This window comes from Dipodomys merriami, unplaced genomic scaffold, assembly GCF_024711535.1.
Source record: "Dipodomys merriami isolate MVZ:Mamm:240054 unplaced genomic scaffold, mDipMer1.0.p SCAF_26, whole genome shotgun sequence".
Classification (NCBI taxonomy): domain Eukaryota; kingdom Metazoa; phylum Chordata; class Mammalia; order Rodentia; family Heteromyidae; genus Dipodomys; species Dipodomys merriami.
In genome coordinates this window covers 3599217-3671305 of record NW_027204048.1, presented here as the reverse complement: position 1 = coordinate 3671305, position 72089 = coordinate 3599217, and the positions used below count along the sequence as shown (strand labels likewise).

Here is a 72089-nt window from a genome sequence, read left to right as displayed (position 1 = left end):
AATCATGCGGGGCTGCCTCTGCCAGCCCCACAAAGCCATAGGTCACCCTCTACCCCTGGCACTTCCTTGACAGGGACACTGCTGCCAAACAGTTCAGCACCCAATGCAATCCAAGCCCCATCTCCATGCCCACTATCCACACCTGCTCACAACTCTGACACTCAGCTCTTGGGCTTTAGCTGCATTCTCACATGTCCCCTCCTGCCCACACCTGGGCTCACCCATCGCCTCTCAACCCTTGTGCCAGGGACCTAACAGCTTCACCGCACCTTCTTTAGGGTTTCACCTCCCTTGATCAGGCTGGAGGCTCGCTTTAAGCAAACTCAAAGGGCACACTTATGACTGTTGGCTCCTGGGGTCTGTGTGTGTGTGTGTATGTGTGTGTGTTTATGAGGATTCGAGCTAGCCCGTGGTGTGCAAGCAGGTGTGCATGTATGTACTTATATGTGCAGTAGCGGGTGTGTAAGTGTTGGAAAGGGAGAGACAGAGACAGAGAGAGACAGAGAGAATGCATGCCTGCCTGTCACATGCCTTCCTACGGCAGTGGGGTTTGTTCTGAGCTACAGCTCTCCCCAAGTCTCGCGCGGGGTTACTCATCTTCTTTCAAAAACCACACAACTCTATGTTTCCCTAGACTGAAAATGAGATGCTGGTCCTGAGCCTGGAGGATACCTACACCACTAGGAAAATCAGAATAGTGAAATGGTATACCTCATCGCAGAGGGTTGAGGACCCAACACCTGCTCCTCTGCAGAGCCACAGATCTTTGGGCCCCATGGAGGCACTGCACTCTAGTCAAGAGGCTGTGAGTGTGACCATGTGAGCCTCATCCTGCAAGGCTCTGTGTGCTATGGGCAGCCACAGCTCATCCAGGCTCTCACCCGGGCAGCTGGGAGGGTGGATATGTAGCAAAAACTGCCAGGACCCTCACTCTGCTGTGACCTCTTTGATTGGCTTGGTGCTTCTGAGCCTGGATTGGTTCCATACCTCCAGTCCTTCTAGACGCATGTGTGGGCTGCTCATGCCCATAGGGAGCTCTGCCACAGGCTGCTCTCTCATGCAGCTGCTGCTGCCATTGCTCAGCCCCGTGCTGTTTCGTCCTGGCCAGCCAGGGACTGTGAGTCCCCTAATGCACCCCTCAACCTCCTCCCCAGGGGCAGGCGGAAGGACTCTACAGACCCAGAACCCTCTCTCTAGACTGGGAGGCAATCCTGGTCTCACTGTCACCTCTCCTCCTACAAGCCCTGGGCCACGCTGGCTCACTCAATGGCCAGCCATAAGCACTTCCAGTCCATGGGGCCCACTGCTCTCCAGGAAGGGCTGAACCACAAAAAGGCCCAACAGGGGTCATACACTATGTTCCTCCCTTCCTACCACCCTCACATTCATGCTTTCTTTCTGGCCCCGTGGCCGCCCCTGTCTTTGCAGACCTGCATACAGGACACTGGCCAGGACAACCCCAGCTGGACCTCCATCGCATATAGCTTCACTGTCAGGTGCTGGGTTGGTCACTCAATTGGGTGTGGATGCATGTCAGTTCCTCCAAGGACATCCAACCTATACAACACACTCACACTGGGTCGGGCTTGGACAAAGTCATGCGGGGCTGTCTCTGCCAACCCCACAAAGCCATAGGTCACCCTCTAGCCCCTGTACTTCCTTGGGAGGGACCCCACTGCCAAACAGTCCAACACCCAATGCAATCCAGGCCCCATCTCCATGCCCGCTAGCCACAACATGCCTGCCCACAACTTTGACACTCACCACACGTAAAAGTGGCTCACAGCGCACATGTGCACCTACGTAGCTCTTGGGCTTCAGCCCCATTGTCACGTGTCCTCTCCTGCCCACTTCTGGGCTCATCTACCACCTCTCAGCTCTTGTGCCAGGGACCTAACAGCTTCCACACCTTCTGTATGCTTTCACCATCCATCATCAGATTGGACGCTGACTTTAAGCAAAATCAAAGGGCACACTTGCTACTGCAGGCTCCCAATGTTTGTGTGTTTGTTCGTACTTGCCTGTGGGTGTGCGAGCAGGCAAGCATATGTGTGCACCGATGTGTGTGTGTATGTGGGTATGTGTGCTACTAAGAGAGAAAGAGACAGAAAGAGGCAGAGAGAAGGCATGCCTGCCTTTCCCAAGCCTTCCTAAGGCAATAGGATTTGTTCTGAGTTCCAGCCCTCCCCCCCTCCCCCCCACCCCCCCACCCCTGAGCAAGGTGCCCATATCTTCTATGAAAAACCAATCATCTCTGGGGACTGTGACACAGGGTACCACATCACAGGGGGTTGAGTACCGGGCACCTGCCCTTCTGCACAGCCATGGCTTTTTGGGCCCCATGGAGGCACTGTGCTGCAGTCACGAGGCCCTGCCTGTGACCAGATGAGCCTCATTCGGCAAGGCTCTGGCTATAATGGGCAGCCACAGCCCATCCAGGCTCTCATCCAGGCAGGAGGGAGGCTGGGTGTATAGCAAGAACTGCCAGGACCCTTACTCTGCTGTGACCTCTTTGACTGCCTTTTCTTCAAGATGCTTGGTGGCTGGCTGTCACCCCTGCCTGGTGCTGCTGAGCCTGGATTGGTTCCACACCTCCAGTCCTTATGGACGCATGTGTGAGCTGCTCGTGCCATAGGCAACTCTGCCACAGGCTGCTCTCCCATGTAGCTTCTGCTGCCATTGCTCAGCCCCCTGATGTTTCACCCTGGGCAGCCAGAGCCTGTGAGTCCCCTACTGTACCCCTCGTCCTTTCTCACTAGGGGCAGGCGGGAGGAGTTCACAGACCCAGAACCCTCTCTCTAGACTAGGAGGCAATCCTGGCCTCACCATCACCTCTCTACCTACAAGTCCTAGGGCATGCTGGTTCACTGGCCAGCCGTCAGCCCTGCCAATCCTTGGGGTGCGCTTCTGTCCGGGGAGTGTCTAGTCCCTAAAGCTTCCACGCAGCCACAAACAGTCCCAACAGAGGGCACACACCATGTCCCTCCCTCCCTCCCACCCCAACTTTCATGCTTCTTGCTTGTCCTGTAGACTCCCCTGTCTTTGCAGATCTGTACACAGGACATTGGCCAGGACAACTCCAACTGGACATCCATTGTATACAGCATCACCGTCAGGCATCAGCGTTGGTCACTCATGTGGGACAATCCCAACTGGACCTCCTTGTATACAGGATGACAGTCAGGCACCAGCGTTGATCACTCGTGAGTGTGGATGCGTGGTGATTCCTGTAAAGACATCCAACCCACACACCACACTCACACTGGGCCGGGCATGGACAAAATCATGCAGGGCTGTCTCTGCTAGCCTTACAAAGCCATAGGTCACCCTCTAGCCCTGGTATTTCCTTGGCAGGGACACTGTTGCCAAACAGTCCAGCACCCACTGCAATTCAGGGCCTATCTCCATGCCCGCTAGCCACACCACACCTACACACAACTCTGACACTCACCACACGTGAAAGTGGCTCCCGGCCCACATATGCACCCAGGTAGCACTTGGGCTTTGGCTGCATTCTCACATGTCCCCTCCTGCCTACTCCTGGGCTCACCCACCACCTCTCAGCCCTTTTGCCAGAGACCTAAAGGATTCTGAAGGCATTCCCCGCGCATCATTGGGTTGGAGGTTCACTTTAAGGAAAATCAAAGGGCACATTTGCTACTGTAGGTTCCCAATGTCTTTATGTGTGTGTAGGGAGGTGGGTGTACTTGCCTGTGGGTGTGCCAACAGACATGTATGTTTGTGCACATATGGGTGGGTGTGCAGGTGTGTGTTACAGAGAGAGACAGAGAAAGAGACAGACAGACAGAGAACAGAGAATGTATGCCTGCCTTTCGCATGCCTTCCTACGGCAGGGAGTTTGTTCTGAGCTCCAGCCCACCTAGCAGGTTGCTTAAATCTTCTTTGAAAATCCAAACAACTCCGTGTCTCCCTAGGGTGAAAACAGGATGCTGGTCTGGAGCATGGAGGAATTGTATAACATGTGCAAAATCTGCACTATGACACGGGGTACCACGTAACCTGTGGTTGGGTCCTGGGCACCTGCCCCTCTGCAAAGCCATGGCTCACTGGGCCCCATGGAGGCACTGTGCTCCAGTCAAGAGGCCCTGCCTGTGACCAGATGAGCCTCATCCTGCAAGGCTCTGGCTGCCATGGCCAAGCCACAGCTCATCCAGGCTCTCACCCGGGCAGCTGGGAGAGTGGGTATGTATCAAGAACTGCCAGGACCCTCACTCTGCTGTGGCGTCTTTGACTGCCTTTTTCCTCCAGGTGCTTAGTGGCTGGCTGGCACCCCTACCTGGGTCTGCTGAGACTGGATTGGTTCCACACCGCCAGTCCACATGGAGGCAAGTGTGGGCTGCTCATGCCCATAGGGAGCTCTCCCACAGGCTGCTCTGCCATGCAGCTGCTGCTGCCATTGCTTAGCCCTGTGGTGTTCTGCCCTGACCGGCCAAGGCCTGTGAGTCACCTACTGTGCCCCTCATCCTTCTTCCTCAGGGGCAGGCAAGAGGACTCCACAGACCCAGAACCCTCTCTCTAGACTGGGAGGGAATCCTGGCCTCACCATCACCTGTCCTCCTACAAGCCCTGGGGCGTGCCTGCTCACCAGCCAGCCATCAGCCTTGTCATTCCATGGGGGGTGCGGCTATCCAGGAAGGTTTGAATCCCTAAAGCTTCCAAGCAGCCACAAACAGCCCTAACAGATACCACACACCATGTCACTCCCTCCCTCTCTGCCTCCTTACCTCCCTCCCTCCCCACCTTCACGCTTCTTGCTGTCCCCATGGGCGCCCCTATCTTTGCAGACCTGCACACAGGACATTGGCCAGCACAACCCCAGCTGGACGTCCATCGCAAAGAGCATAACCATCAGGCACCAGTGTTGGTCACTCCTGTGGGTGAGTGTGAATGCGTGTCAGTTCCTCTAAGGATGTCCAACCCACACAACACATTCATACTGGGCCGTGCTTGGACAAAGTCATGTGGCACTTCCTTGACAGGGACACTGCTGCCAAACAGTCCAGCACCCAAAGCAATCCACGCCCCATCTCCATGCCTGCTAGCCAAACCTGCCCACAACTCTGGCACTCACCACACGTGAAAGTGGCTCGCTGCCCACATATGCACCCAGGTAGCTCTCAAGCTTTGGCTGCATTTGCACATGTCCCCTCCTCCTGCCTACTCCTGGGCTCACCCATCGCCTCTCAGCCCTTGTGCCAGGGACCTAACAGCTTCTGCACTTTCTGTATGCTTTCACCATCCATCACCAGGTTGGAGGCTTGCTTTTAACAAACTCAAGGGGCATACTTGACACTGCAGGTTCCTGGTGTCTGTGTGTGGATTTGTGCTTGCCTGTGGGTTTATGAGCAGCATGCATGTGTGTCCACCTGTGTGTGTATATGTGTGTGTTAGAAAGACAGAGTGGGGGAGAGGGAGAGGGAGAGAGAGAGAGAGAGTGAGAGAGATGGAGAAAGAGATAGGGAGGGAGGGAGGGAGGGAGGGAGGAGAGAGAGGGAGGGAGGGAGGGAGGGAGGAGAGAGAGAGAGAGAGAGAGAGAGAGAGAGAGAGAGAACAAAGAGAATGCATGCATGCCTGCCTTTCCCATGCCTTCCTAAGGTGGTGGGGTTTGTTCTGAGCTCCAGCCCTCCCCAAAGCGTCCAGTGGGGTGGCTTGCATCTTCTTTGAAAAACCAAACAACTCTGTATGTCCCTAGACTGAAAATGGGTTGCTGGTCTTGAGCATGGAGGAATCTTATAACGTGTGCAAAATCTGCACTGTGACATGGGGTACCACGTAGCCAGTGATTGGGTACTGGGCATCTGTTCCTCTACAAAGCCATGGCTCATTGGGCCCCATGGAGGCACTGTGTTTTGATCAAGAGGCCCTGCCTGTGACCAGATGAGCCTCATCCTGCAAGGCTCTGTATGCCATGGGCAGCCACAGCTCATCCAGGCTCTCACCCGGGCAGCTGGGAGGGTGGGTGTGTAGCAAGAACTGCCAGGACCCTCACTCTACTGTGGCCTCTTTGATTGCCTTTTCCTCCAGATGCTTGGTGGCTGGCTGTTACCCCTACCTGGGTCTGCTGAGCCTGGACTGGTTCATACCTCCAGTCCAGATAGACACAAGTGTGGGCTGCTCATGCCCATAGGGAGCTCTCCCAAAGGCTGCTCTGCCATGCAGCTGCTGCTGCCATTGCTTAGCCCTGTGAGTCCCCAGGGGCAGGTGGGAGGACTCCACAGACCCAGAAGCCTCTCCTACTGGGAGATAATTCTGGCCTCACCATCACCTCCTCCTACAAGTCCTAGGGCATGCTAGCTCACTCACCGGCCAGCTATCAGCCCTGCCAATCCTTGGGGCACACTGCTGTCTGGGGAGTGCCAAGTTCCTAAAGCTTCCACGCAGCCACAAACAGCCCCAACAGTGACCACACACCATGTCCCTTCCTCCCTCCCTTACCTTGATGCTTTTTGCTTGTCCTGTAGACTCCTCTGTCTTTGCAGATCTGTACACAGGACACTGGCCAGGACAACCCCAACTGGACATCCATTGTATACAGCATCATCCTCAGCCGCCATCGTTGGTCACTCATGTGGGACAATCCCAAATGGACCTCCTTATATACAGCACGACAGTTAGGCACCAGCGTTGGTCACTCATGAGTGTGGATGCATGGTGGTTCCTGCAAAGACATCCAACCCACACACCACACTCACACTGGGCTGGGCTTGGACAAAGTCATGTGGGACTGGCTCTTCCAGCCCCACAAAGCCATGGGTCACCCTCTAGCCCTGGTACTTCCTTGGCAGGGACACTGTTGTCAAACAGGCCAAAACCCAATGCAATTCAGGGCCCATCTCCATGCCAGCTAGCCACACCTGCCCACAACTCTGACACTCACCACATGTGAAAGTGGCTCCCGGCCCACACGTGCACCCTGGTAGTTCTTGGACTTTGGCTACATTCTCACATGTCCCCTCTGGCCTACTCCTGGGCTCGCCCACCACCTCTCAGCTGAAAGCTTCCACACCTTTTGTGGAAGGCTTACTTTAAGGAAAATCAAAGGGCATACTTGCTACTATAGGGTCCCAATGTACCCAATGTAAGTGTGTGTGAGTACGGGTTTGTGTGTTAGAGAGAGAGAGAGAGAGAGAGAGAGAGAGAATACATGCCCGCCTTTTCCATTCCTTCCCTAGGCAGGGGGTTTGTTCTGAGTTCTAGCCCACCGACAAGCCACGACACGAGCAGGGTGCTTGTGTCTTCATTTGAAAAACCAACCAACTCTGCATCTCCCTAGACTGAAAACCAGAGGCTGGTCCTGAGCCTGGAGGAATCCTACAGTGTCTGGACCATCCAGACAGTGACACAGGGTACCTCGTCCGAGGGGGTTGGGTACCGGGCACATGCCCTTCTGCACAGCCATGGAGGCACTGTGCTCCGGTCAAGAGGCCCTGAGTGTGACTAGATGAGGCTCATCCTGCAAGGCTCTGGCTGCAATGGGCAAGCCGCAGCTCATCCAGGCTCTCACCTGGGCAGGCGGGAGGGTGGGTGTGGAGGAAGAACTGCCAGGACCCTCACTCTGCTCTGGCCTCTTTACTGCATTTTCCTCCAGGTGTTCGGTGGCCGGCTGTCACTCCTGCCTAGGGCTGCTGAGCCTGGATTCCGGCCATACCCCCAGTCCACATGGACACATGTGCGGGCTGCTCATGCCCACAAGGGGCTCTCCCACATGCTGCTCTCCCACCAAACTGCTGCTGCCATGGCTCAAGCCGGTGGTCTTTCACCCTGGCCAGCCAAGGCCACTGAGTCCCCTACTGGGCCCCTCGTCCTTGCTCCCCTGGGGCAGGCAAGAGGTCTCCAAACACCCAGAGCCCTCACGCTATTCTGGGAGGCCATCCTGGCCACACCATCACCTCTCCTCCTACAAGCCCTGGGTCATATCCGCTCACTCACCGCCCGGCCATCAGCCCTGCAAGGCCGTGAGGCTTGGTGCCATCTGGGGAGATGCTAGGCCCCAAAGATTCCACGGGGCCACACCCAGCCTCAACAGCAGCCACTTGTCATGCCCCTCCTCCCTCCCTCCCTGCTTCCCCCCCCCCCCCTTAAGCTTCTTGCAGGCCTCCTTCCCCTCCCTCTCTTCTCGGACCTGCACCACATTGACCACATTGCCATGCCACACGCTGGCAAGAACTGGCTGGACCTGGACATATGGGACTCTCCTATGGAGCTGCCGGCTCCCGTCCTCCCATTTCACTTGCAGCATCTGGAGCCCACTGATGCAGAGGCTGCAGGTGAGGGCCACTGGCCCTGGAGCTGTGCCTTCCAAGGGAGGGATAGCCAGTCCTAGGTACACCCAGGAGCCCGCGTGCCCGATCGAGTACGCACACATTCACACACCCACAAACGCACGCGAATGCAAATCCCACTGTCACACTCGAGGCAGGCTTGGACAGGGGCACAAGGAGTGTGTGTTGCATAGGGGGGAGGGACCGGGAGCAAAGTGTGTTTGTATAGGGAGGAGGGCCGACATCTTGGAAGGACCCAGAACCATCACTTGGTGGATGCCTTCAGGGCCTCCATCCACCTCTGGCCGCCTCAGGGGGCAGAGCTCCGTTTGCAAGGCAGTGGGCAGGACGGTGTCCCTGTACCAACACGGGCTCTACATCTTCTCTGCTCCTCTCACAGCTGCAGGACCAGCTCCAGCCCCAGCATCCGCTGTCCTCACACTGCCACTGCCACCGGCCAGACCAACAGCCAGCACCACCAATGCCTTCACCACAAACAAGCAGCCGAGCACATGGGAACCTGCCAAAGGCCTCTTCACAAAAAGCCTCCCCTAAGCCTCAACTTGCACCAGCCCCTGCCACACGCCTACCTGCCCAGTTCATTGCTAATCCTCTGCCTACTGCACTTAGGACTCTCTATTTATCAATTCTTCTTAATTATTAAAGTTCATTCCATAAGAAAAGGCACACTGTGATCTCTCTCGAGAAACAAACAAACAAAAAGAGTTCCACTCCGTGGCTTCCAGTGGTTTCTCAGCTGGTGAAGCCACTTGCACTCTCCACTAGAGAGCACAGTCCTCAAACCTTTCCCCTTAACAGAACCTCCTCACTTGCCAATCTGCCCTAGTCTTGATCCCTTTCCTCCCTGGCTGGTGGCTCTTTATCTGCCCTCCAAATAGCACTAGGAGGAGGAGGAGGAAGAGCAGCAGCAGCAGCAGCAGCATAAATAGTACTAGTAATAGCAGCAACAGTAGTTGCAGTAGCATTGCTAGTAGTCCTAGTATCTGTAGTAGTACTCAAGGGCTCTGGTTCAGGTCACAAGTCTCTGTGTCCCTGAGGGAATTGAGAGGCAAAACAGACTTCACAGGGTAAAGAGAAAGCTTAGCAATCCTTTTTGCATCCTCCCAGGGTGGCATGGACTTTCAGAGGAGAGGAGTCAAAGGTACACAAAAAGGTTAGGGCCACTGCAGCTGCTACCTGGTCCAATGTGTGGAGAACGACCTTGGAGGGTACATTTTAGGAGACCATTCCTTTGTGCAGAAGCACAGAAAGTTCCTCCTTCCAGTGCGCTCACTCAGGGATCCATGAGGGAGAAGGAATAATGGCAAGCCTGTTACTCCAAAATACAGTGACACCTCATGTCTTATCTCTGCCTCTGACCTCATATGAACTTTAAGAACTATAGTAGGAATACATACAAAGGACTGCTGTCTACCTTGCCAAGTTCCTGTGCCTGGCCCTGGTGACCAATGATGCTTGGTGCTACAAACAAGATCATGTCATTATTCTACTTTTAAAGGTCTAATGGCTTCCCACTGCTCACCAAATAAAATGCAAAACCCTAGCCATAGTTGTCCTGGGCCTCCAGCTCCCTTGTTGAAGCAATCCCTTCAGCTGAAGCAATCACCCCAAAAACATCTCCTTAACTCACACCAACAAGTATATGCACATTCTGGGGGGCACCTGCCCGGAGAAAACAGCACTCATGGTACCACTGAGCTCCCTTCCATGTGAAATTACATGCCCATGATTTGCTGTGAATAAAGGCTCCAAGTCCTTATTAAACCATCAAAGCAAAGGAGGCAGAGTATACATCTCTGCTTTCCATTACATTACCCCTGGTACTCAGCCCTAACATTACTCATATGGTGTTGAATCAAGTTCAAACCAACAACAAGGATCCCACAGGGTCCACACAAGATCATTTATAAGGCTTGGTCCCATCATAAGAAGTGCTCAGGAAATGATGGGATTCTACAACTGGTTGACACAACACTTTCTGGCCTGGCTACTTGGCAAGAGACATTACATGCCTCTTATTGTCTTTATCTCAACAGCCAAACATGGCTCAGATAGCTTTGATGACAGACAAGTAACATGGAGAGAAAACTGCAGAGCCAAGGCTACTCAGGTAATGGGGTTGGGACTCCCCTGGCCTACTGGGGTCTCGGCTGAGCAGCTGAAAAGAGCCACTTGAGCTCTGTGCCACCTCACTCATTATCTGTCTAATGGGCCTTCTGGTCCTCAGGCCCCATTTCCTTTCATCAGCTGCCAGAGAATAAAATCCTAGACATCAGTACCTGGATGGCAGCAGATGATCTTAGCAGGGAGAAGCCACAATTGCCCTGTTCCCTGCTGCTGGTTACAGTCTCCCACAAGATGAGGGAAAGCAGATGGCAGCCAATCCACATCCACTTGTCCGAAGTTGGGATGGCAGGGCCAATGCAGATTACAAGGGGTAAGCCAAGGGTAGGGTTGCTCAGACCCTGCTCTGCAGTGTTTGGATGTCTCCTGAAGGCCCCAATTCATCCATCAGCAAGGGGAAATAGAAACAGGTCTCAGGAAGACCTCCAGCCAGAGGTCTCTGTTTACTGAGAAGCTAGAGGAGAGATATGGGACACAGAAGAAATTACAGTGACTCAGAGCAGGGAGCCATCACCATCTCACATGTGGACAGAAAGTGCCCCATTGATACGTGGCAAGCATAGCTGGCCCTCCTGTTGCTTCCAAGCAATTCCCTGAAAGACACTTGACTGTATCCCTCACACTCCCTCTCAGAGCCTGCAGGCAGGCAGGCTTAGCCCCTTGTTTCATGCTGGCAACCAAGCTGTCCCTCCAGACAACCTCACAGGCTTAGAGGTCTGCTTTCTGTGCTGGCTGTGGACAGGATGATGGGAAAGGTCCAGGCCATGGACATAAGTTACTCTGGGAGAGGAATCCAGATTATCAGAATATGCCTGAGAACCAGAAGGCCTTCCAGAAGGCAGGGAGGAAGAGGCTCCAGCAGGCTAATTCTGGGAAACCAGGTAGGGGTAACGGTGACAGCACAGAGTTGTAAGGGGCATACCTGAATGCATCCACTTCCCCTCTGCAGAATGAGAAGCTTGGCTCCAAGGAGTTGGGCTGGAACTTCAACTCCACCTCCAACCACTGGGAAACACCAGCTGCTAGGAAGCAGAGTGAGTTGTCAGCAGACACTTGGCTGAGAAGGCATGCTGAGAGCCTGAAGCCCAGGCCCAGGCCCTATCCCCCACAAAGTCTACAACAATCCTGGGCATTCTAGCTTGTGCACACATAGCCCTTTCTCCTCCTGAACTCTGTCTGTACACCAGCCATGAAGACACATGGTCACCTGGGAATGCTGAGCAGATGTTGGCAAGATCTCCAGCAAAGAGCTTTCTCTTTGACCTGCCTTTGACTGATCAGGTTCAGTATTTACAGCCGGGGAGGAGCTGTTTACTTGCAAGCTGCTCAGGCACACCTGGTGGGAGGGGTTGGGACAGTGGGTGGAGAAGCCGAGGGAGACAAGGGCACAGGAGGACAGGGCACACAAATGGACATGGGCATGCAAGCCTGGAGGTAGGACAAAGAGCTTCCCAGAGCCCAAGTCTTACTCTTGTGGTATCTCTCTTTCCAACTAGTTAAGACTCTTAAAAAGAGACACTATGACACCAATACTGAATGAAGCCTGGAAGCAGCACTGAGGCCACATGTGTCTGACTTCAGAGAAGAATCTGGTTGGTCCTCAGCTCAGCCCTAAGGCCCCTCTCCTATCTCCTGCTCCTGCCAGATATGGCCCCTCAATCTTGGACTCTAGCCTGAAGAACTATAAGTCATATAACTTCCTGTTCCCTCTGAAGCACCCAGTATCATGTATCCTGTTATAATCACATGACAGCATCCTTTATTCTAGTCACTGTTGCTTTCTCATGTTCATACCATACTACTAGTGTAACCAAGCTGTGGCATACACCTGTGTGCAGGGCGCATGTTCATGCAACCTCTGTGGTTGTTGCTGTCAACACAACACTCCCTTCCAATTATCCTCCCCACCCTCCCTGTGACACTGTCTACTCCCTGTACCAGGCACCTAGGGCCTGATTAACACACTTCTGTTGTATTCCTTCTTTGTTGTTTAGGAGGGTGGCAAGACCAACTTTGTGTCTCTATAATAAATGGTCCATTTAGAATTTCCCTGCATCTGGAATCTATATTCCTGGCCCATTTTCCAGGAAAATACAGTCTACTTCAGATACTTACAATGTAGTTCAAAGAAACTGTGATGAAATTCACACTATGAACAGAGCTCACATAAAACACACAGTCCCTTTCAGATTTACTTTTTCTGTCCATTAGCTCACCATGCAGGTAGGACTCACAGCAGGGCTGAGTCTTGGGCAGATACCTATGTGTGCCAATCATTACTGATGAGTACTTAATGCAGTCTAAGAATCTTTCATCTCTCCCTGAGCTGGGAGCTCGAAGCTCATCAGTCCTGCCCTATTTTTAATGTGCTAATAATACTGGGATTTGAACTCCGGTAATCATGCTATTAATTGGCTTTTCTTTACCTTCGGGCTGACTCTTAAGGCTACCATTTGAGCCCCAACTTCACTTCCAAGTCTTGTTTCTCATTTTGGATGGTGATGCTATTATTTTTTTTTACTAGAATTGTGATGAATCCATCTCTTTATTGGATTAGTTACAAATAACAGGCACCTAGACACATCCACAGTTTTCACCATTATGTGACCTCCAGTTAACACTGCTTTGACCTCTTCAAGTTCCTATCTTCTGTCTTACTGGACGCTCTTCCATTTTGAGTCTGACTTCTAGCTGTACGGCTGAATCTAGTAACCGGTGAACATTCTCATTTACAGACAGAGGTAAGACAGAACCTAACAGGAAGCAGGGCCTCACCAGGCTTTGGCTTTCAAACCATCACCTGCTCTGTATTGCCACAATCAGATACTCCTGTACAGGGACATCACACAGCCTCATCTGTTCCACTAACAGCAAAACAGGATGATAAAACCCTTATGGCCCACATCTGTGAGGTGAACCCCACTGGGCTCTCCTGGCTTCCCTGAAGCACTGGTTGACCCAAGGCACATGCAGACTGGGGGGTGAATGTAGGTGGTCTACTGGTTCTGCTCTGAGATCCTAGCCAGCAAGCTCTCGTGAGAAGAATTCTGCTTTGGGCCTCTTTGGGTGGGTCCTGACTCCCCATTATTGGGTGAGGGGGCAGAGGCAGAGCCCCATTTCAATTTCAATTTCTAACAAGTAGAATAAAGCAAACAGATACCTCGTCTCTGCTAGGGCCTTGGAAGGTTTGCTGAGCCCCAAGGAGCAATGGCAAGTGCTGTTCCCAATTACCTTGGCCAGAGTCTGAGGTCCCACCTGGGTATATTGACTGAGGAGGCAAGCAGGCCTTGTCATGGCTGCCATGATGGGCCTCAGTGAAGAATAGCCAAGCTTTGGGTTCTATTTTCAGATGTCCAGAAGCCCAGGACCCCTAGAGGTGCATCAAGGTTAGGAACTGAGGGTGCCACTCCCCACAGATATGACCCACAGCAGGAACCAGACAACTATGGAAAGGGCTACTTGTTTCTGTTCTCCAGGTCTCTGGTCTCAAGTCTGCTGAGGCAAGGCACAAGCTTTATGGCCAGCAGCCAATGAACAGGTGTATCGTGATGTATTCCAATACAACCTTACTAACAGGACCTGCAAGGGCTGGATTTGCCTTGCTCCTGACCTAGACCAAGACATTAAGATTTGGATGAGGCCACATGGAAGTCAGGACAGAGGCCCTAAACTGCAGATATGGGTCATCAAAGTAACTTCAGGGAGTGGCAGTGCCCACACTGGAACAATCCCTTTCCTGCCTTAAGATTCCTCTGCTCTCTGCTCAGCCTTCAGTTGACCACAGACAAGGGCAGGAGAATCTTACTCCCAAAGCAGCCTCCTTCCTTCTTTAGAGAAGATGCATCCTAGAAAGGATTTAAACGGGTAGGGCATCCCTCCCTGCCACCTGACCTACATCCCCAGCCTCTGGTAGGGACTGCCTGTAGCCTGGCATTCAACTCAGCTATGTCCTGCCAGCATCTGACTAAAGGACACAGCTCAAAATGCCCAGCACCACAGTTCTGAAGGCATCTTCAGGATGCCACTGAGGAGACTGCTCTACTGGCACTACTCAGAAGAGATGGGAAATCCTAAGCTAGCAGGTTATGCCCACAAAAGGTACACCTGTCTCATGTTCCACACAACTTCTGAATGTCCAACCAACATCCATGCCAGTGTCAGGGCTGTTTTTAATTATCTGAGCCTCACTTGAGAAATCAAGGCCTTTGGTAAAGAAACACAAAGATTTTTTGGCATAAATTCTTAACGTATTTTTAAGGAGACATTGCAGTTACACCAAGGGAAGGGTTTACTTTTGTGTCACATGTGTGGTGTGGCCATCTTCATTGTACAGAAATCAAAGCATGGCAGCTCAGAGGTGATGAGGTCTAACTACAAGCCTTCCAGTGTCCTTGTCCTTCACATGCTGACAGAAGCAAATAACACACAATACTCCCTTTGTCCTTTCTCCCCTCTACTTCATGAAGATATTATTATATATACAACTCTGTGTACATGCCAGTGAAGTATCAAAGGAGTTCAAGGATAATAGGGCAGAGAGCCACTTGGTGGCCATGTCAAAATTCATGGCTGTTGTAGCATCAGCCCTGAAATAGGAACACCCAAGACAAATGAGTATATGAGATCACCATCTGAGAGGCTCAAACATATCCTAGCAACGAGACTACATACCTGAAGAAATCTCAAAATTCCTTACAGGAGCCCAGAAACACAACTGACCAGCCAGGTAGCTTTCACAGTACCGGGCATCACACCAACATGTAAAGGGCCAAAGGAAAACAGATCAACCAAAACCAACTAAGAGCTAGTGAAAGTGTTAGAATCAGCAGAAATATTAAAAATCGGGGTATTTAGAGGTGCTAATAGGAGCCAGGCCTGGTAGCCATGCTGCAATCCTAGCACTATTGAGAATGAAAAAGAAAGCAACAGATGGGGTAGCAGGTAGCTTTTCTGAGAAGAGAAGCAAGCAAAGGGCCAAGGCCAGGAAGGCCTAGACTCCTGCAGTGAGGAATCCCTAAAATGTCAAGACAGAGATCTCTAAGCAGCCTGCAGGAGGCACAAAAGGCAGATAGCAGCAGAACTGTAGCCAGGTACCAGGGAGAGCTGCCCACGCTGGCATAGATACCACAGATGCTCCACCTCACAGAACTCTGTCTAGTGTCCCACTGTCCACAAACCCTGCTTCTCCTAGCCTGCCAGCTTTACTTCGAGTCCCAAAAGCTCATCTTAATGGTACCTGTGGCCAACCTTCAAGCACTGCCACAAAACTCACTGTTATAAAAGAAAAAGTGATAAATTAGATAGATCTCATCAAAATCAAATACTTTCACTTGCCAAAATAATGCTGTTAAGAGTGCTGAGCACAGAGGCTAGCAACTGTAAATCCTAGCAACTCAGGAGGCTGAGGCCTGAGAATCATGGTTCAAAGTCAGCCCAGGCAGGGAAGTCTATAAGATTAATCTCCAACTAATCACCAAAAAACAAACAAACAAAAAAGCCAGAAGTGGAGCTGTGGCTCAAGTGGTAGAGCACTATCCTTGGACAACGAAAGATCAAGCCCTGAGTTAAAGCCTCAGGGATCTGAGCTCACAGGTACCTCCATCCGGAGGCACATGCTTACACACCACCACCACCACCACCATCAGTAGCATGCAAACTAACGAGTCAGGGTAAAATTTGCCTCACCAGATGTGGGGAAATTTGCTGGTTTTGGTCATTTCAGGAAATAATGATATTCATTGAGATTTTACTTGCTTGAAAACAATCTCTGTCCTGTCCTTTACACTAAATTTGAAGGCAAGCATCAACATAAATAAATGTGCACACATGACACTTAATGACCACTTACTAAACTTTCAAGTATCATTTCAAATAAAATGTCTGATGTGACTGTATAATAACATAACAAAGCCAGTAGTGATTGCACATGTCTATAATCCCAGCAAATAGGACTATGGATTCAAAGCAAGCCTGGACTAAGGGCTAGGTGGTAACACTTTATCTCAAAAGATTCAACAACAAGCTTGAAAACTCCATGCCAAGAGAAAGAGCCACACCCAGGTGAGGTGGAGAGGCAAGTCAGAGAGACAGAAAGTAAATCAGTGGCTCTCAGGGGCTGAGGAGAAAGAGACTGCTGAATGCCTTTCTTGGTTAATCATGCCAGTCACACCACAGTTCCTGTGTACAATCTTCTGAATAGACTAAATGCCACTAAAGCATACATATTGAAACCATCCATTTCATGAAACATAAATTACATTTCAATAGTAACAGTCAAGAAAATGAAAAGGCAAGCCAGAAAATGGCTAACACCGTTGCCAAAACAAATTTCTTAATGAAAGACTTATCTCTGAGTGGAAAACAATGGAAAAATGAACAACAAAGCTAAAAACCCAGTAAAACCATGCATAACACTGAGAACAGACAATTCATTTAAGAGATGAAACTGAAATAAAATGCCTTTCACAGAAGACTCTTACACACTGGTCAGGAAGCCTGCCATCTACTGGCAATCCAGCTATGGTAGTTCCAGTACTCTAGGGAGTCTACCTGCAGAAGAGCTGCTCTATCCATCCCAGTGGGGTGAGCACCAAGGGGATCCGCCCCTAGGAGGCAGAGTGCACAGCTCTGGACGCACAAGCTGAGCCTTAGGGAAAACAGAGTGTAGCCATAGTACAGAGAGTCCTGGTATATGGACAGCTCCAGGCAAGAAGCCAAGGTCTGAGGGAAGGCTGAAGTCAGGAGCCATGGGCCAGAAGAGGTCTCAGAGTAGACTGGGCTGAGGGGCCAAGGGCCAACTAGAGTCGGGTCTCTGGGCAGCCATCTGGCTGGGGACTAAGGGCAGTACAGGACCAAGATCCCTGGCCTAATCAGCCAAATGTCAGAGAAGCCCTTCACAAGAGACCAGGAGCCAGACAATGTCTAGAGATAGCCTAGGTGCTGGTGGGTGCCAAATGGGGCGTGGGGAACCTGGGGCCAAGGGGCCAAGGGCAGGCTGGAATCTCTCCAGCAGCCCAGGGCTATGTATCTAGAGCTGGCCATATGAGGCTTGGGTCATCACCTTTGGGTGAAGAGCAGGCCATCAGGTCTGGAAAGCCAGGGTGAGAATCCACAATCTGTTGGGGTGTCAGGAATGTGGTGACAAAAGTGGAGGCTGCATCCTGGATTCTCAAGGGTGCAGAGGGTACATGTTTCAAGGTTCTGAGGGTACAGAGGCAAAAAGAAGCTGTGGCAAAGGTGCTCATTCTAGGCTGGGCAGTTCCAGCCCCGCTCCTGGTACACTCAAGAGATCACGTCCCTAGCAACACTCACACACCTCCGTGGCTTGTCTGCTCCACTGCCTGGATGCCCCCTCTCCCCTCCCGCAATGTGCTATGGATGTTTGCCCCCACTGCAGCGCCACTTGGCCAACCTGTAGCATGATTTTGGGGTCTGCTACACTGCCCAGATATTTTGCCTACTGGACTGCCCCTCCACCTGGCTGCACAGGGCTGGGAAGCGCCGTCTATCCGCTCTTCCACATATTGCTCCATACCACTCCCTGCTCTGCTACACCTGCAAGCTACAACATACTGCTTGGGGCTGCCATGTGCCTCGACCTTCCTCTGCTGCCCCTATGCTCCTACACTGCCTCACCACAATGCTCCCCTGCACTGTGTTTGGGGCCCACTCAGCCTCAGCTCCAGTCTTCCACCCTGTGCTGCGACTGGGCCAAAGCCGGGCTGCCATGTGCTGAGGCTGCCATGTTACTCCAGTGTTCCCCAGATCCAAACCTTCCTCTCTACCCCACTGTGCCTGGAGCAGCTATACTGCCCAGATGCTGCTCGCCCAGACTCTGCCCTGTGCTCCTCTGCCCCACGTCCCTCCCTGGGCTTGGGTCTGCTCCAGCAATCCATCAGCTGCTCTGTCCAGGGTGCAGATTCCTCTCCCATCCTTCCCAGTCCACCCATAGCAAGATTCTTGCTTGTGCTCTAGCTAGACAAGATCTTTAAAAGCCTTCGATGTGTTCATTAAAATTTGAGAACTAAATACTAAAAACATCCCAACTAAAGGCAATGGTAAACACTGAAGACTGGGTTGAAGTACTGCAGGGTCATGTGAGACTTGCTCCTGACTGCTAAAAACTGGCCTTGGGTCATGTGTAGTAGACCATAAGCTCATGAGTTAGCTGTGGAAGTTGTCAGATTAGTAAATGTATATTGTAGTTGAATTTAGCAAAGATACAGATCTAAGTTTGCCTGTGCCTTTATTTTTACCAGAAGACCTATAACTACAGCATGTGTCTATAGCAATAGTAGTGCTTTCCCCCCAAAAATTTTTTTTTCAAATTACTAAGTAAGCATGAGCATGAATTAACTCTCCCATACAAGCTATGAAATCAGTTAGTTATGAATCATAATGGAACCAGCTGGCACCTTCATAATTCAAGGCTCTTAGCCTCTACTAGAAGTCCTTATAGTCAAGGCTTTTTAACAGACAAAAATCTCTTTTCCTGGCTAAAGCTGACAAAAACCTCCCTTTTAGGAAGATAGATTTCCTTTTCCTTCTTACTACAAAAAATCTTAAGTATTTCAGCCCTTTGATTTGGGGTGAAAGAAATTTTAACTGTACTATTCAAGAGCTGCAATCCCTGTATTATATATAGCAATTCGTAGTTTGATCTTTCATGGTAATTGACTTTAAGTTTTTTATTTAAAAAATAGCCAATAGAATCAGGAGCTGGTGGCTCACGCCCATAATTCTAGCTACTCAAGAGCCTGAGATCTGAGAACCACCGTTTTTTAAAAGCCAGCCCAGGCAGGAAAGTCCATAAGACTCTTATCTCCAATAAACCACCAGAAAACCAGAAATGGCACTGTAGCTCAAGTGGTAGAGTGCTAGCCTTGAGCTGAAGAGATGAGGGACAGTGCCAGGCCCAGAGTTAAAGCCCCACAACTGACAAAAAAAAAAAAGCCAATAGATTGAATGCTGAATGAAGTCTGCGGGAAATAAATGGCCATTGTGCAGAGGATTTTAGAAAAATAATGAAATTCTCTACCTACAAGACAACACTGAGCATGTGGGTGATACAGGAGATTGAAGTTGCTTACAGGACTTAGGTGCACCAGAAAGCCATAAAGATTGCATCTTATCTATCAGTGGAGTAGCTTCAGCTGAGAGGGGAGGGTGGGAGTGGGCTGTGGAGACTAAATGGGACAAGGATACAACTTCCTATGAACTTCTTTCTCTTCAGTAAAGACTTACTTTGCAGAAACTTGTGGGACACAGCAAAAGCAGTCCTGAGGGGCAAATTTATTGCCCTCAGTGCCCACATCAAGAGAATGGAGACAGACCAAGTAAATAATCTCATGTTGCAATTAAAACAGCTAGAAAAACAAGAAAAAATGGGACCTAAAGCTACTAGACGAAGCCAGATAACCAAATTAAAAGCAGAGATTAACCAATTAGAAAATCAGAAAACCATAACCAAAATAAACCAAACAAAAGGCTGGTTCTTTGAAAAAATAAACAAAATTGATGGCCCATTGGCTAGATTAATTAAAAAAAGAAGAGAGGAAACCCATATTAATAGGATTAGGGATGCCACGGGAAACATCACAACACGTACCCAAGATATCCAAACAATTCTAACAGACTACTTTCAAAAGCTATACTCTCTAAAGGAAGAAAATTGGGCAGAAATGGATGCATTTTTAGAGAAATACAAGTTGCCCAAACTGAGCAAAGAAGAAGTTAACCAATTAAATAAGCCAATATCCTATAATGAGATACAGGAAGCTATCAAAAGTCTTCCAACAAAAAAAAGCCCAGGACCAGATGGATTCACAGCAGAATTCTATAAGACCTTTAAACAAGAATACCCATACTCCTCAAGCTCTTCAGAGAAACAGAGAAGGAGGGAGCTATCCCAAACTCATTCTACGAAACCAATATCACACTCATCCCCAAACCAGGCAAAGACCCAACCAAAAAGGAGAATTACAGGCCAATCTCCTTGATGAACACAGATGCAAAGATCCTTAACAAGATTCTAGCTAACAGAATCCAGAAACACATAAAAAAAATAATTCACTATGACCAGGTAGGCTTCATCCCAGAGACACAGGGATGGTTTAACATACGTAAGTCAATAAATGTAATCCAACATATCAACAGAGCCAAGGTCAAGAATCACATGATTATCGCCACAGATGCAGAAAAGGCCTTTGACAAAATTCAACATTCATTCATGCTAAAAGCTCTGGAGAAAATAGGAATAGAAGGAACATTTCTAAAAACAATACAAGCCATTTATGACAGACCAATAGCCAATATTATACTTAATGGGGAAAAGCTACAACCAATTCTCCTAAAATCAGGAACAAGGCAAGGATCCCCACTGTCTCCACTCCTCTTCAATATAGTCCTAGAACCCTTAGCCAGGGCAATAAGGCAAGAAAAAGACATTAAAGGGATCCGCATAGGGAAAGAAGAAGTTAAACTATCCCTTTTTGCAGATTGACATGATACTATACCTCCACGATCCCAAAAACTCCATCCCCAAACTCTTAGAAATCATAAATCACTTCGGCAAAATAGCAGGATACAAAATAAACCCACAAAAATCAGTTGCCTTCCTATACACTGATAATGTACAGGAAGAGAGGGAAATAAAGGGAGCAACCCCATTCACAATAACCTCCCGAAAAATAAAATATTTAGGAATTAACCTAACCAAAGATGTAAAAGAACTATTTAATGAGAACTATAAAAAGTTAAAGAAAGAAATTGCAGAAGACACTAGGAAATGGAAAGACCTCCCATGCTCTTGGATAGGCCGACTCAATATAGTAAAGATGGTAATACTTCCAAAACTAATATACAAATTCAACGCAATTCCTATTAAAATCCCAATGACGTACATCACTGAAATACAGAAAACAGTCCAAAAATTCATATGGAACAACAAAAGACCTAGAATAGCCAAAACAATTCTAGGGGATAAAGACAATATGGGAGGGCTATCCATGCCGAACTTCAAACTCTACTACAGAGCTATAATAACAAAGACAGCATGGTACTGTCACAAAAACAGACCCGAAGACCAATGGAACAGAATAGAAGATCCAGAAATAAATCCACAGGCCTACAGCCAGCTGATATTCGACAAAGGAGCCAAAGACATACAATGGAAGAAACACAGCCTCTTCAACCGCTGGTGCTGGGAAAACTGGATGGCCACATGCAGAAAACTAAAAGTGGACCCCAGCCTATCACCATGCACCAACATCAACTCAAAATGGATTAAAGACCTTAACATTAAACCTGAATCTCTGAAACTACTGCAGGACAGAGTAGGAGAGACACTTGAACTAATAGGCACAGGAAGGAACTTCCTGAACAGAGTCCCAGGGTCACAACAAATTGGAGAGAGACTCGACAAATGGGACTACCTTAAAATAAAAAGCTTCTGCACAGATAAAGCTATCGCAACCAAGCTAGAAAAACAACCAACTAATTGGGAAAAAATATTTACCAGCAATATATCAGCCAAGGGGTTAACATCCTGTATATACAGGGAACTCAAGAAACTAATCCCTCCCAAACCTAACAAACCAATTACTAAATGGGCAAGGGAACTAAAGAGGGACTTCTCAAATGAAGAAATAAAAATGGCAAAGAAACACATGAGGAAATGTTCATCATCCCTGGTGGTGAAGGAAATGCAAATAAAGACAACCCTGAGATACAACCTTACCCCAGTCAGAATGTCCCACATCCACAAATCAGCCAACGACAAATGCTGGAGGGGATGTGGAGAACGAGGAACGCTATTACACTGCTGGTGGGAATGTATACTCATACAACCACTTTGGAAAGCAGTCTGGAGGGTCCTTAGAAAGCTAAAGATTGACCTCCCTTACGATCCAGTCATACCACTTCTAGGCATCTACCCTGAACAACAGGAACCAATATACAAGGACACGTGCACCTCCATGTTTATTGCAGCACTGTTCACAATAGCTAGGATATGGAAACAACCTAGATGCCCCACCACAGATGAATGGATCCAAAAATTGTGGTATCTATACACAATGGAATATTATGCAGCCATTAGAAATGACAAAATAATGGCATTTGCAGGGAAATGGATGGAGCTAGAAGGAATCATGTTGAGCCAAGAACGAAGAGACAAACAGTACATGGTCTCCCTGATAAGTGGATGATAAATCCAAAATGTTAGGTGATATGACAAAACTAACAGGACTTAAGAAACAAAGAACTCCCACTCATCTGGTTGAACCACTACCAAATATCCCCATGCTGCTGATCACATATATGGTATATAACATGTGAGCACCGTTATATATTACAGACTGTGATAGACAATTTGCTCCAGGAAAGTTAGAATGAACTTGTGACTTTAAACGAGCATCATTATTCCACAATACTGTGAATTACCGGAAATTAAGTAATCACTTAATCACAATCAAAAAAGAAAAAAGAACCTTGGGGAAGGGAGGGAGGGAGGGGATGGTAGGGGGAAAACAATGGAGGGGGTAACAATGTTCAAGAGGAAGTGTACTCATTACCTCACTCATGTAACTGTAACCCTCTGTATAGTATCTTTACAATAAAAAAATTTTAAAAAAAAGACTTACTTTGCATCTTGCTGCTATTCAAAGCAGTTGGTTCCTAAATTTTCCATCTCTCAAGTATACCCACAGAGCAAGAACCCACAGTCTTCTTCTGTCCTTAACTCGGTTGCTTCGTTTTATCTCCATGTTTAGCAGAACTGTGATACCTAACCCTTATCTCGTTTTCTGTACCCATCCAAAGGAGATAAGAGGGTCTTTCTCTTTCCAGAAAAACAACCTGGATGTAGTCTTTCTTGTTGCATATCCTTGATCCTAACATAAGTGGTTAACATCTTTTTCTTGTATTGGGTAGCACATGGATAAGAATTTAACTGGTTATTCTTAAATTTCCTTTATAATAAACCAATTTTATAATCTTTCTTTTAAAGCCACCTTAAAGAACCAATTGTGTAGGTCTGTTTAGGGAAGTTCACATTATTTCTAGACCAAGAAAGTGGCTGACCCAGGTCTAGTGGGGTGAGGAGTCCAAACCAAGGACTGGACCACTGGCTGCCCCCTGCCAGGCTTAGACACCTGTCCCTGCCAGTCAGAACCCTCCAACCATCTCCTGAACCTAAGAGACAGACTTCTGGAAGCTGCAGGCCTAGGAAGCTGGTATTGTGCCCACCTGGCAATGCTTGCAGGCAGCCCTGAGCTCTCAGGGTCTGAGAGAAGCTCTTCCACCTTAGGAGGGAAGGCAGACATCCCCACCCCCACCCCTGCCCCAGACAAGAAAGTGGAAGAGGAGCTACAAGGAGGGGTGCAGTTGCCCAAAGGGAAGAAATGGGCTAAAGGACAATTAGCCCAGTGGTACTCAGGGCAGTGTAACACATTCACAACTGTGAGAGTGGCCTTCGGCACCACAGACCTCGCTGCCTTCCTCCCTCCTGCACCATGCACACAACAACAATTCTATGCTGTCCCCTTCCCCTAAAGCCAACAGGCCCTTGCAGCAGCCACACCTCTTGCCCTGAGGCCAACAACTCCTCACTCAATGGCACTGACCACCCTTTCCCCCTACTGAATTACTCTGCAGGTCATCCCTTTGCAACATTCCAGGATCTATGACCCCTCCACACTGCCCTAGGTACTATGCTGTATGGAAATGACCCAAGTCCATCCTGTTAGCATGTCCTCCCTCATTTTGGTTTGACAGCCTCCATCCTAGGTACTCTGCCCTCTCCCCAAAATCAGGTGACCAGGCCAGGCCTGGCCACAATTACCCACACTCAACCTAAACTGCACTTATCTCTAGCAGCCAGCTGTGGCCACAGAGCACTTTCTGCCTTCAGTGGAAATTCCCACCTGCAGTCTCCCTGTCCTGTCTACATCATACCGTTAGGGAATGGGCTTCCTGCCTCCGTGCCATAGCTGCTTCTTCAGTCTTAGTACAGGAATCAAAGAAACTGACCTTTGGCACAGCTCTCACCATCACTGGCTGAGTTGCTGACCTACAAAGGACTATATATGATACTACCTTCTCACATCCTCTCCCTTCAGGTATCACTGGTAGAGGAAACTACTTTAACTTTTCAACCTGCCCTCTGCTAAATCTATTCTCTCGATTACCTATTCTAGATGTAGAAGCCTTTGCGCTTTCTACAAGGGAGTTTTCTACAATGGCTGTAAACTCTTTACCATACCAGGCTATGATTTTTTGCTTGCTTCCTTTAAGCACTTGTATAATACAACATGGAGGATCCTCCCTGGAATCCTTACAGGACCACATACATTATAATACCTGGTTGCGCCTCCCTCAAACTTCAAACTGCTCTAACTTTTGTTTAAGACAGGAATTAGAATTGGGACATATGCTTGGATCTTGCTTACTCCCGCTATACAAACCCATGTTAGATATACAAAATCTGAATATTTTCTCCTCCAGCCAAATTAATAAACTGATTACTTATGCTGATTCTTATAGCTGGGGAACACTCTCATATAAAGAGGTTCCAGATGCACTGATGCTATACACCCCCCAGGGTTATAATCCTAGAAAACAGAACCTGTGCTCAAGTTCAAAACTGTACTCACAAATGTAAACGACTAAAAAGGGGTAATTTTACTTGTGCTAGTTATGAACCTATCTTATATGCAACAGGCCACATTCCCCCTACCGAATGTACTGGTTGGTTCTTTATCTCTGAGGGGTATACCTTTAATTATATTCCTGCCAATCTGTCCCCAAATTCCCATTGCTGTTTAAGTCAGTTGGCCATTGTGTTACCCCAAAGGGAGGCTTTTGCACCTCATCATACCCAAAAGACTAGAGGTCTTTTGTGTGATGGAGAAATCCTGTGTTGATGAGGTACACCTGCTATCCAAGGTAGACTAGTATGCCCTCACCTTTTCTCTGGTCCAGATGCCAAGACTGGCAGTTGTGGTCTATAAAAGTGTCATGTGCCTGGCATGTGTAAAAACTATTGGCAAAAATATTAACTACACCTCCACTGTCATCACCATGCTAAATCAAGAACAGCAGGAATATGGGCAAGCTATTTGGGACAACCATGCTGCTATCTATTATTTACTCTTACTACACTATCAGGGGTGTAAGGAATTTAAAAAAACATGTGCTGTTTTAATCTGACCAACAACAGCTATTCCATCCAAGAGGAAATCAAACATCTTAAAGGGCTTGCAAAAAAGATCCAACAGGGTAAGGGAAGGGGGAACCTATCTGGATGAATTACTCCCTGCCTTAAGTCTCTCTTGGGCTCACTAGCAGCAGTTTTCTGCCTTTTTACTAATTGTGCCTTGCCTACTTAGGTGTCTGCTCAACATCCTTATGGGAAAGATGAGGATTCTTCATCAACCAGACTGTCAAACAAATGCTCCTAGGAGGGTACCCCATCAATCAGCAAATTACTTCACCCCTTCTCAAGAAGTAGCTTCAGCCAGGTACTGGTGACTCATGCCTATAATCCTACCTACTCAAGAGGCTGAGAGCTGAGGATCGCAGTTCAAAGCCAGCCGGGCAGGAAAGTCCATGAAACTCTTATCTCTAATGAAAACCAAAGTGGTGCAGTGGCTCAAGTGGTAGAGCACTAGCTTTGAGCTGAAGAGCTTAGGGACAGCACCCAGGACCAGAGTTCAAGCCCTACAACCAACTAAAAAAAAAAAAGAAGTAGCTCCAGAAGAACGACTACCGCCCTCCCATGCTACTGACCTGGTACCTGGACCTATTAAACAACAAAGGGGGGAATGTTAGCATGTTCTCCTTCATTTTGGTTTGACAGCCTCCATCTTAGCTCCTCTACCCTCTCCCCAAAATCAGGTGACTAGGCCAGGCCTGGTCACAATTTCCCACCTCTACCTAAACTGCACATATCTTTCATGTCCAGATGCAGCTACAGAGCACTTCCTACCTTCAGTGGAAATTCCGGCCTTCAAGTTCCCTGGCCCTATATAACTACCTCCCTTGCTCAAGAACAAGCTGCTACTCTCTATCCCATGAGAGCTAGACTGTCAGCCTCTGCTGACAATAAACACCTTTGTTCTAGGTGACTGTTGTGTCTGTGTCATTTTCTGGGCTGATACTTTCACATCCCATGGTTTCTACCTTCTCAGCATGGGGTCAGCAGGCCTCCTTCCCAGGTGGAAAGAGTAAAGATCACCAAACATAGCCCATGAAACCCAACAGTCAGGCAGCAGAGTGATTCTTGGCTTTGTTCCCACAGGGTTCCAAGCAGCCATCTGAAGGAGGAACACTTGCAAAGAGGGTTTAATCAGGACACAGGGAGCTCTGCAGTCCTCGTGCACTAGTGGGGACACATGCCATCCTGGGAGGACTGGAGTGGAGTCAGGGTGCTATGAGGTCCAGCAAAGAGGCAGCTGATCTTTGATTTCACATAATTCTATACCTTGCTCGTCTGCAGAAGCAAAGGAGATGAGAAGGTGACATCATTCTCAGACACATCACATCCCACTTCCACAGCACAGAACCTCTAAAAGCAAGCAAGAGCAGCCAGGCCCACTCTCTTAGGGTCTCCCAGCCTCTAAAGGCTAGGAGTGACTCTTTCTCTGCCCCCTGTATAGAATACCAAAGCCACAAGTCTTCTTGACTTGGTACTTTAATATTACTGTCAGAGGCCAGCCAAGGGTTGTGGCTCATGCCTGTAATCTCAGCTACATGGAAGATAGAGGTAGGAAGATGCCAGGCCAATAACAAAGTCTTATCTAAAAAGTAATAAGAGCAAAACAGTCATGGGACTGGTGAGGGAGCAGGTAGACACCAAGTGAGAGCTTGATGCTCTGTGTTCAAAACCCAGTACTAGCACCCACCCCATCCCCCCCAAAAATGCAGGGTGACTTCAAAACATACACAAGAAGTCAGGAGTGGTGGCACAGTCCTATAAAGCACAACACTAAATACAAGAGTTCAAGGGTTCCATAGTAAGACCCTATCTCCAAATCAAATCCCACAAAACTTATATTCATATTTTCCCAAGAAAACAAATAGAATGAATAAACAAAATGCCAGATTATTGGCTGGAACCCTCATCTCATCACTTCTTCTCTAGGCACACATTTACTGAGTGTGTGTGATATGCTCTAACATAAGGCAGCGACACCTGGACATTAAGTAAAAGGTCAGGTCAAACTTTGTGTTGGTGGTTGCAGCCACATTCCCCTCCTTCGTGTGCTGAGGACACTTCTGCCCTTGGAGACCAATTAGAGGGAAAAAAGACCGAAGCCTGGGAGGCACTGCTCAGCATCCACTTCCCCCAGACCCACCTACTAAATACTGGCCCCTGGCTGGACATGACACTGCTGCATTGTTCCCCGTCAGGAGGGTGGCTGTGGGTAGGTGTGTATGTTAGTACTGAGGCTTCAACTCAAAGACACCTGGATGCTGTCCTTTAGCCTTTTACTCAAGGCTAGATCTCTACCATTTGAACTAGAAGAAAAAGTAACAGACTTCTCCAAAGAGAAAGGGTCCTGGAGTTGGAAGACTTTCCAGATGTCTTCTTATATCATTTTTGTCTCCTTTCCTATTAATCTCTGAAGCATAGTCCTGCCTTTCCCAGATTGGTGTTGTAATGTTTAAGAGTTTCTGTAAGCATCTTTATTGCATCCCATATGTAAGCATACTGAAGCCTCAGAGAAAAGAAAGGGCTTGCTCTGATCCATGGGTCTCAGCCTCCTCCTCCAGACCTGACCTTGACCATCCTCCTCTCTTTCCCTATGTTGCTTATGCAATTCTAAATCTCCTTCACTTCTAATGAATTTTTACTCAAGTTGACACTTAGGATCCAGTAATCACTCTTTTTTTGTTTGTGGCAGAGTTTGAACTCAGGGCCTGGGTTCTGTCCTTGAGCTTTTCTACTCAGTGTTTTACCACCTTGAGTCACAGCTCCAATTCTGGTTTTCTGGTGGTTCATTGGAGATGAGTCACACCAGGTCTCCGGCCCAAGCTAGCTTTGAACCGTTATCTTCAGATATCAACCTCCTGAGTGGCCACCAGGGCCCAGCTAGGTCATCATTCTCATATGCTCACCCCTTCTAATAAAAGCAGCTATTGTGAAGTCTAATGCTAATGGCTTATACCTGGAATACTACCTATTCGAGGGACTGAGGAGGTATGAGGCCAGGCAGGGCAAAAGAGAATGCTAGATAACATCTCCAAATAACCCCCCAAAAAGCAAAGGGGAAGGTGTGGTTCAGGTGGTAGAGTTGCAGCCTAGCTACAGGTAAAGCCCTGAGTTCAAACCCCAATAGTATGAGGTGGGGGAGCCTTTGTGCTACTGAAAGTGTAAATTTAGAAAGGTAGATTTAGTTACAAAGCTAAAAAATTGGATAGATTAGTTAAGGCCCAGAGACCTTGATGAACATCTTGCAGGGGGGAAGGCACTGTTGGTTTAGTGAGCTGACACTAGACTATACAATCCAGAAGACTGTTTCAGAAATCGCAGCTGAACCCAGTGGCTCATGCCTGTAATTTTGGCTACTGAGGAGACTGACATCTAAGGTTGCAGTTTGAAGCCAGCCCATGAAGGAAAGTCCCTGAAACTCATCTCCAATAACCACTGAAAAGATGTAAGTGGTGTCTTGGCCCAAGTGGTAAAGTGAACAAATTGAGTGAAAAGCTAAGGGACAGTGCCTAGGCACTGAGTTCAAGCCCAGTACCATATTAACACACAACACACAACACAACACACACACACACACACACACACACACATACACACATCCCAGCTGATAGAGTGTTCTGATTCCATCCCTACAAGCTCCTGATAATGTAGTTGGGGAGTGGGAGGGATAAAGAAAACATCTAATTGAGAACTACAGTTTCAGATCTACAGATTCATAGTATTTCAGTGGGTTCTCTCTGATTGATCAGATGTCCTATGTTGCATAGGGACAACCCATAGAGCACAGCCTGGGGTATACAATCCCTTAGACTCAGAGCTGCCAAGACTGGGAGAGTGGACACATGGAGCAGCAGAGGCCTTTGACCAAGATACTTCTGCTGTTAATAAACTTCTGAACATCAGCCTCAATTTTCCTGAAATTTATTTGTGCAATTCCTGAGATAAGAACCCAGGAAGGCTACAGCATCAGGCACAGCCATAGAGCTGCCACACTGGCAGGCATTCTCTTAGGTGGAGCTACAACACTAAGCAGACATTGCCTGCTACAGGGCTGCAGCCATGTAATCTCTATGACCTACAGAGCCAAGAAAGCTGGATGGACTCTGCTGACCATGTTCAAACAACAGAAGAAAATTTAGTATACCAAGCATTGGTGTAGAAATCAAATGAATGAGTGCCCAGTTTCCATCTTCCATTACACTGTTGCCATCTCTTACACGGAATAACTCATCTCTTGTTCTCAGGTCTAAGCCCTCTCCACAATTCTTTTTTTTTTGGGGGGGGGGTCCAGTAGTGGGGCTTGAACTCTGGGCCTGGGCGCTGTCTCTCAGCTCTTCAGCTCAAGGCTAGCCACAGAGCCACTTCTGGCTTTTTTTTTCTTTTTGCTTATGTGGTGCTGAGGAATCGAACCCAGGGCCTCAGGCATGCAAGGCAAGCACTCTACCACTGAGCCACCTTCCCAGCCCCACAATTCTTTCTTTCTACTGTATACTACATAATTTCAGTTTACCCGGGCTCCATGTTTCCCAGGTCAACTGTAGGAGCCTATAGTCAAAGTCATCCTACTTAATGATATGGCTGATTCTAGTCCCTCTTTCTCTATGATTTTTCTAGGAGCTAGAGAAAGTGCCTGATTGCTAGTTGCTACCATGTCCTATGGTAGTAAGTCAGCAAACATTTGAATCCTAGTATGTATTATACTATACAAGTATATTTCTATGAGAAAAAAAGCCTAGTGAGTAGAGATAGATAAGAACAAACAAAAGTAGAAATAACTCCATAAACTGGGAACTGGACATGCTTTAACATTACAAAAAAATGCTGTATGTGTGACCAGACACCAGTGGCTCACACATGTAATGCTGACTAATCAAGAGGCTGAGAGCAGAAGATCACAATTCAAATCCAAACCTGGAAGGAAAATCCATGAGACTCTCATCTCCAGTTAACCAGCAAAAAGCTAGAAGTGGAGGTGTGACTTCAATGGTAGAGTTCTAGCCTTACGCAAAAAAAAATCTCAGGGATCAGTACCTACCCCAGTTCCTGAGTTCAAGCCCCAGGACCAGCAAAAAAAAAAAACAAGAATGCTATGGCTGTGGAATCTACTAGAGTTCAGAAGAATGGCTTGGATAAGTAACTGATAATATTAAAACATGCATTGCTGTATCACCATTAAGTTTGGTTCATTAACTGCTTTTAATTTCTCTCTTAATATAAGGTTGGCCCTTGGTTTATCATATGTAGCATTTATTTTATTTGAAATAAAGTGGAAGATGTAAAAGAAATGGTACATTTATTTTATTCCTAGTTTCTTCAGATTTGGGTTTTGTTTTTGTTTTTTCTAGTTCAGGGGCTTGAACTCTGGGCCTAGGCACTGTACCTTAGCTCCCTTTTGCTCAAGGCTAGCACTATAGCACTTGAGCCAGCACCACTTCCACTTTTAATGGTTAAGTGGAGATTAGTCTCACAGCCTTTCTTTCCCTGGAAGGCTTCAAACCATCATCCTCAAATCTCAGTCTCCTTGAATGGCTAAGATAGAGGCATGAGCCACCAGCACCCAGCCATAGTTTTTTAAACATGAAAATATGTTAAATTTTTTTCAAAGACTATCTCTTCATGAAGTGAGATAATCATGTGATTTTCATCTCTGATTCTGTTTATCTGCTGTTACATATATTGCACAAATGTTGGACCCTACTTATATCACTGGAATGAAACAAATTTGATAATGGAGAATGTGCTTGTATGGTGTTTTTGAGTTTGGATTGCAAGTACTTTTTTGCTCTATGATTGTCTTTTTGTTTGCATTATCCTTCTTTATTTGGGTCATGAATGTAATACTAGTTTCATACGATGAGTTTGACAATCTTTCTTCCTTTTCGATACCATGGATAAGTTTCAGGAGTATTAGTGTTAGCTCCTTAAAAATCAGGTAGAATTTGGCAATTAATCTATTAGAATCACTCAGAATGTATATTGCTTGGAACATTTGTATTATTGATTTAATCTCATACTGCTTTTTTATAGCTCTATTCAAGTGGCTTATATTCCTGGATCAATTGTGGGAGGTGAAACATCTAGAAAGAGACCTTTTCTTCTACATCTTCCAGTTTATTTCAAATTAGATGTTCAAATATTCCTCATGACCTTCTGGATCTTATTATTTATGGTGATATTCCCTTTTCATTTCTACTTTAATGAGTTTGGGTCTTTTCTCTCTTTTGGTCTGACTGGCTGGGAGTTTACCAAGTTGGTCTTTGAAAAAATCAACTTCTTGGTCCACTGATTCTTTGTGTAGTTTTTTATAGTCCTATTTTATTCATTTATGCTTTATATTTGATTATTTTCTTTCTATCTTATGATTTGGGAATTGTTCTTGTCTTTTTTAATAGTGCTTAATTTTTTTTCTAGTCTTTATTTTCTTACTTACTCATCTAGTATTATCTATTTTCTTCCACATTTTCATGTTTACCCCTCCTTCTCTGTGTGGACATATCTTTGAATATCTTACAGAGTGCCGATTTATTAGTGATAAATTGCTTTAGTTATTTGTTTATCATGGAATATTGTTATTTCTCCTTCAGTTATGAATAATTGCTCTGCTAGGTACAATGGTTCTTTGCAATGATTCTTTGATGGTACAAAAGAATGTTAGGACAAAATTATTTGCATAGGAGTTAAAAAGTGGCTAGTAAACAGAAGATATGGGTAAAAGAAGAAACAAGGAAGGAAGAACATGGAAAAATCAAGGAAGTGAAGGGTGTGGTCTAGAAGTAAAGAAGATAATAGTGTTCAAGAACATGTTTCATTACTGTGTAGAAGAATGCTACACCCAAATATCACAATGAGATAGAGAATAATATAGATAGGTGGTAGAATACATCAATATAAAAAATTCTAGGAGATACAGTATGTTCTCAAATAAAATAAAATACAATTAAAAAAAAATTGTAAAAAAAAAAAAATAAAAAAAATAAAAAAGAAAAAAGAGAATAGAAGTATAAAAATAAAATTTAATGCTTCTTCCTTGTGAAGACTGTATTCATGGTTGGCTCTACCAATTCAGTGAATGCTTCCCTCTACTCTAATCTCCTGTCTCCTTGGCTCTCTTATCAGAAATTCTCCCCTTTGTTTATTCATGTAACCATGTGGACTCTGGACTGGCTGGATGTAGGGTGGAGATTCCCTTCTTCTCTGGACCAGAAAGTACTGCTGGGAGGAAAGTCTCTCATATTTGGCTATGTGTGCTTCTAACCACTGGGCTAGGTTATTCCTGAGATTTTGTTCTCTACCACTTGAGCAATAATTCCACTTCGTTTGTTAAAGGTTTTTTTAGGTTATTTGTAGGTTTTAAAGGTTTTTTTTTAAGGTTATTTGTTTTTTAGGTTATTTGTAGGTAATAATATCACAGATTTTCATGTGTAGGCTGGCTTTAGTGATCCTCAGACCTCAAGGTCTTGATTAGCTAGGTCCTGAGTAGTATGAGCTACTAAAGCCCTGCAATACTGATTTGAGTGTTCTTTGGTCACTTTGTAAAGTTTTTCCTTTACAGTGTGTGTGTGTGTGTGTGTGTGTGTGTGTGTGTGTGTGTGTGTGTGTGTGTGTGTGTGTGTGTGTGTGTGTGTGTGTGTGTGTGTGTGTGTGTGTGTGTGTGTGTGTGTGTGTGTGTGTGTGTGTGTGTGTGTGTGTGTGTGTGTGTCCGTCGTGCCTTGAACTCAGGGTATAGGTGCTATCCCTGAGCTTTTTTGCTTCAAGCTAACATTCTGAGTCACAGCTCCACTTTCAATTTTCTGGTGGTTAATTGGAGACTTAGGTTTATGTTAGAAAAGCATAAAACTAACCCTCCCCCCTTATCTTCATATATATATATATATATATATATTCTATTCTAATTCAAATATCTATATTTATCTTACATACATTTATATACATATATACATATATGTTCATTTAAGTCTTTAATGTGTAAATGAGAAGCACTGCTCTAAGATACAGGATCTGAAATAGGGGACTGACTGAGTGGTAGAGTATGCCAAAGGATTTTTGAAAAGCTGTGAAGCTGCTCACTGCTGGCTCATGCCTGTAATCCTAGCTACTCAGGAGGCAGATCTGAGGATCACCATTCAAAGCCAGCCCAGGCAGTAAAGTCCGTGAGACTCTTATCTCCAATAAACCACCAGAAAACTGAAAGTGGCGCTGTGGTTCAAGTGGTAGAGCACTTGCCTTGAGCTGAAGTGCACAGGAACTGTGCCCAAGCCCAGAGTTCAAGCCCCACAAGCCTCATTACCAACAACAACAAAAAAGCTGTGAAGTAAGGGCACTGGAAGCTTACACCTACATTCCTACCTACTCAGGAGTATTAGATCATAGTTCACAGCCACATGGGGTTAGAATGTCCTATAACCCCTGCTTTCACTATATTTGATGTCAAGTATAACTTGTGGAGGAGATGGGGAAAAACCAGTTGTTTAAGGATACAGGTGGACCTGTGGCAACAATGAGAAGTACAAGTTGTCATGTCCAAAACGAGCTTTACAACATCGGTGCGGGGGGGGGGGGGGGGGGGGGGGAGGAGGGGGGAGGGGGGAAGGGTAAACAAAGGAGGAGGCTGCAATGCTTGGTAAGAAATGTACGCATTATCCTGCCCATGTAATTGTAACTCCTCTGTACAGTATGTTCACAAATAAAATTAAATTAAATTTTAAAAAAAAGATTTTTTTTTTTGGTCGGTCGTGTACCCTGCCTCATAATGACTCCAAAAGATGGCACAGAGCATGTTTTGGGCACTGACAATGGGAGGACACAACAAAGAAGCTACTCTGGACAAAGGCTCAGCTGGACTTTTGCTACATTTCAGAAAGTTTAATCATACTCAACACGTTATTCAGAAATCATTGTCTCCCCAGGTGTTTTTCTCAGAAAAGGGAAAATAGATCTTAACCTAGCTGTCTGTTCCACAAGTCTGTGGTGAGGAGCAGAGCAGGCAAGATGGTCCAAAGGCACCACACAGCCCACTGCCCTTGGTGAGCAGGATCTCAGAAAGTCTTATATTCACTGCAAACAGCAGTCAAGAAGAGTAAACCTGAAGAAAGACATTGTACAAAAGGAAATATACTCATTACCTGACTCCAATAATTGTCGTCCCCTTGTACATCACCTTTAAACAAACAATAAAGTAAATAATATTTTTAAAAGGAGTATAAAGTCATTTTCACTTAATAATGTAAGAGTAATGTCAGATCAATAAGCCATTAATTAGAAGCCCTTCTTCATTAGAAGCCCACATTCTGGGCTGAAGGAGAGCCCAGCAGAGGCTCTGATCCCTTCCTCTTCCCCTTCTTTAAGGACCAGAAATAGTTGAGAAAAACTATCCCCTGCCTGTAGTAGTATAGCAGATAAGAGAACAGCCTAAAATGAGCCACCTTGGAAACTGGGTCCCCAAGGAATAGTGTTTTTAGAGAAATACTTTCCAAGGAAAGTGGAGAGAAGACTGGCTTTCCTCCCCATCCACACTCTCTTCTGAGCTCCTAAGCCAAGGAAACCAGAGCTGTCATTAATTTAGTTCAACTTTCTTTTCAATGGTACTGAAAAAGTACATGTAAATATATCTGTAATTAGATTTTAAAAGTCTTAAAATTCCATCTCATGGGATAATTAGACTTCAAAAAACTCAATTTTAGTTTTAAATAGATTTTAAAAAGGACATTTGTAAGTCCATTTCATTTTTAAAAAGTAGCCCTGGGACATGATAAAATTAATTTGACAAGGGTTGCCAGTAAATGGAAAAGCTGCAAAGAGTCACTAACATTTTGGATGAAAACAAAAGTCCACCCAACCCCCTTCCCTTACATGATTTTAGGTTATGTATTGAAGTTTTTGTCACATAACAAATAGTTTATGCATACAATGCATCTTGATCTGTTTTATCACTTAAACATCTTCACCTTCCTCCAACCCACCCCTTCCCTTACAGTTATCAATTCTGTGGTATATACACTTAATTTTTGAGTGCATCCCCCCACCGTATTAAGCAAAGTAAGCCAGACCCTGAGAAACATAGCATAGTTTCCCTCATGTGGTAGCTAGAATGTGCCTAGTAATCTACAAGTAAACACAATAGTGGTAAGAAAGGGGTTACAAATGAATTAACTGAAGTGTAACAGACTCTATGGAGAGTACAAATAGTGTAATTCTTTAAAAAGACTAAGTCAAAGCCAACAAAATAAGCAAGAGGGAACTGCAAGAGGGAAGGGTGGGGCCAAGGATGTTACTGTAAACTGGATGTCCTTTGAGCAGCTCACTGCTACTGTATGTAAATACAATCTATTTCTGTCCCTTGGTGCTGGTCCCTGTGAACTGTTAACCTTGCTAATTAGTGCAAATAGCTTTTTATTGATACCTGGGGAATTCCTACAAAATCACGTAGTCTCTAAATAGAGACAGTTTTACCTTTTTTATCTGGTCTGTCCTGATCTTCTTCCCCTTACCTGACTGCACAGGTGAAGATGTTCAGTACACCTTCTCATCCTCAGTGTCAGTCATCTTAGCAGCAATCCATTTTAAATTCAATATAATAGTCTCTGTATATCTTTCTAACTACCCTGTGTCTCACACCTGTAATAATGGCTATGTAGGAGTCTGAGATCTAAGGACTACAGGTTGCAACCTGCAGTAACAAAGTCTATGAGGCTCTTATTTCCAATTAACCACAATAAAGGCCAAAAGTAGAGCTCACGCGGTAACAGCTTTGAGCAAAATGGCAAAGGGACAGTGGTCAGGCCCTGAGTTCAGGCATAAGTACTGGGAATCGGTTAGTTATGGAATTTCCCTTCTTTCCCATGCACTCAGATTTCAATCATAAATGAGTAGCATTTTTCTAAAACTGTGAGATATGTGCATGCCCTTGCCTTATTCTACTAATTTTCTATAGAGCTGCATTCCTGGATAAACTGCACTGTCCCCATCTTTCCTACAGGACTATCTCCACTTTTCCTCCAGATCTCCTACATAGCTCCTGTGTAGTTAATAGCTGCCTTTGTTCATCTACTTTCCATACTTGTTACTCTCAAGACAAACCACCCTACAAGACAAAGTTCATCATATGGCCACTGCCCATGTTTGCCCTGCACTTTAAATCCTTCAGCCACCACCCAACACCAGGCTCATGCCAGGCCCCTGCTGTCCCATGTCACAGCTTCATACATACCTACTATATTCTCCACCTAGTGACTCAAGGTCAGGCCCAAGCTCCCCAAGCCACATGACCTTGTGTTCAGGACAGCTTGAAGCAGTCATGAGATAGACAGTCCAAAGCCTCTTCCTCATGCTTTACTCTAACTGACCTACCCAGCCAACTTGCTCATCTGCCTCCACCTCCCTAATCCCTCTGGATTTCTCAGACACAGAAATCCATATTGTAAAGATGACCAGTGTCACACTGTGGGAAATGATGTTAGGCTGGAGTGTTGTTCCCAATCCAAAGTTGAGGACATAGAGCCCTGTGGGAAGCCAGAGCTTTGTCTGCATGTATCTTTCTGATCAGGACCCCAGGGACAAGGGAGAAGGGAACAGACCAAAGTAGCTTTGTGCTGCCCAGATGCAGGCAGACTCTGGGACAAAGACTATTCACACTCCAGTCAGCCACACCTCTGGAGTTAGCTGAAAGCAGTGGGAAAGCAGTGGGGCTGAGGAAGGCCTGCAAAAGGTGACCACATAAAAAAGCCAGATCAGCTGGGCACTGGTAGATCATGCCTATAATCCAACCTCATGAGGCTGAGACCTGAGCATCATGGTTCAAGCCAGCCTGGGGAAGGAAAAGTCGGTGAGACTCATTATCTCCAATTAACCACCAGAAAACTGGAAGTGGCATTATAGCTCAAGTAGAGCACTGGCCTTGCCCAAAAGAGATCAGGGACAGTGCCTAAGCCCCAACTTCAAGCCTCACAATCAACAACAAAAAGCCAAGATCACAAAGGGAGCAGTGCCACCCAGCAGTAGCCATACATCAACATACACCAACAATTCTGGGTCAGACTACCCCAAATAACCCCTAAAAGACCCAATAAGAGGCAATGTGCTCAAAATGAATGGTAACCCCTTTGACAACTAAAGATCATAAAAAAAAAAAAAAAAAGTAGAAAAAAAGAGCCAGGTGCCAGTGGCCCATGCCTTTAATCCTAACTACTCAGGAAGCTGAGATGTGAGAATCATGGCTGAAAGCCAGCCCAGGAAAGAAAGTCTGTAGACTCTTATCTGCAATTTACCACCAAAAAAGCAGAAAGGGGAGCTGTGGCTCAAGTGATAAGAGTGCTAACCTTGAGCAAAAACATCTAAGGGAGATTGCCCAGGTCCTGAGTTCAAGCCTAGAATTGGCACACACACAGGTGCACACACATGCATACACACATGCATACAACACACACACATATCAAGGCCATATTTGCAGGCAACAAATGCAGCTGCTTGGAGGCAGCTTTAGGAGTAGGTTCCTAAACTAGCAGTCAAACATACCTGTACATGACTTGCCAACCTGCTAATATGTAACTTCTCTTGCAGGGACACAAGCAACAGTAGAGGGACAAACTTTTCCCTGATTCTACCCCTTTCACCCAGTCCCAGCCCCATGCTCAATCTCATTCAGCACAGGCTTCTCCTTGCCCAGAAGGATCTAATAGGTGCCCTGAAACTGCCGACTGCAAAGAGGAGGAAAAAAAAAATCTGCTTTTTTCTCCATACTCCATGGGATTTGTTTGGGGAGTACCTAAGACTCAACACTGTATTACTTAGACTGCCATGAAAGTCCTACGTTTAAGAAGTCCTCCTGCCTCACCCTTCCAAGGACCTGGGACTATAGGTATAACACCTTAAAGTGGAAACCTTCTTTTTTATTGCCCTTCTTGGTGCTGTGACAAGAAGCATATGTGATCTGAACTCAGGGCCTCACACACTATGCACATTCCCTGGCTGCCCTCAAGCTCAAGGTGATTCTTGTGAGACCAAATTTAGTAGGTCTGCCTCCACCATGAGAGTATTACACGGGAGTGGAGCCCAGGTTTACTGAGTTCAAGGCTGGCAACAAGTAGGACACAGTGGGGCTGCACATAGCAGCACTCAGGCTTCCAAAATACTAGCTCCCTGCAGTACAACAGGTGAAGCACAGAAGAATCTTCCCTGAACAGAAGCCACTTCCCAAGGAGCTTCCAGAGACCAAGACCACAACAAGGTTTACTCCTTCTAACCCAGAAAGCCCAGTCAGGCCAGGAGACACTTCCTTAGGACAGGATGTGATCCTGCCAGCTCATCACAGCAGGAGCCAGGAGCAATTCTGTGCTCCTGTGTTCATCCTGCCACTGGGGGAGGGGGTGCCTCATCATCTCGGGGAACCTCATCACCTGGGGGAGGTGTCTCATCCCCTTGGATAAGGAATCATACCTTTTTTAGTCATTTTTGGTGCCAGTATCAGAAGTTTTGCTAGTTCTTTGGAGACAGAGTTTCCCAGACTTCTCTATCTTGACTGGCTTAAAGACATCAGCATCAGATCCTCTGATCTCAGTCTTCTGAATAGCTGGGATTACAGGGAGGTGTTTCCAGACCCTAACAGATACCCTTTCCTCAGTGAAGACAACAGAGAAGCACAAAATCCAGCTCCTCCTTCCTGCTCAGTCCTGGAGGAGACACAGGCAACCCCACTCAGAACCTAGAACAGGATGGAGGGGAGAACATAAGACTTGATGCTGCAAATGACCACCTAAGGACCAGCCCAACTTATAACAGGGCCCTTGGGCATAGAAATAGTTGCAAAGTACTCAAGAACAAAGTGGAAATTCCAGCTAGCTGTGTTAGTTTGGCCAGAGCAGCAGCTCCTATTGCCTGACGCACAGTGCCATGTGGCAAACACTGGGCACACCAGTATGCCATCTACTCAACAGGGCTAGTCAAGATGGGCAGAAAGAGCCTGTGTTCTTCCTAACAAGAAACAAGACCCAGAGGTTTCTCACCAGACCAGAGTGGCCCCAGGGGTAGAAGGAATACCTGTGAGTAGTTAACTTTCACAGAGAAGAGGAAGAAATCCCCAATAACAGCCTGCTGGGACAGCCTCCATGAGCCTGTTCTGCAGGTGGAGTTCAAAGGGGAACACTGGCCCAGAATGCACCCTCTGAGGTCTCAAGGCAAAAAGAAATCAAGAAGTACTGCCAAGAGACAGAGAAATGACGGCAGTTCTGCCATGGGGTGGTGGCAGATTTCTGAGGACAACACAGTTCTACAAGACAGTCTCAATCTTGGCCTCCTTTCCCAAAATATCAGTAAAGATAACCAGGGAAATAGAAGTCTTAAATCCTGAGCACACAAAACAAACTCCATGTTACTGGGCCCATGCTCAATGGCTCATCTGAAAGGATGAGTGTTCCACCTCCTTGTGACCTGGAACACAGGGGTTAAGATGGGAAATTATTAGTCTGCAGATCACAATGGAAAGGCAAGCAGAGCCTATGCTGGAGAACATAAACAGTGGAACACTAGACAGAAGGGAAGGGCAATGGGAATAGCCCTGTGCCGTATCACAACACCAGCACTTAGGCACAGGCCACCTAACAATTCCAACCTACAGCCCACTCTACATCTGTCAATCAACAACAGTCTGTTACAGGTGAAGGTATTCTAGTCCTAAATCTCTCCTCTCTCCACTGCTTCACCAGCAGCTTCTGAAAAGACAACAACTATGGACCCCCTCATCACAGACCAAACAATTATCATGTAAAACTGACCATGACAATGACAAAGCTAAGTCCATTCTGTGCCTGCCTGGGCTCAGACATAGGAATGTTCCAAATCTGCTTCAAAGTAGTCTTGCTGGTCTGAGTTGCTAAAGGTCTATGCCATACTTCAGCCTCAATCCATCCTGGTCTCACAGATTCAAGTGCAAATCAGGAAAACCTGCTGCCCACAGGGCAGACCCAGTCCTGAACCCTGAGATCCATTGCTCTTCCAGCTATCTTGCAGGATGTCAAGTCCAATACAGATGGATTTAATGCCACAGCCAAATTTCCCCTAACCCCAGGACAAGCTAGGACCAGCAGGCCTAGAGGACCAGGCAAGGGGTAGTACTTGCCCACATGCTTGCACGTCACCAATCCATAGTCCAGAAAGGTAATCCTCACTGATCCTTTGGAATTAAAGCAGGGCATGAGGACCATGTGTATTGGATCAGCCTCCAATGGGGTGCTCAGCACAGGACTGTTATTAGTGCTTCTTAAATTTACAGAGCCCTCTATGGGCCAGCAGATACAGGGTGAGCAACTTTTCATCATAAAATCATTACACATCTGAGCACTCAGTGTGAGCAGATGCTGTTACTACTCCTCAATGTGCAGATGGAACAGATGTCCCACAGCCAATAAGCATTGTACAGGACTTCACATAATGACTTTAGAGATCTAAACCTTTGCAAAATTAATTTCAAAACCAAAAATACTATGGGCAGAGAAAAAGAAAAGTACTTGGTGTGGAACCATCTTGGCACCTGATAGACAAGCTGGATTTGAGGCACAGCACAATGGTCAGAGGCTCTGTGGTACCCCCAAGCTTTCAGCTGTCCTGAAAGAATAGACTCTTCACCATCCAAATGGGGAAGGATCAGGAAGTGGCAGTGAGGTAGGGATGGCTGACAAGGGCCAAAGTGGTGGACAGACACTAGCTCTCTTCTTGACTGGGACAGAATTTATTTACAGTAGCCTGGTGCATGCTGGGCACAGTAGGCAAGGCCAGCAAGAATCACCAGAAGGGCAGCAGAGGGAAAGGCAGATGACCCCAGGCGGAAACCAGCAGGCCTAGTGCAACTCAAACTTGTTGTACAGTAGATAAGAGGAGGCTTCTCTGACCCTTGGTTTCTTTTGTGCTCATAAGGCAATGTTTCAATGCTGCCAGCATGGGCATCTACACTCAGAACACCAGCCAAGTACCAGCAGAGGCTGGGAGAAGAAACACAGCAGTGCCTATCACATCTCTCTCACTGATACCATGTGCCTTTCCTACCCTAAGCCAGGTCTCTGCTGCTCTGCTAAGGCAACTGCATACATTCAGCAGCTTCAATAAATCAGTCTTTTACTGCTGCACATGAGAAATCCAAAATGGGTCTCACTGAGCTAAACACAAGGTACCAGCTTGGCCATGATCCTTCTGGAAGCTCCAGAGTATCCATCTACTGCTTTCCAGCAGCCAAGAGGAACCTATATCCCTTGGCTCAAGGACCCTTCCCACTCTCCACACAGTTGGCAACAGCCTTCCTCCCCACTTCCCTGAGGCCACCTGGCCCACCCAGACAACTCAGGATCATCCCTGGCCACATTCTAGTTGACAGACAAACTCATAGTCATACATTCCTACCAGCACAGTAGCAGCCAAACTTCAGGTGAGCAAGTTTTGAGTGACTAAGATGACCAGGGTCATTTGGACAGGGCAGAAGGCAACCCCATAGATACAGCTCACCCACTTGGCCCTTACCTCACAGGCCCTCTGTGAAGCCTACCCTGCCTTCACCAGGAGTGCCTCTGGGTGGCACCTTTGTCATCCACTTCTAGAGCAGCCCTGCCCATCACACACCAGAAGCCATGTTCTTGGCACCTCACTACCATCCAGCCCTCAGTTTCCTGACAGCAGGATGTGCCTGTCACCCAAGATACCTCCTTGCCACTTAAATCTGCTGCTGCTGCTGCACAAGCAACACACCCAAATAACTTCAAGGACAGCACAGGGTTTCCCTTATTGTATCTTTCTCCTTAGGATTCAACAAGTCACTGAACAGGATGAGTAAAATATTAAGACCAGCCAAGTCAGTCGCCAATCAACAAGCCCAATGCAGCCACTTCTGTCTAGGTGCCGAGTCAAGTCAAGGGAACAAGGTGACACAGAGGACCAATGGCTGTATAAAGATTCTGAGGAGAGCCCAAGGGCTGCAGAGGGAGAGATAAAAGTCAGGAGGATGACAAAAAAGGCAAAGGGGGACTACACCAGCAAAGAGAGCAGAGAAGGTAGACAGCCAGCTGACTGAGACCTCCCCCAGTGTGAATGCTCTCCTACAGGCAATAGAAGCCACAGGAAAGAGCTAAAGGTACCATTATTCCAGCAAAGCAGCACAGCCTGAATGTATGTCAGGTAGCCTGGCCTGGCCTAAAGACACAATTCAGTTGTGTTCTGGCAGTTCAATTCTGGGTACAATCTTCTTTAAGCCTACCGGGTATCGTCTCTGATGGCTACTCACCCCTCAAGTGTCCAGGGGTTCTCCATCATCAGGATGTGAGCCTCCCAAAGCAATTGTTGTAGCCCAATTGGCCAGCAAAGAGTCTGTGCACTGTCTCGCTGTGACACACAGGGACAATCAGCTAATACCATCGCATTCTACATAGCACATCCCAGCTAAGAAAGGCCTGGAGCCGGGCGCTGGTGGCTCACGCCTGTAATCCTAGCTACTCAGGAGGCTGAGATCTGAGGATCACGGTTCAAAGCCAGCCCGGGCAGGAGAGACCGTGAGACTCCTATCTCCAATAAAACCACCAGAAAACCGGAAGTGGCGCTGTAGCTCAAGTGGTAGAGCGCTCGCCTTGAGCTGAAGAGCTAAGGGACAACGCCCAGGCCCAGAGTTCAAGCCCCACGACCGACAAAAAAAAAAAAAAGAAAGGCCTGGAGTAACAGGAGAGCAAGGCCATCAGCTTTCTACAGGACCCACATGCAGGCTGATGTAAGGCAACTCATCTTAACTTTCTGCCCAAGGTCTTGTTTCTTGGCTGGCCTGCAGATTCTTGATCTTCTCATTTTCTTGTCATTGTCTATAGAAAGGAGAGTATGTCATATGCAAGGCCAGCCCCCAGCACAGACCATACATGATTGTTTCAAGAGAATGCCAAGTCCAGGACTAGCCCCTATGCCAGTACTGTGGCCTCCACATTCTCATCTGCATGGGACAATGGGTGCCGTCCTGGTATAGCTACTGGTATCCAGGGGCCCACTGGGGCCTGCCCACTCCTTTCCTCCAAGGAAAAATGCTCTTCAGATAATAACTGCTCAAGGTGAGGGCCAGCTCTTGGGGAAAGCATATGGCTTTACACATGCCACATGCTCATGCCTGATTTTTATGTCTTGTGTCCCTGGAATGTCTTTCCCAGCTAATGGCACTGGACTCAGGGGAAACTCATACTCATGATAATCCTTCTGTGGAATCACACTCCAAGGAGACACAGCACTTCAGGATGTAGGAAAGGAAGGAGCTCCAGTTCTAGGCTCAGAAATATTAAGATGCTACCCTGTTCTAACAATTAAGTGTCCTGGCTTCAGAGAACTCAATGTGGATCCCTCCTGCAATCTGTGGATGAGAACTGCACTGCAGGACTTAGTGCAAGGCAGAGTCCCAGGCCCCTCCCCTGTGCATCAGGCCCAGCTCCTGCTTTTCAAACTCCAGGCCTGTCACCTGCACCTCCTGGTCCATCATGTTCCACTGCATCTCTGAGACTGCCTCTTCAATGCATTGATGGTCTGAAAACAGAGGGACACTGGGCAGTCATTGAGGCCCAGTTGCACAGAGAAGTAGGTACAGTTTCCACAGGGAAGTAGAAACAACAGGAAATAACAATCACCTTCCCTTTGCTACCTGGAGGTAAGAACAAGAGCCCCTTCTCCCAGGAAGCTGGTGCCAGAAGATGAATCCAACTCCTTGGGGAGGCTCCCAGCCTGGGACTGGCCTTGTCTGCCACAAGCTGACAGATGTGGGAACAGCTAGGCCACAGAGAAAGCTGGTCCCACTGAGGGGCTCTGGAACAAAAGCTGCCTCCAGCCAGGATGGAGAGCTGACCTAAGGCCTGGTAGCCACAATGCCTGGTACTTTCCAGCATTCCTGACCACCATGTACCCCACCTCAACACCTTGCCTCTCATCATCAGACCCTCTGCCTTGAACTTTTCCTGACCAGACCTGTGCGGTGTCCCAACAGTATGTGGGGACATAACTCAGGGCAGCAAGTTCCTCTCTGGAATACTGGGACACATGACATTGACGCTGTCCTCGAGACTATGCTGTGAAAGCCATCCAGACTGGAGAGCTGAAAGATGGCCTTGGGGACAGAACTGCCAAGCTGGCAAGCCAAGCCAGAAACTACTGAGGAAACATAGGACTCAAAAAGAGGGCAGTCCTAGAGCAGCTGTCCATCCAGCAGCCTCCAGGACGATTTGTGAGTCCATATGAAGCAACCAACACCCTTCACTCTGGAGCACGTGTCTGGTCAACAGTCCCTACACAACATTATAGGAAGAGCATGTTGGTCAAGGCTATGAGAACAGCCAGACCAGCTGCATAAACATATAAGCAAACGGGGCCTGACATCAAAAATACAGAACAAGCACTCAGATAGCAAAACACTGGACCCAGCCAGCAGCACAGTGATGCTGGGTAGCCTGGGCCAGAGTATCTCAGCACCCTCTGCAAAGAGGCCATAGCATTTGTTCCCTGTCCTTAACAACCCATTCGAACACAGCAACACTGTTCCCCAAAAAACCTGCACAATTCACTCTGTCACAACAGTGCACATTGACTCAGCCCTGTGAGGACAGAGGTATTATTCCATGTCCAACAAGGAGCATGTGTCACTGGATTCAGGAAAACACTCAGGCACAGGGCACTGTGATGGAGGACAGTGTCATAGGGGGTGGGGCCAACAGCTTCACATTGAGAAGAGCCAAAAACTGGGTAAAGGGCAATACAGCCCCATGCAGGCTCTAACTCAGGACTAAAGAGCCACAGTGGCTTCTTTGGGCCCTACCTCTTCACTTTATTGAGGATATGCAAGGCTCCCCTCCATCACAGAGTAGCACACGGGGCCAAGGACCCAGGGCCCAGGGCAGCCAGTGAAGGATAGGAGCTAATTTCCCTAAAAGCCAGTCACATACTGTGTCACCTGTCAATGCTCATTCAGTAGACAGATGAAGAAACAATCTTAACATGCTCCTGGTGCTGTAGAGACAAAATAAGCTGCAGTCTGCGCTGAGTCTATCAAATGGAGAACGCTTGTGGAAACAGAATACCAATGATGTGAAGCAGCACATTCCCCAGAGGCATTCATCTGTCTCCTCTAGGCACCTGTGATCTTCAACACACAGAGGGACAGGAAAGGTCAGGGGAGGGGGGCGGGGAGAGGGCTCTACCTGCCGCTAACGCCAACAGTCTTCCCTTGGACTACAGTTCATTCACACCCTGGTTTGATGCGGGAGATGCTAACAGAACTTGCTGGTAATCAAAGAAATACAAATCCAGAGGAATCCAGATGCCACTCACTGGCATCTTCTGGGAAAAAAAGATAACCAAGTTTCTAGAACATATGAACATCTATCACACACACACACACACACACACACACACACACACACACACACACACACACACACACACACACACACACACACACACACACACACACACACACACACACACACGCAGGCAGATTGGCTGCTTCCTCTTTATCCCTAACCCAACATGACTTGCTCCTATATTCAGATTGGCTGAGCTCAGGTTCACAATCTCTCAAAAAACATGAATTAACAAGATTTAATCAACATTCAAGGAGCTTCTAAATGATATCAACAGGGGCCACCAGGACAAAATAGACACTTTTAAGAAAAAATGAATAACAGAAAGGAAGCAATCTCATACTAGGAAACTTGCTCAAGTCTCACTCAGGTGAAACCTTGTCACTCTTACCCAAGGCACTCTAATCCCAGATGAAGGATTAATAAAAGTACACACAGGACTGCAGCTCCATGGGAAAAGGGATTCGAGGGAACAGTAACTGAAAGTACAGCCCCTAAATATGCAGGGGACCCTGTCTGAACAAACATGCTACATTAGGGGAACACAGCTGTGTACAGCCTGTGCTTAGCATGCATGAGGCTCTTAGCTGAGTCAAGCAGGGAGGGAGACAGAGAAGGACAAACATGGCACAAACATTGTCTCTACAGATACTGCATGTTCCCAAGCACAGAAGAGGGGTTCAGGCAGCTCCTCAGACCCTAGTCTCACCATTAAATAGCATTTAATGCCCTGTGCTACTTACCCATGGCCAGATAACTCATGGGTCCCAATTCAGCATAGCTATGGGCTTGGAAGAACAGGCCTCTAGGAGGGCAGTTTGACAAGGCCAGGCCCATGCTAGGTCACCCCTATGTGTCTTCAGTCTTTCTAAGGAAGGACCTTCCAGGGCCCTGCAGTGACCCCTTCATGAATCCCAATGTTCTAAGCACACACAATGCCACATTCAGTGCTGGACAGTGGAGACAAGCAGGTCCTGCCTTCAAGAGACTCTGCCCAGGAAAACCATAATGAAATCAGAGCCCTCTGGGTAGATGCTATGACCACTAGATACCAATCCTAGGCCCCTGCACCTGCCTTCCCTAACAGAGATAGCTCTCTGAGCCAAGACAACACACCATGGCCAGGAATACACATTCCAAACTCAAACAGACCCATTAGCAGCTGTTCCCATCAAGACTAGATTGGGCCCCAGGGGCTCACACCTGTAATCTTAGTTATTAAGAGACTTAGACTTTAAGATAAAAATTTAAATCCAGTCCAGAGACTGGATTCAAGAGACTCTGATCTCCAATTGATCAGCAAAAATCCAGAACTGAAGGTGATGGACTACCATCCTTGAACAAAAGACTAAGCAAGAGCAAAGATTCTGGAGTTTAAGCCACAATACTAACACCAAAAAGAAAAAGGCTTATCTGATTAGGAAAGATGTGGTTGGCTGGCATTTGAATAAAGATAGAGGCCAGACTGCCATCCTTATGGAGGCAGGGAGTCCAGAGACAATGGTTTATCTCTGCCTGAGGCTTACAAGGCATTTCCACACTGAGCAGACTTAGCCAAGACCTCTGGCAAAGTGCTGTTAACCAAAATGCTGCAGACACTGGCAAGCCAGCACAAAGACAAATGCTCTGCCGAGGCCCTTGTAACCACCCCAGTAGACCCAACATGGACCCTAAGCTTCCTATACCCAACCTCTCTACACCACCTGGTATTCCCAGCCACACCCACATTCCAAGTCTTCCAGAGGAAGGAGGAGACAAAGAGGCCAGTACAGGCAGGTTTGTTGGTACTAGGGCCTCCCTGAGCAGCCAACACATTTTGAGACTGTCACCACTTCAGGCAACCCTACCTCAGCAATGCTGGCTCCTGCCCCACAGCACAAGTGGCCTCAGAGGAGCAGCCTGGCAGAGCCCCCCGAGCCTCACCAGCCCCTCTCCCTACCATGATCTTTACAGCCTGGTAGATGTTATACACAGCTCCTTGCCCCACAGGCTGACTAACTTGCTGCCATCCCACCTGAACCCACCTCACAATTCTTGGCATTCCTGCTGGCTGCCTTCTCCAACTCCATTTGCACCTCCTTGTGACTTAGCTCCATCTGCATCTTCTCCAGCTCCATCTGGATGAAGTAGGTCTTTGAATGGGTCTGTTCCACTTTTCCTTCAACTGAGCCCAATGTACCCAAAGAGAAAAGAGAATTCTTAGCAGCCATATAGAACAGGCAAATAGCTTGACTCTACACCATACTCCCTAAGCACCACTCTCCACCAGGCCCTGCACCAAGCCCCACTTGGGAGGTGGGTGGGAGGCAGTGAGCAAAGGGAAAATCTAAAATGATTAAGACAGCTGGGAGCAGTGCCTCACACCTGTCATCTAGATACTCAGGAGGAAGAGATGTGCAGAATCTCAGTTCCAGGCCAGACCAGTAAAGAGAGAGATCATCTCAACCAGTAGAGAGCAGGGTGTGGTAGTCCTCCCATTCCCCCCCCCCACCCCGGGCCCAGTCATCCTGCCTGAAGTGTTGACCCCCACCCTATTGTCCCAGGCCCAGATGCCAGGCAAAATCCCATGTATGTGTAAACATCCCATTGTGGGCCCAACTGAAAGGCCCCCACCTTCCATGACCTAGTGACTTTTTCATTAATCTCTGCCTCCTTGCTTGGACCTCCTATAAAAACCCAGCTCCTGTTCCAGCTCTCGGCACAACCTCCAAACCCGCGGGAAGGTCTGTGCCCCACGCTATTCCTCAATAAACAGTCCTTGCCTGTTTATGATTGAATCTAGCCTATTCCTTTTCCATTCTCCTCCATTTTCCTAACACTACCTACAGAAGTATAAATAGGAGGATCATGGGCCATGCAGACCCAGGCCAAAATTCAAGACCTTATTCAAAAAAACAACTAAAAATGACAAATGACTATGGCTATCTGGGGCTCAAGTAATAGAGCACTTGTATAACAAGTATGAGGCTGAGTTCAAGGGAGAGGAAGAGGAGGGAAGGAAAGAGGTTCACAGGGGAGGAGACAGATGGATTTTAAGGTGATAGTTTTGGAGCTTGTTTGAGGATAGAAAGTGTATTTGTTTTTAACAGCTTGGTAACTAACAAAACACCACAAATTTGGGAGCTAAGACACCACTCATTTACAAGCTGATAGATGTCACAGGCCACTGGGTTCTTCAATCAAGGTCACCCAAGGTTAAATGCATAAGCCAGGACTCCAGCTGTCCAGAGCTCAGGACCCTCTAGCAGGGTGAAAGCCTGAGGCCTATTTCTTTATTGTACATGGGCTTTTGTGGGTATCTGGACGTACAGATGTACTAGCCACACAGCCTTCTCTTTTTCCTGCTGAGTATGAGTCTGACTTCTACCTGACATCAGAATACATTTTGTTTCTTTTTGAGAATAATGAGCTCCAGGCCCAGTCATCCTTCTCTACTACCCAGCCAGTCCCAGCTTAAAAAAAATAGGCTCTTACTATGAAGCCCAGGCTGCCCTGCATCATAAAACCCTCCTGGCTCAGGCTCCCAAGTTCTGAGATTACAGGTGTGCACCACCACACTCAACTGTGTTCTACTTTAGTCATGCACCTAGTCCAGAGCCCCCACTTTTGAAACAGCTCTGAGGGTAAGTGCCATCAGCTACATACACTCCTAGGTAAGTGACACACACAGAATGTTGGGCTATACAACACTCACTCACTAACTCAGAATGTCCTAGAGACATTATCAGAAAACTTATGAACACTTAAAATTCTGAGAACCACTAGCTACAGGGGACAGTCTCACCCCAGGGAACACTGGGTACTGTTTAGAGGCACTTCTGTTTGACACAGAGGAGCATGTACCCCTCACCAACATGCAGTGGGTAGAAGCCAGGGATGTTGCAGAACATCCCACTGTACACAGCCAATTCACAGAAACCCCAGACCAAAGTGACAGTGGCCTTGCCCATCCAGCAGCTGGCATCTCCTTGATCCCTCGCAGCTATGTATGATCCTTGTTTTTTCCTCTATGTTCACCTCACCCCCCCCCCAGTGTTATCCAGGGGACCATAACTTCATCCTTCACCTTCACTAGTCTTTGTCTGTCACTTTTATACCTCAAGTCCAAGCATCTGCAGAGAAGAATGGCCCCACCATACCACACAAGGAACACAGCTGTGTCAGGGGCCTACACACACCTAATTCATGTGTCTAACTATAGTTGTGGAACCCAACTATATCCCAAAGAGATTGTACTTTCTTTTACACACACTAAGGCATAATAGAGTGTGCGCATTACACTTATACCTCAAAGGGCCTAAAATGAGGAAGAAGGCCTAGCTGGCAGAACACCCATCCACATCTGGACCCCAGCTTTTCCAGACCAGCGCTGTCTTCTGGTCCCTCACTGCCACTCAGGGAGCTCTGTGAGAAAAGAAAGATGTCACCCAGGGACAACATAACCAAAGCCAGGTTACCAACAGGCCTGTGGTCATGACAACTATCTCTCTGGTACAATATTCAGACTCTAATGCCAACCTGCAGAAACCCTTGACAGTAAGCAGCGAGAAACACCACAGTCCAATTCAGGTAACAGAATCCTCTGGTTTTAACATCTAGGCCATAAAATCCCAGATATTTGCATCAATTATAGCATTTTAAAGACAAATGTTACCAACTTCTCCTTTTATCAGTAACAGACAACTTATCACTCATGGAAGTATTTTAACATCAAAAAAGGAATACAGGAGGGGCTGGGAAGGTGGCTCAGTGGTAGAGCGCTTGCCTTGCATGCATGAAGCCCTGGGTTTGATTCCTCAGCAACACATAGGCAAAAAAAGAAAAAAAGCCAGAAGTGGCGCTGTGGCTCAAGTGGTAGAATGCTAGCCTTGAGCTGAAGAGCTGAGGGCCAGCACCCAGGTCCAGAGTTCAGGCCCCACGACCAGACCCCCAAAAAAAAAAAAAAAAAAAAAGGAATACAGGAGACCTACCCTTAAAAGACAGTCCTTACTGAGAAGAGCTTACATAGAACTGTAAGGAACACTAATCCCATCGCTCAGCAGGTGGATGTACACAAATCTCATCTGTTCCCTTGCATATCTGCTTCAGAACACGGCAGAATGGCTCTGGAGCACAGAGGGTACAGGTGAACAGGAAGATGAAAGCAGAGAGCCAGGAAGAGGCCTGGTACGGCAGCTGGTGAAGTGATACCAGGCCAGGCCACAACATCTCTTTGCTTCTTCAGGCCCAGGCATTCAGGTCAGTTGGACTGAACCCACCACCCTCCAGAGTCTGGAGGTCTCCTTCAGCAGACCTGACCCCTTTGTCAATGTCCACAGTGATCATTTCCAAGAACTTGAAGTTAAACAGGACTAAATCAGGGTAAACCAGTGCAGTCAAAAAAAATCACCCCACAGTACACAAATGGCCCTCCACAGGCTAAGGCAGTGGAATATCCAGTCCCATTTCGCTGCCTGGATTTATCACCATGCTAATGACCACCTATGTATACACACAGCTTCCTCACAAAAGGGTAAGACACAGTGGTGCTTGTGCTCCCAGGTTCTCCAAGCCAGTTATCAATATCCACAAGTCCATGAATGAGAGCACAATGCTTAGGACTCATAAGTTTAAGAGTACTCACCAGGATGAGAACATTCACTCACTAGAAGGACAGTACTCACTCACCAAGAGGAGGGCACTCACTTACCAGAAGAACACTCACGCAACAGAAGGACACTCACCACCAGGAGTACATTCACCAGGGTAAGAGCACTCACTCACCAGGAAGACAACCCTCACTCACCAGGATAAGAGAACTCATCAGGAAAACAACTGTAAACATTATGCCCACCTTTGGTCCTCAGCTTCACCCAGACCTGACCCCTCCCTGCCCTGGAGTTTCCACCATAGAGCTGGCCTCTCCCTCTCTCTGCCCAGACCCACCTGAACTCCCATCTACCTGACTTCCTATTCCCCAGACCCTGCTGCTACCTAGTCCCATCTACCTGACTTCCTATTCTCCAGACTCTGCTGCTACCTAGAGAGTGGAGGCTGCCATGTGCTCTCTCTGAGAGGGAAATACGGCTCCTCTAATAAACCTTGTATAATCTTTCTCCTGTGCCTGCCTGCCTCTGCGTGGTCTCCTAGCATAGATGTGATGGATCATTTCATGATCCTTTCAACAACCCTCACTCATAAGGAGATGTGTACTCATTCACCAGGAGGGCACTCACCAGAAAGATACTCACCAAAACACTCACATTCAATCATCAGGGGTAGGGCACCCATCACAAGAACACTCACCAGGAAGAGAGCACCCACTCAGCAGGAGGACAATCACTTAGCAAGGAGGAAGACACAAGAATACACTCACCAGGAGAACAATACTCATTCAACAGGAAATGGGGGGGGGTGTTAATCACTCACCTGGAAGAGAACACTCAAAAAGAGAGCTCACTCACCAGGAGGAGGAAAGCACTTAGCAGGAAAAGCAGTGGGGGAGGGAGTACTTGGGGCTCTCCCCTAGCCCCATTCCCGGGATAGTAGTCCTGGCTACAACACTCACCTCAGCTGCAGGCTTCCAGCTCAGCACTGCCTCTGCCTTGTTCCTGTCCACTAATGTCTGTAGATACCCACCTGGGCTGAGACTATAAGTAAAAAAGGCAAAGAAAAGAAAACCAGAAATAACTGATGATATGTGTGAATGCTTTCTCTACCAAGGACGTTACTAGTAGTTTCTAAGCACCAGTGGCTGACTGACCCAGGTCTGGCAGGGATGAAGACCTGCTACTCTAAGCCACCTCCCTGCTGGTTCCAGAGCCCAGGGCAACTCTGGACAGTTATCTAAGAAGACCTGGGCAAGAGTGAGGGAGGGAGGCAGACTGAGTGTTTCAAGGCAGCCCAGGAGGAGGGGCCAGTGGCAGTCGTTATCTTGGGGCAGCTGTTGCAATCCGGGCTGTAGGGGCAATCGCACCAGTGGTAGGAGTCTAGCTGGAATCTCAGCACATCTCAGATGAGGGGGTGAAGGCTGGCTAAGATCTTGGGGTAGTGTGGGGCTGGGAGCCAAAGGCCGGACACATGTCTAGGGAGCCCAGGAGAAGGGACAGAGGGCCGGCAGGGATCTCCAGGCACTCCTGGACCAAGGGAAGAGGGCTGAACGCCTGGGGCCCGACACCAGAATGCAGCCAGGGTCTCAGGGCAAGTGGGGCAAGGGGCCCAGGGCCAGCCCGCATCTCACGGCTTCAAGAGGAGAGTCAGGGAAACCCCAGCCGTGTGGCCAGGGCCCCGGACTGGGTCTCCAAGCAAGAAGAGACAGGGCCAAGAGCTGGTGGGAACTGCTGGGCAGCACAGGATGAGAGGCAGGGATCTGGCCCAAGTCTCAGGGCAACAGGGGCCAGGACAGGCCGGACAGGTCCCAGGGAAGCATGGGGCGAGGGCCTGGGGCCGGGCCGTCTCTCAAGGCACCTCCGGACCCGGACCCGGAGCCAATAACCGGCTGGGGTCTCCAGGCAGGCCTAGAGCGGGGACTAAGGGTTGGCTGAAAGGGTCCCTGGAGGCCTGAGGTGAAGGACCTCGAGATAATGGGGTCTCCCTGCAGCCCGGGCGGGCGGGTCTCGGCGGCCCCTGGCGCTCTACGGACCATGCTCACCTCAGCGCCTCTCCACGGCCCAGCGCGAACTGTGCCGCGGCTGCGCCGATTTCCCCGGCCCCGCCCCTGCCTACCCGTGGACTCCCCGCGAGACCTGAAAAAAACCGCCCGAAATAACGGATTCTGGAGGGCGTTAAACCAAGTAAGCTTCCACTTGGGGGCGGGGAGACGGACCGGTAACCGGCAGCCTGAGGCAAGGAGTCCAAGGCAGGCTGCGGGCTCCGCATTCACCTCAGCAGCGGCTCTAAGGCTCAGCACGCCTAGGCCGCCTCCGCTCAGATTTCCCGCGGCCCCGCCCCACCCACCTGTCTCAGGGTTTGCACTTGTGCCCTGAAAGACTTGGAAGTAAAACACACTTCGGCAGAAATAACAGATTATGTGCAGGAACGTTTTACCAAGCGAGTTTCCGGTAGCTTCTACAGCAGGTGGCCTACCGAGGCCTGGCAGGGGCGGGGCCGGAACCAAAGGCTGCACCCTGGGGGCCAGGCCGCCCCCTGCCCTGGAGGAGTGGACAGGGTATGGGACCACCCTGAGCGACCACCCGGCCTAGGGCCGGGCCAGCCGGGTCTGATGGAAGCCCTGCCAAGAGACCTGGGCCCGAACCAGGCGGTCTCGAGGTGGTCCCCGGTGTGCTCTCAGGATGGCGCTCCCCGCCACAATCGACCAACCCAGGGCTCAGCACTGCCTTTGCTGCCACTTTGGATTTCCCTTAGCTCTGCGCCACCCCCACCCCCGAGATTCTCACTTGCATCTCCCAGACTTAAAAAAAAAAACAAACCCAAAACGCTGGAAATAACTGATGAAAGGAGTAACTTTCCCTTAGCTTCTGACTCAGGTCTGGCAAGGACAGAGACTTGGGGCCCACCCCCTGCCTGCTAATACCCAATTCCACAGAATGAAATATTAAGTCTGCTGGAGAAAAGGGCCACTTTCTCCAAGCGGGTATGCTTGTACACATCCCCCTCCCTGATTTGCTTTCACGCAGGAAGTCAGCTGCTTCCCTAGAAGTACCCCCTCCCCAGCACCTGGCTTACCCAGGTAACTTGCTCTCCTGTGGGCACTTACTTCCCCTTTGTCTGAGGTCACATCCTGGACCTCCCTAGTCCCTGCCTCCTTCAGACCCTGGGAGGTTTCCAGATTTCCTACTGTGGCTGTACCCCTTCCCTGTAGCCCCATCAGTCCCCCCCATTAACCCCAATCCTTCAGTTGTTGACCTATTCTGCACAGCTTCCACCAAGTGTGGGTCAGCAGTTTGGATATAGACTTTAGTGCCTGAACCACATGGTAGTTCCTTTGAGCTAAAACCTTACATCTGGTCTTGAAATAACCAGTGGGGCTGAAGCCTGCCCAGAAAAAAGCAAAGAGGCTTGACCTTTACTGACTTCCAAAACAAGGTTCCTGGGGTTTGGGCAGAGACTAACCAACCTGGGCTGGCAGCCCACCATCATTGTCCAATTAACTGCTGATCAGAGTGAGACAATATCCTGTATCAGCAGAGGCAAAGATTGGGGTTCAGAACTTTGCAACTTTGGTGGGGGGGGAGGATGGGGGGCGGGGGGGGGGGGGGAGGCTGTGAAGGGCTGTGAAGGGTAAATGAAGGAGGAGGCTTGATAAGAAATGTACTCATTATCTTGCCCATGTAATTGTAAACCCCTCTGTACAGTATGTTCACAATAAAAATAAGATTGGGGTTCACATTAACTGCCTGAGGGAAAATGGAATTCTTGCTCCCTGCCACTCTCCTTGGAATACACCTCTTCTACTTGTGCATAAATCAAGCACCAATGGCCATCAACCAGTGCAGGATTTGAGAGAAGTAAACCAGTGGGTGGAGACCATCCACTCTATGGTACCTAACCTTTATACTCTTCTCAGCATGTTACCTCCAGGGCAACACATTTACTCTGTGTTGGATTTAAAGGATGCTTTCTTCAGCCTGCTGCTGGCCAAGGTAAACCAGGTCATATTTGCTTTTGAGTGGACACATCCAGAAGAGGGATTTTCTAGACAATTGACTTGAACAAGGTTGCTCCAAGATTTTAAAAACTCCCCCATTTTACCCATTGCAACAATGAGACAAGTTATGTCCAAAATGAACTTTACAACCTTGGTAGTGGGGGGGAGGAGCATTGGGTGGAGGCTGGGAGGAGGATGGGATGGGAAGGGGAAACAAAAGAGGAGGCTACAATGCTTGATAAGAAATGTACTCATTATCTTGCCCATGTAATTGTAACACTTCTGTACAGTATTTTCACAATAAAAAAAAAAAAACACACAGAAAGCCGGTATGTGTTTTGCTATAGCTCATGTTCATGGGGCCTTAACTTCTGGAGGAAAACAAAAAATGTTGAAGAGATATTTGTAAGGTCCGCTCCTGGATGGTGAGCAGACTCCACCCTCCTCGCAGCAGTCTCCACCCAGTACCTGCGTTACCTAGGCAACTGGGACACCTGGAAGAGGTCACATCTGCATCCGCTGAGGTCACATCTGAATTTGATGTGGCCACACCTTTCCCCACCCATACCCTACATAAGGGCTAGCCCAGGCCCAGACTCTCCCTTTTTTACTCTCTGTTCGTTTCTAGCTCTTGCTGCTCTTTTCTTGCTCTCTTGCTCTCTCTCTTTCCCAGCCACGTGGAGTGCCAACCTTGCCTGGTCCCAGCAGGTCTACCCCTTACCTGAATACCACGAGTGCTACTCTTCTTACCCCTCTCTCTGCTCTTTTCTCTCTCTTTCCTCTCTTCCCAGCTCTCTCTCATTCCCAGGCCTTTCCCAGCCACGTGGAGTGCCACCCTTGCCTCGTCCCAGCAGGTCTACTGAATAAACCTACCCCTTACCTAAATACCACGTGCTGGTACTGTTCTTACTCAGCTACCTCTTTTTAAAAACCTAACAATATTGGCCCTCCTAGATGCCATTTGACTTCCCAAAAATGGTGGGTGTGCAAGGGTCATCAAAGGAGACCCTTGAGGTTCAGGGAAACAACTAATTGAATCAGGCAGTTCGGAGACTACCCTAACACCAGTGGAGCCTCCAGAGCTACTAGTTAATATACCCCTACCAGAGCTGCCCAAAAGACCTCCCTATTCAAAAGAAGTTTTAGAATTGGAAAGGACCTTCCCTACTGAGATACTCCCCTCAGGATGGAGAAAGCTGCAGGATGGACAGATATTTGTTCCTCAGGCCCCGGGGCAGACCTTGGTTACACTGACACACAGAACACTCATTTAGGGGAAACTTGCCTGAGTCAGTTATTGCGAAAACATTTCTTCATCCCCTATTTAAAAGACCTAGTATCTGGTGTGTCCAGATGGAACATGTGGCCCTCACCTGGTGAATTTGGGGAAGTGGACTTCACTTCCTGGAAAGTAGGGGTATCAGTATCTGTTAGTACTAGTAGACACCTTTTCAGGCTGTGCTGAGGCATTCCTGACAAAAAAACAAAACTGCTCAAGTAACAGCTAAGAAAATTACTCCATGAAATAATTCCTCGATTTGGTTTACCCTCAGCAGTAGGGCCGATAATGGCCTGGCCTTCGTAGCCCAAGTTATTCAATGATTAGCTAGGGCCCTAGGAATATACTGGAAGTTACATTGTATTTATAGACCTCAGAGTTCAGGGCAGATGGAAAGGAAACTTTAATTACAGAAACTGGCCATTACTGGGTAAGCCTCCTCCCCTTTGCTCTCCTCTGAGCAAGATGCACCCCTTAGTTAGAGGGTTCATTCCCTTCAAAATAACTTATGATAGACTGCCCCTTTTGGTTCCGAAATTTGGCGAAGATATATTAACAGAAATGTCTAACTACAATCTTGTATAGTCTCTGCAGGCTTTGCAAATGTTATTTTTTTTTTTTTTTTTTTTTTTTTTGTCCATCATGAGGCTTGAACTCTGGGCCTGGGTGCTGTCCTTGAGTTCTTCAGCTCAAAGCAAGCTCTCTACCACTTGAGCCACAGCGCCACCTCCAGTTTTCTAGTGGTTTATTAGAGAAAAGAGTTTCACAGACTTTTCTGCCTGGGCTTGCTTTGAACTGGGATCCTCAGATCTCAGCCTCCTGAGTAGCTAGGATGACAGGCATGAGCCACCAGCGCCGGCAAGTGACATTTTTTTGTCTGTTTTTTTACGTGCCTATCCTTTGGTAGCTGAGGCCCACCAGACTCCTGGGAAAAACTCCACTCACTTTCTCTCCTGGACAGCTAATGTGGGTAAGAAAGCATCACGCTCCTGAATTGGAGCCCAAGTGGCAAGGACCCTACTCGGTAGTGCTAACTACACCATCAGCTATTAAAGTTGCAGAAAAACAGTATTGGATCTATCACTCTCAAGTGAAACAGTATCAGGATACTATTCACAGACACTCAGAGGATCCCTCAAGGATAAAACTTACCAAGTGTTAGTGTGTTTCTATGGTTACCTCTCATTATCAGTTAAATTTGCATTTTAAGCCTGTTAAATGGGGGGGGGATTTTAGGATTTGGCCCAAAGGATGTAAAAATCAGTTATTTGATTGGACATGAAAACTAGTGGGGAATGTAATAATTATCAGAGCTGAAACCCCTGCACTAACACCACCACCCTGTGGCCCTGGCCCGCTGGAGGGGGTGGGGCATTGAGATTGACATCACCACCTCATGGGGTGGGTTGTCAGGAGAAGTCAAGAAGTGTCTGGACAATGGGTGGCTTGGGGGAGGGTTGTGATAGTTGAAACCTTTAGAGCCATTGGAGTAGGGGAGGCATGCAGCCTATATAGGCTGTATGTTCCAAGGAGTGGGGTAAGGCTGTGGAGAGAGAGATGATGGGGAGAAAGATGGCAAGAGTCACCTGCAAAGAGGCCTGCGGAGAGGAGGAAGGAAGGAAAAGGAAAAGCCTTCCCCTTTGGAGCTTTGACGCTTTGGAGGTCTGGGATTTGGAGGTTTACAAACCAACTAATAAAGGTTGAGGCTACCCATTGGAGGTTTGGAGGTTTGGTGGTCAAGGCTGCTTTTGGTTCTGGGTAGCTAGCCCAGGCAAGGTAGGTGAAGGCACCTTTTCTGGTGTAAATAGTGTAAATAAAATTCTTTTGTCTCCTTTAACCTTGTCTCAATGGATTGTCTTGTTCTTTGGAGGTCATAATTTTGCCAAACACACAGGAGGGACCCGGGTCAGGAATCTCCTCTGCATTTCCTTTTCTGAGGAATAATTCCCATCCTGACCCCCCTTACAAACCAAACTGCCCTCTGACTCTATCTCTACAAGCCTTCTGACTATCTGTCTAGATATGGTGTCATGCCAAAGGGTTTCTATGCCTTCTTGGCTGGTCACTTGCTTTGGGAATGCCTGAATTGAGAATCTGACTCTCACTCCAAAAGAGGCACTGCGAGTGGATAGGGGCATCTTCCATAGTAACCATCAGACTCCCTCTCTGTGTTTCTCCCTCTGATGGGTGCTGCCAGTCATACCCTAGCTGGGACATTTCCCTGGGATGCCTCACTCTCTCTAGATGTCCTCTCACTAAAGGACTCTATAAAGCCAAAGTGCCTTGTTTTTTTGTTGCAATAGGGCCTGGCCAAAATATAGACTAGACTATTGGTCTCAATGGCCACCAAATGGGACTTTTGATTATAGTACTATCAGAGATTTGGATAATTTTTGCCATCACAATGGTAAATGGCTAGAAGTTCTATACATTCAGGTTTCTAATCTTGTCTAATTTTCCATGCTCTTCCCTCTCCACCCTCCCCCGCCCACCCCGGCACATGGGCAGCCCATCCTTGCCAAGTCACTGGAGATCCCAGAAATTATCCAGGGACCTAATGAAAATCCAGCTGAATTTCTCAATTGCCTCATGATGACGCTTCAACACTGTGCTAAGAAGGAAGGTTATTCTTAAAATTCATTTTATCTTTAAAAAAAAAAGGCTGAGGACAGCCCTTAACACCCACAATGAGATCTGACAAGCACAGCCTTTAAGGTTTTCAATAATCAGGAGGAATAGGAGAAGGCCAATAAAGCCACCTATGATGGGAAAAAAGTGCCAAGTGGCACCTGCTCTCCAGACTCAAAGAAGAGACACCCAATGCACACCACCCCGTCCATGCTTCAAGTGTGACCATAAAGGCCACTGGGCAAAAACCTTCCCCACTCTGTGATAATCACCTGGATCAAAGCAGACAACTGGGATACTGGGGAGTTGGTTGTCATCCCTCATCTCAATGAAGTGGGCCAGCCCTTCCCCCACTCTGCCCACACAGGGAGGAGCCCAACTTGTCAGATGCTGGCCATCAATGTCACAATAGAGGAGCCCAGGGTATTTTTTTCAAGTCACTCATCTCCACTCTTAGCCACTCGGCCATCTCCACTAGAAAGGTTATTCTCCTTGACTTGTAGTAGTTCAATCCCCTCACTCCTTTTTTGCTCCCCCCCCAACTGTCTGTCTGCTTGCTTATTTATAAAGCTCCACCAAGTTTTCTTACCATCCTGACTTGTTTTTTTTTTGCCATCTTGGCCACTGTGATGGTTTTCATGAAACTCCCAAAGCATTCGAAGGTCAATTTTTATGCTAATGTGTCTTTTTACCAAAACTGTTTGAAAGGTTTTCTGGTAACTGGCTCTGCAGACCAAAGGAGGGAAAAAAGACAGTTTTACAAGATAGAGCTTATGAGGAAAGTTAGTAAAGTTGGTATGTAACTAAGTTGGCTATGATTTAAATAAGCTCAAGATTCATACACTGATATAAAACCAGCATGTCATTCTTTGTATCCAAAGTAATTGTGCACTATTACACTTGTCAAGTTTTTAATGTATCTCCCAAGTAGGTAAGCCAGCTTAGATACAGAGCTGACAATGGTTTCAATCTTAAGTAGTACCCTAAAGTGCTATATTCAGTTAATCAATTGCTGTTTGAAAACTCTCGTGTCTACTTAGTTTTCCTTCTGCTGAATTTAGTTAGACCCACAGAGTGAAAAATAACTCTTGCAGTATTCTTGATATGTTCTAGGTAAGCCCTGCTTAACTATTTTCTATTGATCTCCGTGTTGCTTCAATTTGAAGTAAAAGGGGTAAGGCTCACTTGATCTGAGAATTTCAGTTCAAAGCCAGCCCAGGCAGAAAAGTCCTTCTGAGACTCTTATGTCCAATAAACTACTCAAAGCCATAAACGGAGCTGTGGCTCAAGTGGTAGAGCTCAGGGAGAGCACCCAGGATAATTAACACAAATGTCAATGGGACAAACCATCTCAGCAATGAGCGCCTAGATCCTCAGGACAAAGTCAGTCCTGGCAATAAGGGATCATGGAGAGGAGTAACAGGGGCTGGTGTCACATCCTAAATGGAGTCATTTAGTGCCTGCCCTTTCAAAACTAACCAGAGCCAGGAGATCAAAAGAAAATAGTTAATGAGCATGCCCATCTAATGTTTATATCTGTCTTATAACTGAACAGGAGCTTAAAATGAGTCTTAGATTCAGGACAGTTAGCTTTGGTAGTTTCCTGGGTCTCCCATACATACCTTATAATCCAGAGATCTACCAAGGCCTCCTGTAGTTTAGCCACTCTATCCACCCCCAGCTTTTGACTGTTTATTCCTAACCAATCTACCATGCTCTCCCTTACATAGCTGGCCAATGTCAGAAGTAGCTTAGGGGCCTGGCGCTGGTGGCTCATGCCTGTAATCCTAGCTAGTCAGGAAGCTGAGATCTGAGGATCACAGTTCAAAGCCAGCCTGGGCAGGAAAGTCCGTGAAACTCTTATCTCCAATAACCCACCAGAAAACTGAAAGTGGTGTTGTAGCTTAAGTGGTAGAGCACTAGCCTTGAGCTAAAGAGCTTAGGGACAGCACTCAGGCCCAGAGTTCAAGCCCCACAATCGACAAAAAAAAAAGTAGCTTAGGGACATTTTCCACCAACTCCAGGGCCGCCTGGAATGCAGGAACTAGCCAAGTCATTCAATTTTTAATTTCTGCCCTGAACACTTCCATTTGTGTGCCCTCTAATATTTTTTCTTATTTCTCAGTTCCTGCCTTGTAAAACTTCTTCCAGACTTCATCCAAGGACACATACATGTGTCCTCCACCAAGGAACAGTTGCTACTTCTTGCCTTCTCCCACATGGGACTACATCCCTGACTTTTATCCCGAATATCAACACCCTTTGACAGCAGGAAGTAGCCAGAGAGAGTCAGCATCCCTCTTTAATTATCAAAAGTCTGGAATGTTAGGTCTGCTAGGGAAAAGGACCACTTTCTCCATGGGAGTCTGCAAGTAGACTTCACCTTTCCCCTTTGTTTTCCATGCAGGAAATAACACATCTTCCCTAGAAGTCCCTTGCCCAGCACTTGCATTACCCAGGAGACCCGCACATGTGGGAGCAGTTACCTCCCTTTTCTCTGAGATCACATCCTGGACCACCCAGTCATGCCTCCTTCAGACCGTGGGAGGTTCCCAGATTCTGAGGTCACAACCACATCCACTGTGGCCACAACTCTTCCCTGCCCTCTACCTACATTAATCCCAATTCTGCCAGATGCCACCCCCACTTTCAATGCAACTTCCACCACATGTGGGCTGTCTGTATGCTCTCCCTGAAATAAACTCTTTTCTGCCTGAAACATGTAGTAGTTTCCTTTTGGCTAAAGCTTACAGGAAGTTGCTGGGGGCCCAAGAGGAAAACATAACTATTAAGCAGAGGGTCTCTAGACAGCCCCAATGAGACAATCTGGGCTGGGCTGGAGGTGTGGCTCTGGTGGAAGAGTGCCCACCTAACAATTGTAGGTGTAATTAATACACACTAACAATAACAACAAAAGGAATGACAGAAAAGTAAAACAGGCCAGAGGAGAAGACAGCGCCAGCAGGAGCAAAAGGGGTGATTGAGTATGAATGTGGTTGACAAGCTGTTACCCTCACCTTGTATGTGCACCTGCGCACAAGTTCCAGAGCTTGAATTCAGGACCTGGCCCTGGCCCTGAGCTTTTTTGTTGGAGGCTAGTACTCTATCACTTGAGCTACAGTTCTATTTCCAACCTTTTGGTGGTTCGTTGGAGATAAGAGTCAAGTGAACTTTCCTGCTGAGCTGGCTTTGGGTCCTAATCCTCATATATCAGTCTCCTCAGTAGCCAGGTTACAGGCATGAGCCACTTATGCCTAGCGTCTGTGAAGGTTTTATTCCTGAAGTATGTTTTGTAATACAAATACAATATATTACTCATACATATTATCAGAGAATTCACCCTTTCTTTAAAAAAGAAAATGTAACCATTTGAAATACAATAAGGAGAAAAAGAACCAAAGAAGAGAGCAAGAGAGGGATAGGAGAGAAGAGAAAAAGAAAGAGGACAAGAGGAAAAGGAGAGATTTAAGACATCTTTTCCAATACTGTATGTAAGATGTTTGCTTCCTAGTGCTGGTTCTATTATTTAGGATAACAGTTTGAGTAATGTGTGTTTCACAGCTCTAGTACATAATACAATGTTCATTATAAATAAAATAATAAGAAAAGATCAAATCTTTATACTCTTTATTGTTGAATAATATCCAAAAAGATTCCTAGGATATTTTGTCTTTGAAGTTTCTAGTCATCATCTGTTTATATGGGAAAACAGTAACAAATTCCTGTGATGGAGACTCAGGGAGTGTGTAGAGAAACAATGAGGCCTTCGTGCCTGGAAGGGAAAGAATGATTACTGCTCCAGTAGCTTATGATTCTGATTTTGTGATTATTTTCCTCAGTTACTTATCTTATTATCACATTCAGTGAGATGATGCTCCACAAGACAGCAGTCATACAGATCAGAGATCTAGCCATTAGCTCCTCTCCTTACATCTTCATTAGTTGAATATAACATAACTCCTCATCATTCTCCATGCCAGGAAAATGTTGATCCATAGTCTCTGGTTCTGACCAGGCTCCGCATTTCAACAAATCATATCTGTGTGTGTTTGGCCATGGTGGGGAGGGTAGCTTATATCTATCTTCTCACAGAGCTCTATATTTAAGATTTTAGGAAAGTGTTCAAAACACATAATTTTATGAGAATAATTTGTAAGCTAAAACAAGGGTTAAGAATTATCTCCACTGAAATCAACACTACTTACATAGTCATGAATACTATTCTTAAAAAAAGAACTAGTAGTCACTGAGATGGCTTTGTAAGAATGCTTCAAAGAACTTTTTCTACATATCAGTGATAATAAAAATGCAATTGTTACCCTTTCATTTGTTTTTTCCCTATCATCCCTTCCCTCCCCACCTCCCCAACTTCTCAACACACACCCTGCCCTCCGCCCTGGAGTTGTAAAGTTCATTTTCAACATAGCGTCTTATACATCTGTGTTACAATGGGTCAACCTGTATACTTATTTCAGCATTTTGTTATTTCTCTTCCCCTCCCCAAATTAGAAAAATGTATATACAAGATGCAGGGCACCAAAATCAAATACAGTGAAAATGGATTATGCCATTTGGGTATAATATACAAAAGAAACAAAAAGATCACATAGTATATTATAAGTACATTAAAAACAACAGCAAGAAAGATTTTTAAAAACCTTTTGTGTCCCTATCTTGGGGTTTATTTCACTTAGCATCATCTTATATGCTCATATGATGTACATAGCTTTTGACCTTTTCTACTTGTCCTAGACATATAATAGTTATTATAGATAAGGAAAACCATGGGACCTGGTTTGGGCCTGGCTCACTTCACTTAATATATTTTCCTGATCCATTCATCTACTGAGGGGCATCTGGGTTGGTTCCATATCTTAGCTATGATGAATAATGCTGCGATAAACATAATTGTGCTGGTGGAATGCTATCCATTATTGTCTCAAAGTTAGCTCATGAATCATATCCAAAAATGTTAGAGCAAGTTAATTGCATAACAAATAGAATGTATATATATTACATAACAAATAGAATGTATATATATATGTATGTATATATGCAAAAGTGTGTGTGTGTGTGTGTGTGTGTGTGTGTGTGTGTGTGTGTGTGTGTGGTTTGTGGACACCTGGAGATAACCCTGTATGTTCCTCAGAGAAGAAGTCCCAAGAGTTGGGGAGAGGGGTATCCTGGAGGAGGTGCACTCTCACTGTGGTTCTCAATGAGACTTGCTCTCCCCATGCAGTTACACCACAAGCCTCCTGGGATAGGTCTTCAGATATCTCTGAGTTCAGCACCTCAGATCCTGGGAGCAGCAAGAGACATCATGCAGCCATGGTCACAGATCAAAGAATGCATGTGGATGGTTCTGTGTGTGTGTGTGTGTGTGTGTGTGTGTGTGTGTGTGTGTGTGTGTGTGTTACTAACTAAAAGTAGTTTAAGTTTCATTAGCTTCAGAAAAACAAACAGTAGAAAGTTATATCCAAAATGTTTAACTAGGTACAACTCAGGAGACTGAGATCTGAGAATCTTGGTTCAAAGCCTCTCAGGAAGGAAAATCTGTGAGACACATATCTCTAATTAACCACCAAAGAGCTAGAAGTGGAGCTAGAACGGCTCAAGTTATACAACACCAGCCATGAAAGAAAAAGCTCAAGGACAACACTTAGTTCTCAGTTCAAGTCCCAGTACTGGCACAAACACAGAGAAAAGAAAACAAGAATACTTAAAGTTATAATTAGCTATTGGTCCATTTATTATTCATTATTGTTTTGTAACTCCAGGCATTCCCTCTGAGTAAAGATATTAAAGACACAAAACTTTACAATTAGGCAGGAATGGAAAAATACTTTTAAGGTTTGTGTAAATTAGTGAAAAAGGGAAATGGTCTGTAGATATGGATTTAAGGAGAGTGTTAATAGAAGCAAAAATTGCAGGCAATATGCCAGACTTTGAAAGCAGTAGCATACATGGTCTCTGAACAGTAATACTTTGGTCACAGATGAACAAATAGGAAAGCTCTTCTGTGTAACTACACAACATGAAGAAAGGGTAGAATTGGAAAATGGAGCAGCAGAGTTAGGTAGAGAGCTCTGCTGTCTGGATGGTTAGAACAAGGCTTTGGTTACAACCTCTTCTGAATGCCCCTCACCCACCCCCAGAAGCCTTCTATAACTTGGCCGCGCTCTGTGATACAGGTCTGAGATTATAGTCAAAGCTATGTCCCCTCAGGACTCAGTTGCCCTTGGCACTCATGCACTTCAGATCATAGAGAATATTCTCTCTTTTCTGAATAGCCATTTGAAGTCATGGCTGAGCTTTGGCTCGTATCTCTTAGATATTGACACTTCGATATACACTCTTCTGAGTGCTTTGCTATTATTACTTCTTCTATACTTGTGTTACCATTTGTTGAAATCATCAATACCAACAATTCATTGTAAGAAACACATCCCATAGGTAAGGAAGTATGAGAGAAACCCCATGATTAGGCACTTGTGTTTCCCAAGAGCATCTTGTTGGAGAAAGAGTTCTCCAACAAGACTATGATGAACTTATTTGGGGGATTGAAGCTAAGGCTGAGATGGGAAAGGCCCACTAAGAATTTGGTATCCAAGAGAGAAATCAGCTCTGGTGTCCAAGATCCATCCAGTGGTTCCTATTCTCAGGTTAATAAATGAGTCTCATTGCCTCACAGAGACATCTGACATAGGAAACTGAAGCAAATGAAGCAACATCACTATTGGAGTTTGTGGAAAATGGGTTTCCATCTGAAACTCACAGATTATCTCTCTGTACTAGAGGGTTCCAAGTAGAAGGAACAAATAGTGACTTTGTGTCTTAACTGCTCTAGTTACACATGGTGAGTGACCTCAAGAACAATCATTACTGACCGTTGGTCCAAGTCACATTTCCATGTCAGCTATCCTTTCACCAAGATTGGCTTTCTGATGGGATGCTCCTGAGCACATTGCTGACCTCTATAGTCCTCTGAGCAGAGCTTGGAGCTCAGGCTCCAGGAGCTCTCTCCACAGGACACAGAGTCCTCTTAGGGCTTTGCCTGCAGAGTCAGAGTTAAAGTCAGACTGCTGCCTGCACATTCTTTGCCCTTATACACAGTTTTTCAAGAAGTAAAATTGAAGAGTGGGAACCAAGATGGCGACAGGGCAGTAGGGAAACGCCACAGCTCTCCCCAACCAAAAAGAGAGTTCGAGTTCCAATGCTTAATCTCCCCAAGAGACTGACAACAACAAAAAGATGAGCACCCAGAGAAAAACAGGAGGCAGAAAAAAATAAAGAAAGAGAAAAAGAAGAATTTCAGAACAGAGAAGCGCAAAGACCCCTTCCCCAACCTTTACTGGCCGCACGCAGCAGCCTGTCAATCCTAGGCCACCCAGCCCGGCGGGGGCTGCCAGAGTCCCAGAGACACAGGGGGTTGTCTGCAGATCACCCTCACAGAAGCCACTTGAGGTACCGGTGTCAGACCTGCTAATCGCTATGAACAGAGAAACCTCCAAGCTGGGAGCTTGCACAAAGATCCCACCCCCACCCCTCACTCTCCAACCAAGCAGAGAGGCTCCATCCCGCCAAAGCCACTGAGCCCCACAGCAGGAACCCCAGAGCTACACAGGATGCCCACAGAACACCAGAGCAGAAGCAAGGAACTGGTGCTGATCCCGAAAGCGCAAACAGAGACAAACCCCAGGGCTCAGAACCTGCATGGAGGCTCATCCCCACCCCTTGGCCGGAGACCCGAGGCCCATCCCGCAGTGCAGACCCAAACAGCATCAACTGAGGCAGAGACAGAAGAGAAACATGCAGAGCCACCACCACCCAGCCCAGCCCACAACCACCTCAACTGAACTCTGACTGCAATGGCAACCAACAATATACATCACACAGAAACAACAACTAGCTCCAGGGTGAGTACCCTGCAGGGGACAGTGTATCCCTCAAGGGAGACCAGAGCTGGTGGGAATCCCCAGACTCTGACCCAGACTCCCTACCCCAACACCTGGACCACAGGACCCACTAAAACTGGAAACTGTTCGAGAGCCCCACCAGCCCACGGACCACACCCAGCTGGCCAGGCTAGAGCAGCAGCACCACTGGAAGGGAGCTTAAATGCCCAAGCCAGGAACAGCACCCCTGGGTCAAAACACCCAACAGTGGAAGAAATTTGAACTATGTACTCCAGGCTGCATAACCTAGGCGGGATACACAGCAGCACAGGTCCAAACGGCATGCCCCAGGCCAGGGGCCGGGACCAGGCCTGGGGATCCGGTGCCTGAGAAACATAACCAACTCCTCCCAACTGAAGTCAGAAGCTGAGCATATGCCTCAGCAGAGGGGAGAAAAATGGAACTGCACCCTCTGGGAATCATGCCTGTGACAGCAAAAGACCCGGGGGTTCAGGACAAGAGAAGCTCAAACCCCACCAGAACCCGACCCATATATTCTAGGCTGGGAATTAGACAACACAGGCCACCAGCACCTAATAATAGTCAGAAGCTCAGGCTGGTAAGGTGGCTCAGCAGTAGAGAGCTTGTCTTGGGTGCATGAGGCCCTGGATCTGATTCCTCAGCACCACATAAGCATAAAAGGCCAGAAGTGGTGCAGTGACTCAAATAGTAGGGTGCCAGCCTTGAGCTGAAGAGCTGAGGGACAGCGCCCCCCAAGCCCAGAGTTCAAGCCCACAACTACCCCCCCAAAAAAACAAACAAACAAAAAACATCAGGAGCCCACAGCAGACTCCAGCATCTGGGAGAGTGCATCCAGCACATCATATCTCGCCAAGAGCACCTGTAGGAGCAAACAGGAGCAGTCTAGGCTGCTCAACCCTTCTAAAGGTGGGAACTGCCAGTGATCTACAGCAGAGAGCTGAGAACCCTATGTGGGTCAGACCAGCAGCTGGAGGTTGGCCCCCAGCAGAACTGAGATCATGTACAGACTCTCTCTACCAACACAGAAACAGCAACCAAGCAAAGACAGACACCTATTGACCAAAACAAAATTTCAGATTAGTCTCCAATAATCCCTGAATCCCATTGTGAAAATCACAGAGAAAAATTACAAGGTTTATCAACACCCAGGATGCTATCCCCAAAAGCCAGCAGCCACCCAGGAGAGAGCCCCAGTGGGAGCAAAGCAGGAATGGAAGACAAAAGCTACATCCAAGAGATGCTGGAGGCAATGACTCAAGAAATAAAGCGAGAAACAGACCAGAAATTGAAAGAACACAGATTCAAAATATCAAAAGAGATGCAGGATATCAAACAGGAGATGCATGCAAAAATAGAGGCAGCACACACCTCACTAAAAGGTGAGATTAGTGCCAAACTGGAGGCAGTACACACCTCATTAAGAGGTGAGATTAATACTTTGAGAACCAACATCGAATCCATAAATGAGTCCATTCCTCCATGCAAACCACAATGGAAGCCACAGTTAACAGAGTGAATGAAATGGAATGTAGAGTGTCAGATACAGAAGACAGAATACACCAACTGGACCAAAAAAATGACAGATATGGAAAAATCACTTAAAAGGTGAGGAATATCAAAGCAAGGGAATGCAACACCTATTCTACAAGATAATCGGTGAAAATTTTCCCCATCTCAAAAAAGAACATCTTACCTACATAACAGAAGCATATAGAACAACTAACAAGCAAGATCCCAGGAGAAACACTTCTAGACAGTAAAAATGATATATCTGAATAAGGAAACAATCTTGCATGCAGCAAAAGTGAAGAAGGAGTTATACTACAACAGGAAAAAAAATTAGAATCACTGCAGATCTCTCCACACAAACACTGAATGCAAGAAAGGCCTGGGAAAGTACCATATGAGTCCTGAGAGCCAATAACTGCCAACCCAGATGATATACCCGGCAAAGATAGCATTCACATTCGATGGAGAACTGAAAATTTTTAATAGCAAAGAAAAACTAAATCAATACATGAACATTAAGCCAGCATTACAAAGAATACTAAGAGGGGGAACACAACCTGAAGAAAGCAACCAGGAATAGGGACCTGTACCCAGACAGCCATTAATAGAAGTCTAACTGAGCAAGCACATGAGGAAAGGAAAGAAGAAAAACTTAAAACAGGGAATGATAGGGACCACAATGCATCTCTCTATACAATCTCAATATTAACGGTCTTAATTCACCAATCAAAAGAAAAAGAACTGCAGATTGGATCAGAAAACATGACCCATCCATCTGTCACCTTCAGGAGACCCACCTGTCAGCCAAACATACAAACAAACTCAGAGTGAAGGGATGGAAAAGGATCTACCAATCAAATGCCCCCCAGTAAAAAAGCAGGTGTAGCAATCCTGATATCTGACAAAATAAACTTTTATTAAAATCAATACAAAAAGACAAGGATGGATACTACATATTAATACAAGGAACAATCCAAGAGGAGGATATTACCATCATCAACTTATATTCCCCAAACATGGGTGCACCCAAATATGTTAAGCAAATACTCTCAAACTTACAGAATAAAATAGATCCCAATATGATAATAATAAGAGATTTTAACACCCCACTCTCACCAAAGGACAGGTCTACCAACCAGAGGATTGGCAAAGAAGCTACCAAATTAAGTGAGGCCATACTTCAAGCAGAACTAACTGACATCTATGGAGTATTTCATGCTAAAACAACACAGTACGCATTCTTCTCAGCAGCTCATGGACTTCCTCCAAAATAGACCATATCATAGTTCAGGCGAGGAACTTAAGCAAATACAAGGGGATCAACATAATCCCTTGTATCCTATCTGACCACAGTGGAATCAAGCTAGTTCTCAGTAAAAAAGCATACCAAAGAAATTACTCAAGGGGCTTGGAAGGTGGCTCATTGGTAGAATGCTTGCCTTGCATGCATGAGGCCCTGGGTTTGATTCCTCAGCACCACATAAGCAAAAAGAACCCGGAAGTGGTGCTCTGGCTCAAGTGGTAGAGCACTAGCCTTGAGCTGAAGAGCTGAGGGACAGCGCCCAGGCCCAGAGTTCAGGCCCCATGACCAGACACCCCCCCCCCCAAAAAAAAAAAGAAAGAAAAAAATTACTCAAATACATGGAAATTGAACAGTACACTTCTAAGCAATGCCTGGGTAACAGAAGAGATCAAAGAAGAAATTAAAAAATTTCTACAACTCAATGATAATGAAAACACATCACAAAGAAACTTGTGGGACACAGCAAAAGCAGTCCTGAGGGGCAAATTTATTGCCCTCACTGCCCACATCAAGAAAATAGAGACAGACCAAGTAAATAATCTCATGTTGCAATTAAAACAGATAGAAAAACATGAAAAAATGGAACCTAAAGTTATGAGATGGAGCCAGATAACCAAACCAAGAGTGGAGATTAATGAAATAGAGAATTGGTGAATCATAACCAAAATTAACCAAACAAAAAACTGGTTCTTTGAAAAAATAAACAAAATTGATGAACCATTAGCAAGATTAATTAAAAAAAAAAAAGAAGAGAGGAAACCCATATTAACAGGATTAGGGATGCCACGTACCCAATATATCCAAACAATTTTAATCGACTACTTTCAAAAGTTATACTCTCTAAAGAAAGAAAACCTGACAGGGAGGGGGTTCCAGGAAGAAGAAGCTGGAATCTGAACAAGCTCTCGCATAGAAAGCAGTTTTAGAGTTCCAGTGAACAGTCATAAGCCAGAGAATCACACCAAGTGTGCCATCACAGGACAGAGAGTTAGACAAGAGAGGAAAAACCAAGGCAAGGAGACACATCTGAGCACTTGCCAGCAGCTGCCACGGCGGCGGCAACTGCAGCCGCAGCAATACCTGAGCACTCACACAGAGAGTCCGGGACGAAGGAGCCAGACGCAGCGGGTGAGTGGATTCTACTCAACACCAGCAAGAACCGACAAGGAGCGGATAACTTCATCCTGCAGTTTGCAGACCAGAGAAAGCCCAGGATCCAAGACTCGGCGTGAGTAGAAGCCCGACGTCCTCACTCCTTCTCAGGGAGCAGAGGAGGGAAGGCCGCCCCTCCACCCCCCCAGCACCAGTGATCTCCATCTTGGATACCGACAAAGCTCGGAGGAGCTGCTAGCTCCAACTCAGGCCTTGGAATAAAATGAGTCATTTAGCAGGTCACATGAACTTAACGGCGAAGTGACCTGCCAGACTCAGCTCCATCCAGGGAAAAGTCACCCAGCTCAGGTGCCAGCCATTGGAGTGGCTTTCCTCACTGGGTAACCAGAGCCAGAGGCTGCACCTCCCTCTAGCAGCCTCCACAATCAATTGAAAAACAGAAACCCTGAGAATGGCTCCAGGCTGGGCTCTGTGAAGTTTTCACAAAATAGCCCCAGGGAAAAGCTACTGTTTGTTGAAAGGCCTCAACTCTACCCAGAACCTAGCCTCATCACTGCATCCCCCTCTTTTGTGATTCTCAAAGCAGATCACCCTCCCATTAAACTAACCTGGGAGGGGGATCTCAAAATCTTGGGTAAAGCAGAGCATTTTTCTGCCTGTTCGAACAAACTGACTTAAGAAACCAATCAAGCCACAGGACCTCAAGCTGACCAGAGACTCCAACAAGAGGCTGGTTACAGACAAAAGG

General features: G+C 47.0%; 1 long non-coding RNA gene across 4 annotated transcripts; it reads right to left on the bottom strand.

The window, feature by feature from the left end:
* Nucleotides 1-34483: 34483 nt before the first annotated feature.
* LOC138836814 (uncharacterized) lies at nt 34484-59823 on the bottom strand. 4 transcript variants are annotated; one of them, XR_011375068.1, is made up of 5 exons: nt 53617-53693; nt 52534-52615; nt 50274-50390; nt 48011-48150; nt 34484-34720 (listed from the first exon to the last, which is right to left on the bottom strand). It is a non-coding gene; the product is annotated as an uncharacterized lncRNA (long non-coding RNA). The 4 variants fall into 4 exon arrangements; XR_011375069.1 differs by lacking the exons at nt 50274-50390; nt 53617-53693 and adding an exon at nt 59752-59823; XR_011375070.1 differs by lacking the exons at nt 50274-50390; nt 53617-53693 and adding an exon at nt 54012-54057.
* Between the last annotated feature and the right edge of the window lie 12266 nt (nt 59824-72089).